Source organism: Battus philenor, unplaced genomic scaffold, assembly GCF_028537555.1.
Source record: "Battus philenor isolate CCGP_79_NKW_IND1 unplaced genomic scaffold, ilBatPhil1.0.hap1 SCAF_8, whole genome shotgun sequence".
Taxonomy (NCBI): domain Eukaryota; kingdom Metazoa; phylum Arthropoda; class Insecta; order Lepidoptera; family Papilionidae; genus Battus; species Battus philenor.
In genome coordinates, this window is record NW_027181748.1 from 6,470,003 (window position 1) to 6,542,091 (window position 72,089).

A 72,089-nucleotide genomic window follows, 5' to 3' on the forward strand; every position below is an offset into this window, starting at 1 on the left:
TGAATCTTGGCAATCGAGAAAAACAGCTGAAAAGATATAGATTATATAGACATTGCTGAGAATAATAAAGATAAAAAAATAATTACTTACAATGTTCGAACGTGTAGCACGAGCATTTATTATTTATCATCAAATCGAAACATTCCATGGTATTTTGAGATCGGAGGACTGGAGGTAGAACCAGTAGCATTGATACATAGTGCCATACATTTTGTCCATTTTGTTTTTTTCGCAAAAATAAAAGATTTGTCATAATTACATAGTTAACGAGATATCAAATCTCCATTATAAACACTGTCCAAAATCTGAAATAAAATCACCTGGTTTCATATATGTACATAATACGTCGTTTATTGTAATATGACCATGCTATAAATACGTAGCTACCCTTTGTATCAGTTAAGTAAACGAAAATATTCCCCAGTTAAATATTTTAAAACACAATACTTTATTCTACAAAGATACACATAGAAACATGTAGTAAACAATACATTTAATAATTAATTGTAATAATAATCCCCGGTTCAGCTTTGAAATGACATAAAGTTAACATGAAACAAAGAACAACCTTGAAATTTAAAAGTATAAAATTTTAGAATTAAAACGTACCTGGACAAGTTCAACGCGTAGCACGTGCATCTATATAATTAATTACAAAACATAGTTATTCCGTAGTACTTAAAGTTCATTTTCGTAACTCAACTCGTAGCCAAATGGCGTCACCCACATGCGTCTATCCCGTACTGCTAAGTGCATAGGTTACATTTAATAAATGTTTAACTGAACTATTGTGATTGTTTAAGCAACTTGAATATGATAAAATATATTCTTAACGCAACACAGAACGCTGGAGGTCATTAGAAAGCTCGACTGAAGACTGCCGCTGCGGCGCGCGCTGTGTAGGTCACCGCCGCGTTGTTGCGGCACCCCCGACCCACTATTATTATACTTTTATGACGAATCGGATTTTGCCACTCGAGCTTTGTGTGATCCCACCGCATAAGAGCTTATCTAACATGTATGACGTTGTATTTTTGGTATTTCTAATACATAATAGTGTGATATAAACTAACCACAATATCTCAGTTAAACATGTCTATATAAAATATGTTATACAATAAAAGAACATTTAAATATTTATAATTAGTTTAGCATTAAAATTAATTTTTTACATAAAATAAAGCAGCATATCACAATTTTTATTTAAAACAACACTAAAATTTCTTTTTAATATTCGGTTGACTTACTCGGTCTATGTTAATAGTATTAATAACATAATGATAAAAAGAAGCCACCACTCAAGGTTTCAATTTATATATTTTGTTTAAACAACATAAATGTAAGCAGTCACTTCGCCGTTTCAAGTTTTAAACATAAATGTATATAAAAATAAAACTAGGTCAAGAGTTGTCTAAATGTGCACCGTAATACAGCAAGGAATAATATCTAATAAAGTATAAATGAGTCATTTCTGTTGTTAGTTATCTTTCAAAAAATACTATACTGAATTTTTTTAAAACATTATTGTTAAATATAAGTATTTTACTCGTTTCGTTATCAAAATATTAAATTCTTAATTAGAAGTTCATTCATGATTATAATCACAGTAAGCTACCAGTTTTACGGAAGTTATAAATAAAATAGATCCCCTTATATATCCTATTTGAAATCCTAAACTTTATATGCTAACAAAATCTTCAAATGATTATTGAAAAACACTTTTCTCGAGTTACAAAGTAGACATATTTTTTATAAAAGTTTTTTGGCGATTTAATAAAATACCACATACCAATTCAAAGGCAGAGATGGAGATAGGCCAACACTTCACCGAAGCTTCTTGTAAATTTAGCTCGTTGCCTCGGCCCCAGACAGTAGAGCATCTAGGTCAGTATACTTGCCCTCCTTTACAAATTGTGGTCATAAAAATTAAAGAATTTGCTATTTTCCGTATTATTAGTTTTTCATAAACAATTTTGAAATTTCATCAGCTCGTAGAAAATACAGTTTAATTTATATAATATTTCAGCGCTACGATTATTATAGATAGTTGATTGACTTTCAGCGCAGCGAAGCGTACATATATTCAATTGAGTTTTGATATCGTTATGCAATTAATTAATAACTTGTAATTTTATAGGGGAAACTTCATATCTATTCACGATGTTAAAATTATTTATGCATTAATAGACTTATTTCGAGCTTGGAAATCAAATATTTATATAATAAATTTACAAATATTAAACAAACAGCGCATTGAAAAACGTACGCATGTATGTACATGAAAATTATTACCAACACTAATTGCCTATACTGTACAATTTTTTCATACAACTAAACACTGAACTGCCTACACATTAAACACTCAAAGTAACTTGCTCTGCAAATCTTGGAACGTATTCACGTATATTTGTTTTAGCTAAAGTATAGAATCAACTATTTCCAAGCAGGGGAGAGTAGGATAAGCTGAATCATTACTTAGTCGTGAGTAATATGTATATATATATATATATACACATATATATACATGTATTACTCACGATTCTTCTATACAGACCACGGGAAGCGGATGGAAGAAAGCTAGTCACATGTATAAATATTTATACATGTAACTAGCTTTCTTCCACCCACTTCCTGTGGCCTGCACTGCATTTGGAGATTCAGTTAATTTTTTTTACTTGAAGAGCTATACCAAGAAAATAGGCATATATTGAATGAACAGCCTCTCAAGAGTCATAATTTCCTAAAATCTGTTTTAAGTTAAACTCTACCTAATAAAACAAATATTTCGTCCTAACTTCAGGTCTCTTAACTTTCTGCTTCTAGAGATATCGTGATGATTGAATACATGGGTGGAATTCTTATATATATATATCTGTAAGGGAATGCGATGCTATCGAAACGTTTGTATTTCATGTCTAGTTTGTGATCTTCAATATAAAATTCATTGTCTAGGACGCCTATGTAAACAGTAGAATTTACGATAGTCTGCCGTAGTGACTTCGAAGACAACCCAATAAGTAGGAGTTTTTATTATATACATTGTCACTGTTAATATTTTATAAACACCTTTGTGTGTAACATAAAATTTTGGCCAGAGGCTTCACACTGTGTATAGTTTTAGATATTTTATTATTTTGTAATTATGATTTTCGTCGTCGAAAGAGATAAAACACGTCGATAGAAATAAATACGTTCTAACTCTCTGTAAATAAACTTTGGCCCACGATTGCGCTCATTACATTTAGACTATTCGGTCTAATAGTTCAAACGTCCGCAACAGCCTCAAAACTAGAATTAACTAAAATGTGTGCACCACTTGCTATCTGGCTTGGAGACAGAAATACGACATTTGCAACGGAGATCCAGTGAAAATACAGCTTTTCATATAAAATAAATCAAACCTATATTTTTTAACTTTAAAAAAACAATATATTTTTTAATTTGTCCATGTTTTTTTAAGAAACCGTGTAATGCAGGATATAGTAATATCTTATGAGTTGCATATAAATGTACAATTTTAAGGCATTTTGTGAAATACAAATTAAATAAAATGTTATGATACCCAATAATGTATGAGCCACTTGGATACTTAAGTTTTACTAACTTAAAAATTATCATAATCAAAAAGTTCATCAATGAGAATTTTATTAAAGTTGTTAATAGAATTATTACAATTACTAAACCGAAATAACTGTTTTTATTCAAGTGATGTTTCATTTCTATTTGGCATTGGCAGCATAGCATTATTCTAGTGACATAATACACGAGATGAATACCATAAAATCCCAAAGTAGAACCAGATGGAGCTCTCTTATAGCGAATTGTTCAAATTAAAGCACGAGGCTTCCGCAACCTGAACTGAGAATAAAAGAACCCTCTATATACTCAGATGGTTTTTTCGTAGTCACTTTAAAATATCTTTATAACGGTAATTAAGCAATTTATTGACAAGCTTAATACCCCTGTCATGTAGTAATTAAAATCACTGGCAACATTTGAAAAGATGGTAAAAGAGCATTTCCTTGGCTAAAATGAGATATTGTGTAGCATTTGTTATTTATTTGTATTTATGTAATATCTTTTCCATGAACATGTGTATATATAATAAGTATTTTTGTATATATGTATGTGCGTATAGTAATATGGTTATTTGTATGTGTGTACAGCCTTAACTGCCTTATCTTACATATCTTTTTTCTCCATCCAAAGAAACTGGTAGAGATCGCCTCGAGCGATAAGACCACCTGTCTGGTACCTCTATATAAATTGTTTCTTTTTTTTTAGTTATTACCTATGGTGCAAAATAAATAGTGAAATAAATGCTCCTTATTACTGTCTCTATTAATACTACTTTGCTATGATATACTACGATTCATGGTCGTGGACATATTACTTTCCAAAGGATAAATTGTACTGACTGTCAAAAATAACTAAAAAGTCACTTAAATACGAATCATACGAAAAATTTATATAGATACGTTGAAATTCTAAAATGCAAGAACTATTTTCATTCGCTTCCCTTGCTCTACTTCCTCGTATTGGTGATAAAATATGAAACGAGATTGTTTTCGCGACGACGTCTGAATGTAAAACTTATTTTTAAACATTGTTTAAGTACTTGAAATAAAGTTATAATATTATGATACTGAAATGAAAACGTATTTATTTACACATGTTTTTTTTTAAAGTGTGTATTTATTTTTGTATAAAACTATAAATAAGAATTACATAATGCTTTAATTTTTAACTATGAAAACAGTTGGATGTTTTTCGTAAATTAAGAGTTTTACCAACGTTCTTCATCTTACCTGAGAAACAAACTCAACTGTAACAAATTGCTATTCGCTATTGTATTATCTGAAACGATATCTCTCACGGGATCCTTTATTATACCGGTCAATTCTTAAACTTTTACTAAATTTAGAGTTCAAATGATGTTCATATAACGAAAATATGACTTTAAATACAAAAATTGAATATAACTCGGTATTTGAGTTATCACGTTGAAAATATCTTTCATACCTAACTATACAAAGAGCAATAAAGCAACCCATTGTGATTATAGAAGATTAATTTTTCCGATTTGACAATTACTTTTTTTTTTGTAAAAATGTTATTTCCTCCGAAAAAAAACAGTAAAGAAAAAGAAATATCGAATTAATTCAATTGTTAATACAAATAAAAAGTGTGACATGGAAAAATTCGTCATGTAACAATTTTTGTAAAGAAAACTATTATTATTCAGAGTCACGCGATAAACTCATTTATTAGTTATAGACATTTTCTTTAGCCTCATTAAGTTACCATTGACGTAAATCAGCTATGGAGGCTTGTAATATTACGCTGTAAAGTAATATCGTACGTGGATAGTGATAAATATCCTATAGACATGCAACAATTTATAAGCGTGCGAATCCATCCAAACATAAATAATGACTATATTTTCACCAAAAATACGAAAAATCTTAGTTTATTAGGTGATTAAGATTTAGTAACACCTTACTGTCTAAGTTACAGCTTGCCGTGCTTAAAGATTCATTATTGTATTGCTACGATGTATGACGGCTGCCTACGGTCGTCGTAGATGTCTACGACGAACTTCTACGCCGATACTATATAAGACCAGTAACGATTTCATTAATAAATTAGAATAAGAAATTTAGATTATAATTCCTCTTGCTATTCTGAGAAGACTTAGTTACGTTTACATGGTTCTTTTATAATAAAACTTGTTTTACATCGTAATACAACGCTTGTTTCATAGCCTCCTACTAGCAATGAATACTTACCCATCATATCCTGATGTATTAACGCGGGTAACGACCATAGAAGTCACAATAAAACTAAGAGTAAGGGTCATTCTAGGATACTGTAAGACAATGACAGTAGCCAGACTTCAATAGCATTGAATCAACTATATTTTCAGAAAACAAGATATCAGATGCTAGCAATTACTAAAATCGTGGTAATAGGATCAGAAAGTACCAATAGTAGGCCAGAATTGTGACAAAGAGGTAATTCAATGAAGGTAGCGGGTAACAACTATGCAGAGAGTAATGAAATTACACATTAACGTACAGTTAAGAAAGGCTAAAAAAGCAATACAAAAAAGTTAAGTATTGGTAAATAAAAAAGCATAATATAGAAAATAGAAACGTTGGGAAGGAAAATTAACAATTTTGTACAAGTTAAGCAAGATACCACCTAGATAGTTATATCCATAACAACTATATCTGCTGCCAATCAATGCCACTTAATAATATGTTCATATTACCTTGTAACGGTTACAAGGGGTTGCTTGAAAACTTAGTCAAAGAGATGAGCTATTTTTAATTTAAAAGTCATTAATAATGTATTGTATAAGATATCAACATCATTACTATTTATACGAGAAAATGAGTTTTTTAGAATTAATATACTTAAATAATTTCGATGAAATAATTTTCGCTGAGGACAATTTACAATACGCATAATATCATCTTAATATTGCGCATATTGTATATTGTTATTAACTTTATAAATTTGTCGCTGTTGACATACAAAGCTTTAGAAAGGAGGTACGATATCCTCTACGCAGTTCCAGAGAGAACTGATAAATGTCAAATAACTTACGGGTTTCTGCTTTGAAGATGCTTATTTTCTAAAGTTATTTCCCTTTATCGTTTGATCACCTTTGCATTTCAATGTTTGAATATACGGTTTTCTATATGATTTATTTGAGTCGACTTTTGGTAAAATAATATAACACAATCGTATCATGAGCTTTTAACAAACGTGCTACCACTGCGCGTGTTTCTCTACCTCGTGTAATATACGAAACAAATATTTGCATAATCGAAACGTGTATTTCTTAAGTCAAGATATATGTGTTTGAACAGAATGGATGACTTTCAAAGATACGAAATACATAAGATACGAAATTTTAGCTTAGCTATAAAAGTATATTATTTAATAAAGAGGGCGCTCAAAAGTGAAAGTAATTTCAAGTTGCCTTGACTTAAAGTCATGATGATCATCATAATCATTTATTGTGTTAGACGTTCAAAAATGGTCGTTAAACACAATGATTTAATATATATTTTTATAATAGTTTATAATAATCTATACAATAAAATAATAGCGTTGATACTAAAACACAACGCTATAAATTTGCGTTATATCTAATAACCCAGTAAAGCTTTTATGAACCAAGCATTTTAAAAACAAGCACCTGTTACTTTTCTCTATAAAAACTTTTTATTGCATATAAAAGCTACTATTTGTTATATTAATAAGATTTTTTTTTTAATAATACATATTTTTTCATCGTTTTTCCTTTCGTCTAAGAAAGGCATCACTATTAAGAAAATAAAAATCATATCATGTGTTAATTTTCATCACTTTATTATACAATATTATTAAAAAAAATTGGTATTAATTGATTTGCGTGAAAAAACAACCAAATATGTAATGTCACAATTGATTTAATTAAAAGTCGAACTATGTAACTCCGCACTATGTTATTTATATTTTTTGGTGTTTTTTTATTTTTATTTTATTTAGACATAACGAATCAATTTTAAGAAAACATTAGTTATATTATTGACAGATATCTTGTAATACACACATTAACACAGATGCCGTAGATTTGTCCCGATTCTCTGTTTTTTTAACTTTAATTCAAGCGACAAATTATAAAACATGCGTTGTCACGATTTTAGCATTAGAATGATACTACACGACATAAATTTCTGAGTCGGAGTTCTGAAATAAGTGGGGTTAAATTTGTACAAACACGTCCAACGTAGTCAGTTTTTCCTTTTAACAAAATACAAATAAAATGTAGCATAATGTTTCTAGAATACTAAATGACTGTTTAACGTTAGAAATATTTGACCTAGACAAAACAATATAATATTCATTTTTCTAAAATTAACACTCAGCCTTACTTTTTTTGTTTGTCTCAAAACTATAGACCTTACTCAAACTCACATAACAAAAATGACTAGGTCGATTGCATTTTATATTTCAAATAAATATGAAAAATATTTAGTATTCATTTATTTTAAATACAGTGTTGGCTCATTAATTATATTTGTTATAATATTTTGCTTATATGTTTTTAAAAGGTTTAGTTTCTGGAGTTCACGCATCAATAAGCGCAACTCAGGACGTCCACTCACAAGGTGGACAAACCTTGGTATGGTCGTTGGAAGATGGTGGGTGCAGTTCGCTTCCAACAGGACTAAAATCTTTAATAACAGTGCAGTTTCTGCAGCTGATATTTATGTCGACGAGTTATTATAATACTTACATATGAAGCTTTAATATAATTTTAATATAAATCGTAATGGCTAATAACTTTTATTTAGATAAAAAGTAAAATAGAAAAACAAAATCATTATAAATTGAGATTAAAAAAAGTTTTTACTCACTTTTAGAATTATGACTACTACTAATTTATGTAATGTAATACATAAGAATTAGTGTAGAATATATTCTTTAGGATGTTCGAAAATTTAAAATCATGTAATAAACGGAAGATTTAGGTCCAAAAGCCTTATGAATAATTCAATCATAGCCGCAGTTTGTCTTAGAAGAGATTATATGTGTGTTTCATTGGATTTTGGAATAATGTCGCTTGTACTGTATGGTTTATTATATGAATTATTCTGAAGCTTTCATAATCTTCAAATTGAAATATCCGTTAATGTTTTAAGTAAAGATCGCTGTTTTAAACAAGTGTGTAAGAGATTATTATTTTCAGTGTATAATGAAAATGTTCACTTTTTCTTTTCTTATTTTTTATTTAAATTCTTATTTTTTATATTGAATACGATGAAATGTACTATTATTGACGAATGTATGAAGTAGAATGTACGGAACAGATGTATTGTTATTGACGTTTATCACCTCAAACCTTCGAAAACAAGGCGAAAGGAACTAATTAAGACTACGTTATATATACTATATATTTTTATTTTAAAATTACGTATCTCCGGCATTCCTAAGGTGTATAATCTTCTTTGAAGCCATTTACAGTGTACTTAACTTACTACAATAAATAAGTCACAGAATCTTTTTTATTGTTCTTTTATTTCTTAAAAATAATGTTTTTTTGTTAAATTAAATAAGTCGACATTCTTAAAAAAACTGCAGAAACTAAATATTTAGCAACATCAGGTTAAGAATAATAATATTGATGAAATATTAACTTTCTGATGATTTTCAAATAGATTTTCATGTATAGTTTATAAAAAACAACTGTCTGTATGTCTGTCTGATGTCATACTTTTTTTGCTGCATAACTGTTATATATGATACAACTCACTTTTCACCTGAATTTTATATGAGCAATAAGATGACAGACGTCTTTAAATAATGTTTACAATTTTTCGAGTTGAAATAAAAAGTGTTTTTTTTTTATTCGAAAAGCTTCATAGGTTGATTCGTTGGCAATTCACCGACCGAAAGGAACGTTTTTAATAGATAGATCGTTATGTACTCTATACAGGAACGTTAGAATGCTTGTGATTTAAGATTAGACAACGAAATTTTGTTGCCTTAGGTGCCTGCATTTCCACGCTTTGTACGATAACGTGTAGCATAAGAGGAAAAAAACGGTATAATAATATTTCTCAATGTTAATCCTTAATCTGGGGTTGAACAAAAACTTCCAGCTATTTAAATCGTAGGTAAGGCAACCCTTTCAGAGTTAAATAAAGGATGCGGAAACATAATTAGTGAGTTGGGTACGGAATTTCACCTTTTGTCTTCGTACTCATGTTGATAAACTTAAATAGCTATATAAAAATAATGTTATAATTAAAAAGTTGCAACTGTGTGTTCAAGATTGATCATTTCTAGTTTCAAGAAATAAAATCAATAATAACCAACTAAGTAACTTTATTTAAATCAATTCCAATTAAACTTTTTAAATTTTTTTCCAGCAGTATTATTCTGCAAAAAGAAAAACTCTATCTAATTCACACTATAACCTATTTTCCTAAAACATATTTTATTGAACCAATAGAGTAGATAGAGAAAAGCTATTTTAGTTCGAGTTGCAATTCCAACTCCGTACAATTGTACTTACTACAAATTCCCTACATACAATTGTTGATATAGTTTTAATGTTTAGCTATTACTCCTTTTTAATAAGATTTTTTTTATGCATATTATGTATCCATTCTTGTATAAATGGTTCTATTTTTTCTACGTTGGATTAGAACTCCTATACAGATTTAATGTAAAAAATAGTACTTTTTCTTTTTATTCAGTTAAAGACGTGAAGAAGTTAATATATTTTCGTTATTATGGTTAAATAAAAATGATGCACGTCTATATAATACGAGGACGCTTCATTTGTAATACAGTTTAATAATACACTTAACCCTGAGGCGGCCATTAAGAAAGTTTATCATAGATTTAAATTTTAAGCTTGTAAATTAACCCTTCGTCCATTTGAAATAGCGAAGGGATTGTACCTAATGGTCTATTTGTGAAACGAAATGAACCGGCCAGCTCAAAAGCTTTAAACGATTTTGAAGTATTAGAATTTTGCGCACGGAAGGGACTGCGGGATACGACAAAGTTTTATAAGCACATGTCACTGAAAGTTTGTTTAAAGGATACAAATAATATTCGAACACGTGTCGGGCGTTTGTATGCAAATATAAACATAAAGTTATTAAATACAGTTCACAGAATTATAACAGAATTTCGTTGATTTTATTAGCGCCTTGCTGGTTAGACCGTAGGTAGAACACTTACGTATTTTTAATTACTGTAAGGTGAACCAGTACTACACAATAAAATAAATAGGAATAAAATTGCGCAATTTGTATGCTATAACGTAAGAAGTAAAAGATGGAACAGTGAAATCTCTTTATAATCTGCTGAATGAATACTATACAAGCGTCCATATCTGCAGAATCATTTAAAATTTAGTTAGGTCGAGAGAGAAGTCTGATCAGAGGAAGTGAACGCTAATGCAAGTCAAGAAGGCCTCCTTAAACCTGCTTCGTGGAACATCAGTCACGAGCACCGCACCCGACCGCTCTTTCGCGCTCTCTCTATACTACGCGTTGGAACTGACACCTGCACGGTGAATCCATGGAATGTTAAAAAGTAACATTTAGTAAAAAGGTCTGGCAAGAATTGTATAAACTAGGTAAAGCAAGATGATGAAAACAAAAGTTAATTTTAATATAACGTAATCAAAGACATTATTGGTATATAGTAATCAAATCTAAAATCCTGCGTAAACTTAATTACACTACGACTCTTGTTATCGGCAGAAATAAACCCTCGAGTGTTATCCGCGTTATCGGCAAATACCGATTACTTTAAATATAGTAGTAGAGATTATACAAGAATTTAAACAAGTTTACTGTAATCATAATTATATGATCCAAGGGTACCTTGAGAAACTAGCAATGGACCGTAGAACTTCCAGCTCAGTTACAATAAGATCGGTTAAAAGCAGCTTATATCCAGTATCCTCATCACCTTGTGGGTTGATACTGCGTTTACTAGTCCGTGATCTCTATTCAAGACTTTACGGTTTCAGCGGCCATTGATCTGCGCGCTATGGGGCCTGTTCATTGCCTTTTAACTTTGTCTATCAGCTGGGTTATGTTGATTACTTTTATTCGTCTAAGGATCCTGATTCGACTTCGTAGAGAAATCCCCAGCTGCTTTGGAAAGTGATATTCATGGCTTAACATGGCTATCCAAATGGTTTTATAGAAACTTATGGAAGTAGCCTATATTCAGCAATAGACATTCTATGGCTGGAATGATAATGATGATGAACGTATTGTAAAGAATGTGTATTATTTTATAGTCTTATAGAACTAATTAGCTATAGTAATATAAGTCCTCTAAATTAATTTGATTAATTGTATTGCCAGAAAAATAGAAAAATAAAATGTATAAAAGAAAGTTTTTGTTATCGCATCAATTACATCGCTATTTGAAGAGTCTGAACAGGCAAAAACGAATTGTTTAATAATGGTACACTACAAATGCTCGCACAAAATATCTAGAGTAATAAAATCACGTACATTTATTTGCAACGAAAATTTTTGTATAACGTACAGCTGTCAACGTTACAAAGGAAAGTATTAAAAAGTTTCGGATTAAAAACGGTTATTTTAAACACGACGTAGCTGAAATATAGTATTCATTATCCTCAGTAGCGTTTCTACGATACTTTATTTGTGAGCACGTGCGCGTAGCAACAGATTGCATGAAACTTATACCGTACATACACAATGTGCACATTCCACTCTTGTTAGTTATTCCGACGACGAACGATTTTACTTCCTTCATTTGCATAACAATCGCTTCAAAGATTTAACTTTATCAAAAGCGTGAAACTAATACGTATTAAAGAGTTAGTTTAAGTAATATGTATGTAATCTTATTACAATTAGTTAGAAAAAATCCTTTTGTTATGTATTACTTTAATGTATACATGTTGGTAATATTATCGAGAAAGTTTAAAGATGTAAATCTTTGATCAATGTGCGTTGCCGGTGATGACATATGGAACCGAGACGTGGTCCCTTACGACGGGCCTCATAAGAAGGCTTAAGATCACCCAGAGAACAACGGAGAGGGCTATGCTCGGAGTTTTGCAGCGGGAATTGCTCATCTTAAGTCGTATTGGGCGGGGCACATCATTCGTTCGTAAAAGGTTCTGGCGACCACGAGCCGAAAGACGCGGCGTGGGCATGGCCGATCATTGTGGCGATCGATGGGGCGGGGGGAGGGGTATACTTTGCAGTGTGTCTCCGTAGGCTGAAAAGAAGAAGAAAGAAGAATATTATCAAAATCAGGAATAAACTTTCTAATTAATTAATTATAAAGACACACATAATCGAATATTAAAAATTTCCAGAATATTGCTATTTATTATACTTATTTTTTACTTTGCATTTTCATATTCAGTTAGTATTTAGTATTTTCATTTAGTACCCTATTATTTAGAGTTTTTAACCCTTACAGTAAAGTTATAAACATAACTCGTTTTTTTTTCTGTAATAAGCTACTACATTAGCTTGTAATGAAGAACACGTTCCATTTTAATATTTTATACTATCGCTACGACAATATTGTTGTACTATATAATCCTGCAACTATGAGAATGTAATTCTTAATTGTAATAATTATACAAGTTTTACACTAGCTTTTTTTAAATGAAAAATTAATTACCAAACTTTTTTTAATTGACAACGTTAAGAACATCTATTTTTATTGAGCCTCCGCCTACGTGACATGACGATATTACTTAAAAGGCTTCTTTTCATATGCGTAGGTAGGGTTTCATTAACTTAATTCTATTCAAAACTTCTACTCGAAGAATCTCGTTGAAATGGTTTATGTATTGTATTGTGTACTTATCAACATTTCAGTAAATAACTTTCTTCTATTTAATTAAGTGTTTATTCTACAATAAAATTTTGTTGTTACTTGTGATTTCATGTTATATAGCGTGTAGGTTTGGATATCACTTTAGTAAATTATGTTATTAGATAATTAGTCATTAATTCGGTTAACTGTTATTGTCAAAATAACTACAGCTGTCCAAATTATAAAAAAAATCACAGGTTCCAAAATTTAACTCCCAACTTTAATAAATAAAATATTTTATTTTTTAGGCCTTATAATAATTTTGTAATTAGTTGTACAATTTTTACACAGTTTTTAATATTTGCGTTTATAATAATTCACACAAAGCGCGGAAGCAATTACATATATTTAAAATAGATTGAAAGACTATATATTTAAAAAATACCACTATCATTGTCCATGCCACATGATAACTCGAAGGTAATAATTTAAAACAAACCCTAAATTCTTTAAAGTAAGCATATAGCAGTTAGGAATAACAATTATTTTTCACTACGTATAATTGTCAACTCTTTACGTGTTGTTTGCTATAATCACAATGAAAACTTTTGATTAAAAAAACATATTCCTGTTTCTGAAAATGATTTTGGTAAAGAAAGAAAGGGGCATTTATTTATTTGCGGAAGCGCACCTGTACCCATCTCCGGTTGTTTCGTAAGCAGTTCAGTCTCCCGAAAAATTAAAAAAACCTAGGAACTCTTTTACACCATGAAAATATATATTTAGGACCTTAATAACTGTTTGCATGTATGTTTCGTTTTTATGGAAATACGCAAGTTTAAAAAACTAGGCAAAGGATTTAAGTTGCGTTAATCTTTTATTAAAGATTGCCTCAAGAAAAAACGCAAAAGATTATGTTTGTGACTAACTTTCTTTATTAGCATCTTCGTTTATCTCCAAAGAATAATAACTTGTTAGTTACATAAATATTTATTTTTCAGTGAAATATGTTTAATATTTAGAGTTCAATAGCGTTTCAAATATCATTTAAATTGATTATTATTTATGCAGATTAATATGAATGTTACTTTCATTAAATGATTGACGTATTGACATCCATTATACTAAACTATAGCTACTTACAGAAGATTATAATGACACGATAAAATTTCATCATTCATTTATTTTATTATTATTATAAATAGAAGCCAGGACACTAATTAAAATCTTCATGTATTTATCATACGTTTTCTTCTTTTTCTAACTGATAGACACCCACTGCAAAGTATAAGCCTCCTTTAAAGATCGCCACGATAACGGGTCTCGCCTTACTCGCATTCAACAATCTTCCCTTCCTACCTTAACTCTGTTATCGAACCTCCTAGTGGCCTACGCGCTTCAACTGACTCAGTGTCCGTACTTGGAAACCTGTGATCCCCGACAGGCATCGGTTGCTCGGGCGTTGTACTCAGTCAGACTAGAACCATCAAATCTCCGCGGCCATTTGTTTAACGCGCTAAGTAGCCCATGAACTGTCACTTCATCTTGCTAATCCTAAATAAGTACATACGTTTTCTCCACAGATCAAGCTATACAGTGTATTCACTTACTTAACCCCAACCAAAACTATTACTGTAATGGAATTAAACTTACGAATGACAGTTAAATAGTCATGCTTGACTACAATTAAAATAACATTTAAATAGTTTAGAATTGACATAGCAATTGTAATGTGTTCAAACAGCTTATTAAAGATTTTTTTTGGTTTTAAAAAAATACTAGTATTGCAATGAATGTTCTGTTCTAATTAGCGTTCAATTCTAATTAGGTTGCAGATACAGAAAACTTTAAAATTTTAATTACGCAATTGCAACTAACTTTTTTAAAAAATTTTTAAACATTTTTGGATTTTAATTTTTTTACAAATCTGTTATTATCTAATTATGTTGGGACGCGGTAGAGTAAGCAAAATAAATACCAACAGGTTATTTAAATTATTTAAAAACGGCTAGATATAATTGACGTGATAACAGTCCTGTAAGTGTGTCTGTTGTATTGCTAATGACACAAATTCTTAATCTCAAAGTTGGGAGTTCCACGGTGTGTGAACAAGTTATCGGATTAATTAAAGAAATTAAAGTATAGAAAATTGCTTCATTTCACATGTCTATGAAAATGTACTGTATTTTCGCAAAAAAATTACCGATTCTCACACAGTTTTTTGTGTCGTGTTTTAAAACATAAATATTTCGAGTAAAAAAAAGTGCTTAAGTTACCAAATCTTACTATGAGAAAAGTATAAAGTATACGCCTTCCTAATAGAATCCCAGATATTGTACAGAAAGCTAGATTAAAAAAAATTAAGCGTTTAAATGCTAAGGATTACTGCACTGTAAATGACTTAAGACGACATTTTAATATATATTAAATATGTAAGAATTAATGAATTGATGATATGTAAAGTTCAGTTTAGTTAAAAAAATATTTTAATTAATTAAAAAAAAATAATAAAAAAATTATATATTATAATTATATAGCTATAAATATTGTGATGACCAAATAATAATTAGTATAATATAAAAATGTGCCAAAAACTCCTAATATTTACACGTTACACGTTTTAATTATTCCTTAAATAAATTTCAACGAAAACAAATTACGCACAATATTTATTTACAAAATATTTTACATTTCAGGAATAAGAAAAACTCCCAAGAATTTAAAACAATAAAGTGGAACGAGTAAACACTGTATATAAAGCTACCCTTTTCTCTGTAAAGTAAAGCATGCGAAAATGTAATTAAGTACGATGGGTTATTTTCCTTTTACGTGAGTATAAGCAATTAGTAAAGTTAATATTCTAACTTGTGTAGTAGGAAAATTAGATCATACACCAAAAATATGCGTCGTATCTTAGCAATTTATAGCAATTTAACACCGAAATTACAAACTATACCGTAATATTTCTATTACAGTGGCTTTATTAGCGCTATAATTCTCATCATTGCTTCAGCCTATAGACGCCCACTACAAGGCATAGGTCTCCCCCAAAGATATAGAGGGGGATATACCGAACTCTATCGAACGAACTCGAACTCTATCGAACTCTATCACAGGGTTAACACTACTCAAGTAATTCCTATATGTCGATAAAAAGCTTGTGGACATCGCTCATTTAGAGCAGCTATAAAATTAGCTAATTAAATAACTGAATAAATCCTTGTTTCACCAAGAACTAAAATCCACTTGAATTGTACCATATCATTGATGTATTTTCCTTTCTGTCTGTGGTAACCGACAACAGCTTTAAAAAAAAAAAACAAATGAATGAACATTTTTATTTAAAATCTATTTTTTTAATTGTTAAAAAAAATAATTTTTAATAAAGATAAGGGATGGGCACACTCATGTTTTTTTTTCAAACACTATTTTTTCTTTCACTGGGATGGTATGAGCCGCTCAAAAGCCAATGCAGCTAAGTCCATTTTTTGATATGTTCTAATTTTTGGAAATTTTGATGAAACGAATAATATTTTTCTTAGTTATTAAAGGATTTATTCGTTGGTTACTTTTCTCTAGGTTAAACAAGCCCTTCTTTAATAGCTTCTGAATATGTTGTATAATAATTTCAGAAGCCATTGTCAATAAGTCCACCTTTATCAATATATTTTAGTATTTTTAGTATCTATCAATATTTGTGGGTAACACTACAAAATAAGAAATTCATAGTAAGTGTTACCGTTACTTCTAATTGTAATTGTTTGAGTTTTAATCATGTACGTTAAAACACTAAAATAGTGCTTGCGAAAATTATTGTGCTATCAAAAACATTACATAAATTTTCTCTAATAACTGTAAAAACTCTTACCTTTAAAAATAATAAAAATGATTTATTGTAAAGGAATAAAAACTAGAAATGTAAATGGCAATAGAACAAAATATCCTATCAAGTAATAAATATTGAAGCCGTGGTAGTCTATTTATAGAAGAAATATTTTTCTTTAATCATTAGTTAACAAGTAAGAGATTTAACTACAATAATAAATAACTATAAGCCTAATTTAAGAATACGAATCTTGTTTTCCTCTTGTGGAAATCGTATTATAAGCTAGCAATAGCTTACTTCGCTGCAAAATAAATAGGAAAACTGGAAATATAATTGTATGTAACCGAAATGTAGCATAAATTATGAGAATAGTCTTCAGTTAGCTTTGAAGATTGCAATGTAACACGGATGTAGGTAAAAAAACTTGCAGTTCTTTTCCGTCCGCTAGAAACGATGCTGTAAATCGTTACGTAAAACGCTAACGCGGCAAAAATAAAAATAAAACGACGATATTTCTTTGTTCGACGACCGATAGTAAGCAAGTTCCATAAAAGTAAAATACGAACAAAGTTGGGAGGTTAAGGGCTCGATGTAATATTTAAAACTGACAAACTTATTACATCACAAAATATTACGTAATTAACGCCATTATAGAATAGTACAAATAGTAATGATGACATTGAAAAGAATAACGATGACTAAACACCACAATTAACACATGACAGTGACACAACCGTCAAAAGCTATAACATATACTCTATATCATACTCGCTATAACATATGGGTTATACGCTTTTCATCTAATAACTTGTCGATAATTTTAAAAATGTATGCACTTTAATGATGTATGATATGCCATAATAAAATTGTTTTTTTCATCGAGTCTTGCAGTCAAAGCCTCAAGAGCTAAATGAATAAAACTCCATGACTTGGTATCAACAGGAAAGCGCGTCTGGTCACACATCTAAAGCTAATCGAGATTGGAATATTCCGAAGAAAACTCATATAGGAATGACATTGGGTGGTTTCTTTTTTATGGTGACATCTACGGAGCGGTCTTCGCTAAATCTCCAAAAACACTTTCTGAGGTAAGTCAAAATGTTCCAGTAAAAATGGCGGCAGTTCCAATAGTCTAAATTTGCAGGTTTTTTTTTAAATCTTTAGTCACGTTTCAAAGAATTTTCCTGCGGACCTGGAGAACACATTGACAATATGTTCAAATAAAGAACTATATACTTTTCTTTGTTCCAAAAAACCCAATTACATTTGTCAAAGGCAAATTTTTTTTTAACAAAGTTAAATTTATGACCTACACTAACATTACATTTTATTATTCACTACCACAATGTTTGTTGATTAAAGGGTTACAGATTACATTTGACCTGAATGTAATTTATATCAGTGCCCAATGGACCTACATATGACAATACCCTCGAGAAAAAATAAGAAACGTTTATTCTTAGAGAATTGTGCCGTGTTGCTTCTTTCTTCATTACCTTTTTCTACATAGCATACTAATCAACCTTTGTGTTCACAAATATAAAAATAAATCGCCAAATATGACTCTAAGCGCTTGTCTCAAGAACAGCTAAACTAATTGAACCACATTTATCATACTTTAATTAAACCGCTAGGGAGGCCCTCGTGAAGAGAAAAAATGTATGCATTGCTAAAAATATTAAAACCTCACCTCTCTTTTTTCAAACAAATCATAAAGTATTATAAAAGCAGTGTGTGAAATTGAAAGGAATAGGCTTGATGGTAAAAATAATAAATTTGTGTACATGGACATTGCGTAAAGTAATAGTTAAATGCACATATTGTCTAATATATATTATATAGGTACCCTAAATTAAAAGGTCGTCTAGATGGTATACATCGCAGCACCTTTTGTGTCGTCAAATATTAATGAGAAAGTGTTCCTTTTACGGTTTCAAGACACCGCAGCTACTTGCTAAATGAAACATCTTACATCAAAACTTGTAAATGGCAAACCGAACTATTGTATAAAATATGTTTTTAAGTTAAAAAGAAAATCTTTTGAAGTACCTTCAACAGTATGTTAGAACCAAATCATTTTCAGCCTTTTATTTTTTTTTTTTTTTTTTGAATCAATCCAGTAGTGACTGGATTGATTCAAAGGAAGTCAAAGATTCCGTAATATTTCTATTACAGTTTCAACTACAATATTCCTGGAGCTCTTATAAGTATTTTACAAGCATAGGACATTTGCAGTAATACTTTTATATTTTTATAAATATAAAAAAGCACATACACTAGTAAATATTGTACTGGTACTTCAATATATGTATATAAAAATTATTTATTGTTATATTCCTTTATGTAATTACAATGGTCTTGACGTGAATTTCAGCTGGTAGCCCAGTGGTAGAGGAGTGAGCAGATGCTCACTTCAAGAGTTATAAAAAAGATAATATTTAAACTTTATTTGTAAGATTTATATATATATATATATATATATATATATATATATATATATACAACAAAAGATATATATCAAGCTTAAAATGTCAGTAATTTTTATAAAAAATACTTATGTATTCATTATATTTTACTGCTTTCCAAATAAAGGATAATGTCATCATCATCATTGAGCAGTGATGGTCCAGCGGTAGAAAATACGGAGACTACCGATCGTAGGTCGCGAGTTCGATTTCCTGGAAAAAAAGTTATTTAAATCACACGTTGTGCATTAATTATATAGGATTGCCACTGTCCACAAAAAAAATTCCAGAGAATAGGCAGCAGATATCCTGTGCTAAGCGTGGTGATTATGATTTATTACCTCCTAGATATTTTTGGGGAAGTGCTCTGCGTCGCAGTGAGCATCTATGGGTTGAAACAACCACGACAAATATGAATTTGAAATATTTCTGTACTGCCATTTGTCTTTACTACTTGAAATTAAAAAAAAAATTCTTTATTCTTTTTATATTTCGCGTAATCAGAAAACATGTTTTGTACAACTCTTAATTATTTTTGGTGAATTTGTTTTTCTATGTTATGTATGTGGAAATTTTTAAAAATAAATCCCTAATGTCGATGTACTGATGATCCAAAGTCACGTCTATTGCTTTATTTATTAATTTATTCACATTATTATCAACATGGGATCATTTATAGCAATGATATAAAAAAGAGAAACAAAATTTTTAGTTTGAAAGAAACTAGAATATAATGATGAAATAGCTCGCATCTAGCATAATAGAGTATTTTTGTGATCACTTTCACAATATCCCAAGTACAGTATAAGAATAATATACTTTCAAGTACTGTTCTCACTTAAAAAATCCTTCACACTATCAAAAGAGTTTTTAAAAAAGTTTTCGTTTAATAAATGGAATTGTAGTTGTACTGTACACAGTTGCACACAAAAGTATTACTAATTTTATGAGGCTTAGAGCAAGGTACGTGCATATATTTTTTTAAATATAACTATTTTAAAATAATATAAAATACACTATATTCCTAAGAGAGTGTTTATCTCTCGTATTATATATTGCTTGCTTATTTAATAACATAAATGTTCTAAATATATGGTGTAAATAGATAGCACAAAATTATCAACAATCGCATTTCAAAAAGCACATCGAAAGAAGCATTAGATGAATTAAGTAAGGATTTTTATTTAGTATAGTTACTAACGAGTCGGTAGACGTAGCGTAGATAGGTCCACCAATAGATGGACCGACGATTTAGGTCTCGGGAAGTGGCTGGATGCGGGCAGCGAAAGACCGGTAATCGTGGCAATCTTTCGACTAGGCTTATTATCAGTGGGCATCTATCGGCGTCTATGCGCTAAAAAAAGGATTGTTAATATTCCTTCTTTATGTAATCTCATTTTGAGTTAGGTACAGAAGTGTAATAAAATTTAAGACGTGGATTTTGTAGTTGTTGAACGTATTAAACTGTATGTGTCTTAGTATAATTTTTAACTTAGACTATTATACAAATATCTATGTGTCTTAGTAGATAGAACTGATCCGATGTAGCCGGCTAATGGAATCGTGTCGTCGTGAGCTACACCATTCCAGATTAACTTTAATTAAGCGGATGTTATTTGAAACTTGTGCCAGAGGAAATATGTTTTCCTGTACATGTATATAGCTGCGAAGAAATAATTACGTTTATAGTATATAATACTTAATATTAAAATTATGACTTGAATGATATGACAATGGAATTGCTCTAAAATTTTTAAGCAGGTAAAAATCGTTGTACATCTTTTCCAAATATTTTTATCTAAAGTGGTCACTTATTTTATTGTGACAGGCAAATAACTTTTGGCGGTAAAAAGTCTGCAGAGATATTAGTAAAGGATTTATTTCAATATGAAGTAAGAAAAGGACCAATATTATATCAATAATATTGGTCCTTTTCTTACTTAGGATGGACTTCCGCAAGGTAACGCCTGATTCCATTTAATTTTTTTCAATATGTAGTAATCTGAATTTTAACAACGTTTTTTCTTATAATACTATATCATTACATTATTTATCATTTCTGAAACCATTTATTTTCGAGTTTATTAAGTGACTGCAAATGAGATTTATATGGTAGCAGCAGTGGCGAGCAGTTGTAGCACAGCGGTAGAGAACTAAGACTTACGATCGCGAGTTCAGTACTTGAGACACAGTCTTATATATAATTCACATTTTGTGCGTTAATTATATTTTACTATCACTGCTTTTAAACAGGTTTTTATAATACTACACTTCAATTGCCATCTCGACTTCCAAGTGAGGAAATTATGATATATACCTTATACGTATGTTTGGGGGATGCCTAGGGGATGGCTTGGACATAGTAGTAGACGTCTATGGACTGAAACGACGACGACGAACTTTGTATTGCCCTCTTTAAAACGTTTACATCTATTTAAGTTTTGAAATATAGTAATTAAGTTTCAGTTCAGTAATTAACTATGAATTCTTAACAATTGTTTATAAAATACTCTTTATATTTTGAATTGAATTATCTACTCTTGTCAAATCAGGAAATATCGAGAGAAAAATACAAATAGGCTCAAGGGAGACAGACTGATTCAATTATTTTCCGCCGGATATGTAATCTATCAGTCAGTGTCACTCACTAACTTTTTACTATTACAACAGAAAAAGACGTAACATTTTAATATTTATATCCGAGAAACAGCTCCAGTTGTGTTTTAAAAAAAGATTTTAACATGTCAGCAAGTCTGACAACACTTATATTGTTATTGTACTTTAATTACAGTCTTGTTATGTTAAAATATATACACTGAATTTTTATACTTCTGGGTGAACCCAGGACTATAAAAAAAACATAATCTATAAAAGTCAATCATCTATCAAAAACTTAAAATCGCTTGGGTATACTTGTCACATTTACTTCTTCGCTCTTCTATTGCGTCATATATGCCCTATAATTTTCCTAATACAAATATGATGGGGGTAAATGTGCTTGACGGCAAAGACAGCCACCTCAATGTACTTTATGTAAACCTTCTTTATCAAAAAGAACTAAATACTAAATAATAAGAGAAACATATTTCAGTTTGTAATGAAAGACAAAAATCTCTGTCGAACTTGAGAGTAGATTGGTATTTTTTAGTTTATTTATTAATTTTACGAAGTAATGACAGTTGAGATATCACATTCAACCATTGGAAAACCGAGAATATTTATGAATAACGTATTACATGAATTTGTCGTATAGCGTAATATGATGCCAGGAGCAAATAATGTAATAAAAAGTCTAATATAAGATATTTATTTATTCATATATTATCCACTACGGACCATTTATAACAAAAGCTTCTGTATAATGACATCCTTCAACATAAAGTTATTTCCAAACGCGCCTTTTTTTGGAGGAATACTTTCGAGGGATTCCTCTCCGCTGCGGTAGCGACGAAATGGTTATGATGGACTCCTATCGTCTAAAACCCCACGATCTTCTTCAACGCCTTTTATTAAAATTACCGGAATGCTTTCGCATACTACTGCAGTTTGGACGGCGGTAGCCTAGTCCCACACCTATCGTAAATAAGCGAGATTTAGTTCGCGTGTCACCGCAGGACCAGGTAAAACGTGCGGCGGATCACCCCGAATCCATCGCCAAGGTTATTTATGGGGTTTGCAAAAGAGCGCGGTATAATACCCTTCGACGTCCTGGTCTCTGGCTACGGTTGAGGAACTCAAATGTTCTTGCTTTCTCTTTTCGCAGCCTTCTTCTGAAACATTACTTTTTCGCAGAAGGTTATACCAGCGATCCGTGACTGCCCATTCTGTACCATTGCTCTAACGAAGCCTGGTAACTATAGGTCATTCCCCACAGTATCGGCGGGTTCTCAGTGCAACTCATCCTAAGCTGTACACTCCTTAAGCGTGTACTGAGCCGTACCCTTTTCGTTACCACAATAGTGGCATAAGATAGACGGTTCCTTGCTTATGCGAAACAGGTACTTACCAAAGCATCCATGCCTGAAAGCACGTGCACCGGAAAGTTACAGTACCGACCTCCTGTTCTAAACACGCCCTGATTTAAGACACCATAAGAAATTCAAAAATAGTTGTAAAAATCATTTATAACTAAAATAGCTCGGAGTATAATAAATAAGTTTTAAATATATTTGTGCATTCAATTTTCTTTTTCAAATCCATTTCGTTTGAATTTTTAAAAACGCTTCTAAGCTTTTAATTTATATCGTACGGTGTATATTTACAACTGGGCTGTATCAGCAGAACTATTTTGATTCTTGTTCCTTTTAAAAGAATCCAACTTATATTTTGTATTATGTTGTGTTAGACTTCTTTCAAACTTGATCAAAATCAAATTATAACTAATATTTTTTATTTTGTTTTTATTTATTTATCATGTGTACAAAATAGCTTACTTTAAACGTTACGTTGAATTTATGAACAATCCTATTTATGATTTCAATTAGTCATCGAACTTTAATTCATAGAGAGCGCTCTTAATAATTTATATGCAATAACAATACAGGAAACAAAACTAAAATGTAATTTATTTTAAAAGATTGAATATTTTAAATTAGTAAAAAGTACGATTTTATTTAAATGTAAAATATTGTTGGTGTAATTAACTTTTTAATGTACACTTATATGTAGTAAAATGATATATTGTATAAGATTTCAATGATAGGTATGACTATTCTACAATAACATGTTTGTCACTTTCATGCCTGGGTCCAAAATCAAAGACAGACCGACTGCCAACAATGCTATACAATGACTGTGCCTTACTGAGTAAGGTAAATCGTTATTTTAAATCTATTCAAAGCCCGTAACACTTCAATTTTATATATCTGTGAAAGCCAATATTACCAGCATATATTCAGGAAGGTTTTCAAGGAAATCAATAATGCTATTCGTTATTAATTTTTTTAACGCAGTTATCGAATCTTACCTCCACTGTTTCACATCTCAATTTAACTATAAGGTTTTGGAGGCATATTCACTATCCGCCAGTACGGATTGTTTCACGGGAGTGGTAAAATTTCTTTTCTGGGCTTGGTAAGACACAAATCGGGATGAAGGATTCCTTCAACTTCTCTACACTAAAAATCAAAGATAATATGAGAACAATCATGAATATGAAAGCTATTTTTATTACTAAGGATAAATATTACTTGGCTCTGAAACATAACACAATTAAGGCTTGGACAATTTATTGAAAAGAGAAAAGCCGATACCCAGTGCGTTCATTCTGGTACTCCCTAATGATTACATTTCAACTGCCGGGACTGAAAAAACGATTTGTAAAGAAACATTAATAGCATAAATATCAATTTTCTATGTGATCACAAGCACTATCTTTATCTCGAATTACGTTTTGTTGTTTTTCGTTCATGTGTTTAAATTTATTGGTTTATTAGTACGCAGAGGAGGCTAATAAACATTATCTGGAATTTATTTGTAAGCAGTGGCAATCCTGTATAGTGAACGCACAAAAGGTGAATTATATAAGATCACATCCGGGTAATTGAACTTTTACCGCAAGTCTCAGTCTACTAGTGCTTGGTACTACTGCTCGTGCTTTAGGCAAATTAGTAGACACATTCGCGAGTTTTTCGCTCAGCAAATTCTTCAAATATTCAAATATTCTCTAAAATATTTTTATTTGTATAAAAAAGGTTCATCGTGAGTAGCTAGAAATGTTTAAAATAAGAAACAGAAAGTTTTACAAATAATGACAAGAATTGTTGGTACTAAATTGACTTATGATACAGCAATATATTACAAGATATTCCAAGATATTCCAAGTTTATCTAGAGCGATTTCGCTCGTAGTTTAATCTCTCATGTAGTTGAGACAGAGACGATCCTTTCATCAGTTCTCATACGTTAGCATGACTAACGAGTATATTCAAATTGTTAAGATTACGTAAATCTTAGATAATAAAGAGAATCGTAAAATAATCGTAGTAGAGCGTAAATGAATTATTTGGAGTTTAATTAAGACGTGACTATTTATAATCGAAGCAATCATTAATTGTGTTACTAAATAATTACGTTCTTAGGACTTTGTGTTAAATTTATTTATGTCAAAAAAATTAAACTTGAAGGTTTTTTTACGGAACTAAGATACATACATAACTGTTTTCTGAATGAAACTAAAATAAAACCTTATTTTATTGTCTATGAAGAAAAAATTAAAGAAAAATATTTCGGCACTGATTTAATTTTAATGTTAATTTTAAATTGTACCTTTTCCGATTTTTTACTATCAGGCTACATAGCGCGCAAACTAGATGGTTGCTTGATCTTTAGGATCTATAGTGGAGACCGCGGACTGGCAAGTGTTACATAGGACGTCCTTCATCGAGGTGGACAGACTGATTTTGTAAATATCGTCGAAAGACGCTGCGTTCAGGATGCTTCTAACTGGTCCTTTAGGAAATCTATGGCAGTAGACGTCTTGCAGCTAAAATGATGATAATGATTAGAGATTTTAGTATTTTAGTCAGCAACAACGAAAGAGATATTAATGTGAAAGTAATATAGTAGCTTTACTAAAATTTTACTTTAACATAATAATTTATGATTTAACCAATTATTTAAAAATAAAAGTAATACATAGTGCTATATTCGTATCTTTTTGGATATGTCGATGTAGACATTTTATATTTTCACAATTTATGTTTTGTGATAAAGACCAAATCTTTTCAAAGAAAAACCCTATTCCAAAACGTTCGGACGATGATTTTCGCCACTGATGAGAACGATTATGTTTATGGGACACGCATTCCTTACAGATCCCGGTTCCTACGCCTCTAAACCTAGAGGCGTTAGAAGCGTTAAGTGCCGCCATGTATCATTTTTATAGCCTAGGGTAAAGTGAATTTGCAGAGTGAGATAACATAAATGTGTCGGTCATTTACATCGATCGCTAGATAGTTACACCTAATTCTTGATTATTAATAACTTTGATTGACATATACCTAATATTAATAACTGTACTTACACGAGATAGTCTTTTTTATAATTCAAGCAAAAAACCCAGGAACTGATACAATAAAATCGCTAACTAATTAACTTGACGTGCACTTACTGATTTAAATATAAGATAAGTTAAAAGTAATAATAAATTTATCTTGTTTTTTAATAAATCATTATTTTTTGTAAAAATCAGTAATTATGGAGAAATGTAATCAGTAAGTACCAAAATAAACGTTTTTTTTCTAGAGAACAGAGAATTCTGAATCGCAAAAAAAATTTGAAAGCACAGTTTGCTTCCTACAACATATTATCCCTATAAATTTTCCCGACGTGTTCAATATTTCAGACGATTTCACCGAACAACCTTTCGTTAATAAATCTTAACTATATGAAAACACTTTTTTGTATCCTCGCCATCTGTATTTTAGTCCTTTGCTGCAAACCACACATTAAATTAATTTATTACTTATTTAAACTTGATTGAAATAAAACAAATAAGCAATTACAAACGGCAACAAAACAACAAGCCATGTTCCAACAGCTGCGAACGTTTAGGAAGAAAAAACAAATTGAAACAAATTTATTGATGAATATTTTGTCAACCAATTTATTTACCAGCCGCTAACACACTGTTCCATTGTTAATGGATTTATAAACTAGGATCCTATTATAATTTTATAGCCATTGATAAGCGAGTGATCAAGGTCTGACTAACGATCGTAGATCGCTGGTTCGATTCCGGATGAGATTTCCGAGGGCACATTTTGTATGCATAATATAATATCGCCACTGCGTACACACAAGCAGCATATTTTATGATCAAAAATCCATAACACATATATATCCGTGGCGGGAGACATACATAATCTGCACTATACCCTCGTGATTACTAAGAAGAGTTCTATCTAAGCATAAAGAACATAATAACCCATAGACACAATAACATTTGATTTATTCTAGAATATTCCTAATACCTTCTTTGTTTGATATCCAGGTAACCTAATACTGTGTAAGCTAATACCATATAAGCTAACAAATGGTATAATAATAACAAAAAGTTATATTACTCCAGTTCAAGAATGTTAATCAAGGATCTTTCATCAGGTTTTGTTTTACTAAAGTATTTAGCAATTTTATATTTTTAAACCCATATGTGTGTGCAAATTTACTATAGAGCTAGTAGATACCATTAAAACTTTTTTATGCCTTATTAATAATAGACTTTATGATTTTCATTTGCATATAACATTGTAAATTCTCTAAACCAGAACAAAAATGAATTTATGCTAGTAATAAAGCAATAGGAATCGACTTAATTAAACGACATTTTTTTGTTATCAGCTTACGAAAGGTACGCTTTAGATAATAGCATAATTCAATAGTCAGTTTCGTGTGACATATGATGGCACTTTAGTCTACAAGCTAGCCACATGCATATTCAATTACTTCTACAGGATAATTGCGTTTAGGTGTGAGTGATTTTGAGACGGTATAATTCAAACGTAATTGCGTAACTATTGCCTTGTGACACAGTGTGACAAATCTTGTTAAAACTATCCAATAAATTAAATTAAACTTAACGAGTACTTAAAGTCGTTCTTAAATTTCAATTCATATCACTTCCATTTTGTACATATAACATGTTTATGCGTTATCATGCACCCTTAAAAATTATTTTATTTACAATAACATTTTATTGTCTGAAGTGACAGTGGGCGGGGAACATCGCTCGTGCAACCGATAGCCGTTTGGACCGAAAGGTTCTCGAGTGGCGACCACGACCCGGTACACGTACGGCTTCCACTAGGTGGACCAACGTCATAGATAAAGTCGCGGGAAGTGCGGGCAGCGCAAGACCGGTCATCGTCCCTCCTAGGCATAGGCCTCCCCCAAAAGCGATCTTTGGGTGAAGCCTATGTAAGTTAGATAAGATAAGAAGTAAGATGCTTATGCAGTGGGCGTCCATCAGCTGAAAAAAAGATAATTTTTCCTATATCATACTTTTAAATTATCCACAAAGAAGAATAATAACTGGGTTACGGTTATAATGTTATATATAAAAATTTCAGATGAAACAATTAAAAAAAAATTGTCCATAATCGTTGTACAGAACTTTTTAAAATTCGTCACTTGAACAGAGCATTATAATTTTCAAGCAGGGCTAATTCATGAAAGTTTCGCCGCGACATTGTTATACATTGAGTTTTATACTCAACTTGTTGTTGACGGAAAGTTAGTTCAGCGAAATAGCTTTGCTTCATTGTAAATGTAGGTTTAATGTTTTCGTTCGCTCATTCAACACTCGAGGCAACACGTGCTTTAATTTTAAATGAATGAACACAGATTTTGACACGTTATGTAAAAGTTATTTATACAAAATAATATTACAACAACTTACAATACCTACTTTCAATAAATATACCGAAGAACACAACAATGCAAGATAAAAATGTTAAAACTAATTACGAATACGGGATTTTTAATTTTTATAGGGGTAACGTCATAATAGACAATAAAAACCTAATTTTAGGTTATCTACATGCAAGGTATCTCTGCAGCTTTAGAACATCTGTCATCCACAGAGATACAGATGCGTTGTTCTTTGATCTATTTTTAAATGCATATTGCGTCACTATTTAAATTTAATCTATTTTGGTTGGTAAAAGTGTTAAGAGGCTAGTTTTTATATATATGATATTAAAAAAAAATCTTGATTTATATTTTAAATATAAATTAAGCAGAGCTATATTTATACAAGGTATAACTTAATTCTGTTAATTTATTAAACTTACTATTTTTATACTTCGGCACTATTTAAAAAAAAACTTTAAAGTTGTGAAATTATTAATTAAGAAAAATAATTTATAAATAATATTATCTTTATAACGAAATGTTATAATAAAGGTATAAACATTGCACAGAAACAGTTCTATTTTTGTACGCAACCATTAGCGTTTCAACGCTCTATCTTTTACGCATTGTTTGAAGTCATAAACGCTTTCCGGTATGAACGAACATCGCAAGCGCACTTATTTATTTTAAGAACACTTCCCTTGTCCGGAGAACAAATGTCATACTCGTGGTTATTTCAAGTGGCTGGTAACACTCTTAAAAAACATTTTGTTGAAAAAGTCATGTGTAATTTATGCCTTACAGTGTAGACATTGTATGATTAATCAAAGCTGGTTAGTCAGTGAAATTAACGTAATTGCTAGTGGTTAATAAATACTAAATCTCCTATCTTCTTAAATAATTCATTATAAACAAATTTTAAATTTAATCTGAGATGGGCAGACCTGTAGACGAACCAAAAACTGCGCAATATAGCCCAGCTTCTTTGTAAAGTGGCAGTGGGCAGACAACATAGCGCGCAGGATAGATAGTCGCTGGGTCCTTAGGTTCTGATAACCTGAGATCAACAAGCGCAACGTAGGTCGTCACCCACAAAAAGCATTTTTAAGTTTATTGACCTCAACATGCAATGTCGGCAGCCGAGGACACAAATTAAAGCTTCCTATATAAGGCTTACAGTGATAGCTTTAGACACATCTAGATTAAGTTCTAATAATTATACCAAACTGGAAAACTATCCGACACCAGAAACAGCTACTGACTTCGCCGTGCCTACGTAGCGAAGATCAAGTCATCATATAAAGCTTTTTCTCTTAACAGAAAATCAAAATCAAAGAAATCAATATAGTATTAAGTCTACATTATTACGAATCATTTAAGAACCTACAAACAATAAATACTCTAAAAAAGAAAAATTATAAAAAAATTATATTAATCGTTAATTTTGCACCCTACGTAATATTTGCGCAAGATCCGTTGTATTCGATAATAAATATTGGTGAGCCTGATCACTTATCCACAACATTTATCATTACGTTATAAAAATTCTTTATGCTATAAAAATTAATGTAGGGGTTCTACGCACATAAAAAGATCCAACGACCAATCTCAACGGCCTTTTCATAGTAAACGGCTGCTCCTTAACGTTAGCCTACCATTTTTATAATAAATGGTAGAATTATAAAAGAATGATGCTTTACAGCAGGGATAGAAAGGGAGTCACTGGTAACTTTTTGTATATTACTATTTTTACTAAATATTAGTAGCTAGACTTGCTTTATCGCGGGAACTGATTCTTTTTAAGGTTCCTGTGTAAATTATCTTGCCAGTCATCTGTGATCACTTAAGCTATGCTATGATGTATTGTTGAATGCCTTCAATTCGATGTTTTATTGGCTCATAGTGATTCGGTTCAACAGACAAGCACTATCCCGTTGTATCTTACCTGGTAGTTTTGCAGTTGTGATAATACTAAAGCTTTCATCGTCATCATTATCATCTTTTTCGTAAAGTTCCAACAGGACTAGTTAAAAGGTGCCTGCGTCCATTGTCTTCCGACGATTTTAACAGGGCCAAGATTACATAAATCGCTTTATTTTCTATTACAACTTTAAGCCTGCATCAAGCGCCTTACTTGAAAATAATAACTAGAAGCTAAAATGGACGTCACGTCTCCGGCACTTGTCCTCAAGTTCGTAGTACCAGATCGTGTCTTAAAGTTTTCACATAAAATGACAAACTTTACAAGCTGCACTCGCAAAGGCCAGCTCATTGTGCGCTAAAATTTGCGTAATTTTATTACATTCAAAATATATTGCCAACCTCAAGCAGATTATTTAATACAATATATTAATATTACTTAAAGAATCTTCCGGAAGAAAAATAATAACTACACATATCGTCATATACCATTATTGCAATATTTGTTTACTTTAGTTGTATATGTGATTGATAATAATTACAAAACTGTAGCACATTTGCTGACAATTACTGTATGGTACATCCTATCCAAAAATTAAGTTTTAGAAATTATTAAAAACGTAATTATAATATGGTAAGAAATACCGATATTAATATTTGATTTACTATATATTTAAAATAATTATTGTTTACCATCTGTCCCTGCAGAATTTGTACTGCAAGTTATTGTCCTGTCCAAAAAATAAATTAATGTAACTTATTTCAGAGAGATTGCTTTATATCGGGTGATTAAAAACAGGTGTAAAATGATTATGCTTAATAATAAACTATAAATTCACTTCCTGGTACCTTTTACATCTACTACCAATAACCCTATACTTATGTATGACTAAGAACTAACAAAAAATAACTCCGATTCCTTCTATTACTACTTTGTATATCAAAAACTTGAAATTGGTTTATTTTTTTCTTTTCTCTCATTTAAACTGATTTTATATTTACAAAATTGGTCACATAATAACTCAAAAAAAGTTTGAAATTAAGTATTAACAGTGCTTTCGACCAAAATAATTACTAACGTTGCATAGAACATATTTTATATATAAAAACATATTTTACTGTTTATAATTAATCAACTGCCTATATATTTTTTATACAAAACGGAAATTCAAAAATAACAACTAGGTCAGAAAACGACAGCGTGTATTGAACTGCAACGTACGACTTGCTGTCAGTAGTATTTCTGTGCCATCAATGTCTACTTATTTAGACCGTAAAAGTTAACACAAACCATTTGCTAGTTTGGCAATGTTTTTTTTTTTTATATTTATAGCGTTTTAGATGTCCAGGGATAGGAACGAACATTTCGAACGATTCGTTAAATACATACAAATACATCATTTATTTTACAAGAGCAATATTTTTTACCGCCATGATTATTTTGTTAGAAACGTATAATTAGCTGTGGATTATTAAAGGCTTTATAAATAAAAAGGTTTTTGTTTAAAGACAAAGTTAACAGTTAAGTAGTTGTCGGAGGCACTACGCTCGAAGTTTTATACGTTTATATATACCTAGAACAAATCATCCACCCTGGTAAATCCAACTTCATAAAAGAGATAACTCACCTAATCCAACTCGAATGAACAACGTTAGTGAAGCTCTAAAAATTTTCTTGTCTGAAATAAAACAATGCCTACATTCCTTTGACCAGTGTAAGTTACAGGTGATTGTTTATGGATCTGGGACGTGGTACACCGTGAAATGTAGTCGTTTACGCAAGGCTAGAAGGCTCGAGGCCATACGTAGAGCAATTGAGAGGGCTATGCTCGGAGTTCCTCTGCGAAGACGAAATAAAGACATCCACAAAAGAACCAAAGTCACCGACGTAGTTCAAACAATTGTTCGTGAAGCAGAGCCACGGGTACTACATCCACATACAAGACGCGGCGTATATAAACCCCTCACTAGTTTGACCAATGACATAATTAAAGCCGCAATGTCGCTGAAAGCGGGCAGCGCAAGACCGGTCGTCGTGAAAATCTCTTGGGAAACCTTGCAGTGGGTGTCCATTACCTTAAAAGAAAAAGAATAAGTAAATCATGCTGTATGACCTTCCCAACAGTATTCGATAATTTGTACGATAAAATTTTATAACAAATTTTCGCCTGAATCTTTATACTACACAGACGGTGAATGAAAAGAGTAAATGGCGCGAAATAATCGGAACTCATAGTTCTGTGTAGCCGAGTAGGAATTTATTGCCTCTCGATTCTCGCAGCGGCCCATTTCATCGACACCTTAATTTTGTAACGAAAGATTATAGTTCTGTATTAAAAGTGAATACTTTAGCAGTATTATGATTATAATTTGAAACAATTTTTTTTAATGAACGATTTGAATTTTAATAATGCTCCCTTCATCATTTAATAATCATTTATGTTAAGAGTCAAAACAGTATCGTATAAGACGATCAATAAGTTTTCGTGTCCACAGAAGTAAAGACAAGGTACTCGTGGTCAAAAACCGCAAACTTTAGAGTACCGGCAGCTTATCACCTTTGTTTTAACGAAAAGCTAGAAGGTCACATTAATATTAATGTCAATAGAATCCGAAAAAAGCATTATAATAGTATACCCAGGAATATTATTTACATGAAAAATACACACAAAATAAACAGCACATAAAAAGTAGAGATTTTTATTTCATGGACTTTCAAAGAAATTAAGCACAGGTTGCATAAAATAGCGTTTAAAGGAATGATGGATTTCCCGATGTCAACACGCTTGAAGAGCGAATTGAATCTGGAAAATCCATCACTGTACCAGTTACAGCTATGAAGAGATATTACTTCGAATTTATACAAATTACATTTACATATATATATTTATATATATATATATATATATATATATATATATAAATTATTATTTAATGACATTGACATCTTCCTTCATGGATATAAATACCCACGAACTTTGTTATATATATAAAGTTCCACAAGATATCTAAAAACTCTCTTTTCTCAGTTTAAATCTATAATTAATAATATATTATTAATTATATCTTATTAAAGCATTTAAGAATTTAATTAATCAAAATATTTGGAACTTTGTTCGTCGACTTATTTACATTGTTGAAATTATAATGTCAACATCAAAAACTGTTAAAAGTGATTTAAAAAGAATAACTATTTAGTTTCTGGCCGACTCTCCTCAGCAGATTAATATTCCGAGCCGGTGGTAGCTTACTACCTATAACAATAATCGAAGGTTCAAAATTGTGTTTAAACAATAAAAATATTTGTAATATTAAGTGAAGTTAAGGAATTTGAATATTTATATGTGAATACTACTTCAAGCAAATGTGTAAATACAAATATTAACACGTAGTTACAAAAAACAGGAACTTTAACAATTAAATTAAAAATTTTCTTAATCAGACTTTTTTTTAAATGTGTAGATTTCACAGGTATATAAAGAGCAAAATTATTGAGTAAAGAAATATATAGAATAGAGCAGATTTTTTCCGTCACGCCTAATTTATTATATAGAACACGGATAAAGGATATCAAATCTTTATAGTTGTTCAAGAATTCCCTTTTACAGAACCCAACGTTATGAACACGATAGCTGAAAGGAGTAAATGGTGTGAAATAATCTAAGCTCTTGGTTCTTGGTGGCTGGAATTAAATTTATTGTTCTTCGGTTCTCGTAGGGCCTTTTTCTTGACACCTTGCCATATGACATTTCCAGGGTACCGACCAACCACAAAAGATATTCAATTTTCTTAACACATTTTATGTAAAAAGCAAAAATGCTAAAACAATTTTCTTTTTAACATGCGGCTATTTTTATACATTTATTTACTACCGTTTAATTTTATGCTAAAACTAATATTTATAACGTGCTGCTCTTCTGAATTTATTTAAAGTTTTACTTTTTTTATTATGACATATTGCGATTAAATTACTCTGCTATATAATAATAAGAATATGTAAGATTAAATGAATGATACTTATAGAAATATTCCCGTTATACTCCGATAAAATAACACGCATTTTATAGCCGTATCGAGTCTAAAAGAAAACAACATTATACGTACTTTTACGGAGGTTGAGAAATAAAACTTTTCTTTAAAAAAAACCTGATTAAACAAAGAAAGATAAAATGCCGAAAACAGTATTTGGAAATCCGTGATTGAACCATATTGCTTATGTTTAGTTGCTACTGGACGCAAGGCCACTTTCTGCAGGTCCTAGGGAAGGCCTATGTCTGAGCTGTGGCTGAGATGATTATGATGATGACTTACCATAAGATGACATCTCTAGTAGTCTTGGTACTTTGTAAAAAAAAACTCTAGTATAAAAAATATTTAAAAAGTATACAAACGCTTACATACGCACGTCACTGCTGTGGACTACCTGATAAACATTCCAAATATATACGCGGTGTGATATCTAACTATACGATGTTTTCTAAAGTAAATGTAAATATTTCATTGCGGAGGCACAAACAATGCCTGAGAGATCAATAAAATTTGTTTGTTTTGTAAAATGCTCCCGCTGTCTGTTTTATAGATTGTGTACATGAATAATTCAACCACACAAACTGCAAATTGTTGTAATACTTTTCATAATGGTACCCATCACACTCTACGTTTTATATAAACGATGTGCTTTACCCATTGTGCTTTGTAAATATTATTTTTATTTCAAAAGCGGTCGTTCAATTAGCATTTCTAAAAAGAACACGTTTTCTTGGAAAGAAGAATTATTTATTTGTATTATAAATACACCAAGCAATTTAATACACCAAACAATATAATACAACATACTTATGTTAACAAGCTACCAGTCGCTCATACAGAGACAGAGATATTAAAGAGGGTTATCAGACTCAGACTGGCAAGCAGGGGTAGTGCAGTGGTAAAGGATTGATTGATACTTGCGTTCCTCGGTTGCTGATTTTATTCCCAGGATACAATCTTAGGGTAGCCACTGCTCACAAACAAATGTACAATATAGGCAGCAGCGTTCTCTACGTACCTTAATACTATACTGCTATTGCTAATCCGCCTGCCAAGCGTGGCGACTAAGGTTTTCCCTCCGTAGATATCTCTAGAACAGGCTTGCAGTGTGTGTCTATGGGCTGAAACGACGACAAAGACATCAATAGGGGAAGCCTACGACCAACAATAACTGTTAAACAATTGAAATGATGACGATTTTCCTAAAACAAAAAAAAATCCAAGTTTGTTACTTAACTACAGGATAGACACAATAAAAACATTTTTAATCCATTTCCCTTTTTTATAACTACATATGAAATGTTATTTACGACTTATTACACTATTTGCCAATTACAATCAATAGCGTGGGTGTAGGCAAGTTAGCTTTGTATGTTTCGAAGAAGCCCGTGTCTGTCTTTATTACAGAAAGGATGCAGTCGATTATTTAAGCAATTGGATCATTTGCTTCTTCTTTCAATTTACGAACGAACTCCTCACTTAGATACAATCTAACCTATTTACGTTTCCGAAGAAAGACTATCGTGAATGTAACAAACTTCGTGTGAAACTTGCAGTAAACAAAATTAATAAAGTTATTATGAATAGAGTAGCGTAGTTACACACCATTCAATTGTTAATTAATTGATTATTATCGAAGAATAACTCCGGAAATTTCAAATTACTAAAATCTATTTCGTTTCGTATACAAATTTAATTAAGAGCATTATTCAAGAGCTGTCCGAGTTTGAGAAAACAGAAAAGTTATTTGTCGGAAAGCCCCAATTAAGGGCAAAGCTTTCTGGACTTAATCCAATAAACCTACTCATTTAGTGAACGGAATGAAAGGTAAATAATTTTAGGGCGTCGTCGTCCCGCGGATTGCGCCGTCGAGTTTTGTTTCCCGACCGAAGGCTTTCTCGAAACAGTAACAATATTTGCTGATTTCTCATAGAACAATGCAGTAAATATTTTAAAAAGAAAAAAAAATATTAGCACTTGTTTATTTGGTAAACTAACTTGAATAAATTATTCATTAATTTATTTAATTTTAATAGACTAATTACTGTCTTCGTTAAACATATTTGAAGATAATTTCTTAAAACGTTTACAAAGTATATGTACATTTAATAGCTGTCAACTACATCTATAATCAATATTACATAGTTTTATGTTTTATGTAAAATAACATTGTGTTCCCATTATGAAACTAAACATGGTACGTTCTAATAATCTGTTTACTACATTTCGTTTCCACTAACTGTAACAAAATCATGATAACACCATTTGACGATGTATACCACAATCAAATACGTTCATGTGATGCATTAAAAAAGGATAAAGAAAATAGATTTATGTACGAGCGAGAAATAATTTTAATAGTATCTGTAAGCAGCATGACATTGATCGTTAATCAATCAACTTTCCTTCAGCGAGGTGTTAGAGCTTTAATTTTGTCAAACAAGGTCTATAGACTAACGGCAGACATTTTTTCGTTTTTTCGCTAAGAATTTTGATTGTGTCCTTTTATTGAAATATTTACATTATAATGACAAGTGCTAGTGAAGACTTGTAAATGACTCGCAATTTAATAGCACCGTTAAAAATATTAAATAAGTTGATAAATATTTATGTACATATATATGTATGTATTTATGAACTTTATATATATATATATATATATATATATATATATATATATATATTCAAAATAAAACTACGCAGTATTTCAATGTTTTTTGTATACTAACTTAACCCAGCAAGTGGTAAATTTTGTGTGACTTCAATAACATAATTACTGCACAAAAAATGTAAAGAAACCATCCTACGACAAACGGTATACCCTAAGACCAATCCATTCTTGGTTGCAGTTCTAATTCTCAGGGACGAATTTAATGATCTTAGTCTAATAAGTTTAATTAAATATACAACAACATTACATAATACCACAATACATCAAACCTCTAAGTGGACAGGTAAACTTGTTTTGGTCGTCGGAAGATCGCTTCCAGTCGGTATATTGGAAATCTATGAGATAGACCCATGTCTAGCAGATATTCATGTCAATAAGGAACAAGAAGTTTAAATCAATATTTAATAATGAAAAAATTTAAACAAAGTAAAAGTTTTCGTAAATGATTTGTTTATAAGCAGCAGTTAGCGCGACACTTTAAGTCCGCCAGTAGATGCTGATAAAAACTTCACCTTGCTACACAAACATCCGGGCCCCAGCGCACTCAATTACTGGAGTTTGTTGCACGACGAATTTCCTTCACATTTTCTTTTTTTTATTTTCTTATGCTGGCATTTCAATCTTGTCTTAGACTTATATTTTTCAATTCGTTGTATGCTTCTTTACTTTTAACTTGTTAGAACAGGCATTCAAAATTTTATTTTTCGTTTTCTGGTGTGCAATAATAGTTTATTTATATCGAGTTACTTTAAAAATAATTGAAGGTAAAAGTTATTCTCATAAATGTATCTATTTTATGTTGAACAACACTTGAAGGCATATTTTTACGTGAAATCCCTAACGTATTTCCTTATTTTCCTTATTTCCCTCGGGATAAGTCAACTTGCGGAGAACATAAGTTCTACCGATATCGAAAACGGAAATACCTCATTGGTCGAAATAAATTTTGATATTTACAACAGAGAATGTCTTTTGAATTAGTAAAAAACTTAAAAAATAGGTCGCTAAATGAATTATTACTTCATAAAAATCGGGACCAATGTAAGCTAGAACATTTCAAACAAAGGTTCTCTGCGTAGTTAGTTTTAAATGCGTGTTGCTGAAAGCGATATACGTACATACATCGGTATATGTTATACTTTTAAAAGCTTTGTAACGTTGATTTATAGCGGAGCAACTAACCAACGTTTCAGATACTATTTAAACTTTATTTTGAAATAACCACGACTTTTAATTGTTACTATAATTGCACTATAGATAATAAAATTAGATTTATATTTTACAAAATTTTGGTCTTCATAATTAAAAATATGTAACAGAAAAATATTAATATTAATAATATTGTATTGTTCATTCTTTGTTACTAATCTATATATTTTTTATTCCATATCAAGTGTATACATAACGGTTGGTGGTGTATCTAAATAATTAAATGAATACTTAGTTAATTTAAATATATATTTGTAAAAATTTTCGCTGCGATGTTAAATCAGAAATGAAAAGATATGAAAAATAACAAAGATCAAGGACGTAGATCGAAGAATTGCTTATCTGAAGTGGCAGTGGTGGAAGTGGTGGCACATCGCTCGTGCAACTGATGGCCCACTACCAAAAGCCACCAAAAGATTTTAGAGTGAGGTTCCCACTGGATGAGCCTACGAGAGAAGTCGGGGGAAGTCGCTGGATGCGAGCAGCGCAAGATCAGTCATCGTGGCGATCTTTGGGCCTATTCCTTGACCTATTTGTCCATCGGCTATAAAAAAGGAGAAGAAGCATTATCAAAAAATTTTAAACTATATATTAATATTATTTATTCACTGACGGAGAGGGCTAATACACAGAACTTTGTTCGACAGAAAAAAATTCTACACACATTTCGCGATATAATTGTAAATAGGTTTTAATTAAATAACACTGATTGGATTACCGTTGCAAAGGTTGATTTGCATTGAACCAGAGTCTATGAAGCATTACATTAATGCAATATTTAAATATCTCATTTCAAAATAGTTTAATAAAAACTCCATCATACAAATTGGAACGTACGGTTTTATTTTATGTAGATGAAGTAGCTTTCAACTAAAGGGCTCGAAATTAGCAGTGCCAATACCGCCTTCGAAAGATGCGCTCGTTATTTATAGTTAACTCGCTCCTACAAAGTTCGTGCAAGTTGCGATGTCCGTAATTTTATTTAAAACCAGGGATTCCGAAATATACATATAAAGATATAAAAGTTTTAAAAGGGTGAATGTTAAGCTCGTTTGCTGTTAATTTATGTATGGTACAACCTATTCAAAAATAAAGATTACAAAATTACTAAACAACGTAATGAAAATATATGTTAAAAAAGACGTTTTAATGACTCATGTTACCACGTACCAAAATTAATTATAGTTTGCTACCTGTTCTTGCAGACTTTGTACTGCCAAAAGTTTTTGGCCGGTCCAAAAAATAGATTAATGTATTATGTGAATCAATGTATTATTTCACAGTGATAATACAGGATGTTTGGGAATAGGTATAAAAGCTTTACAACTTTTTGCTGACAAATGAGCTATATGTCTTAAAGTCCTTACCTATACCCAATAATTCTGTTATACTATAAGAAGAAAACTCGCGGACATCGTGACTTTTTTCCAATACAACAGGTAATAAATTTTAACAATCTCTACTCATCATACCATTGACGTCAATCAAAACCAACAAGAAAGCTTGATAGGATGATGTTAAGCAAAAAATATCATGTAAGTACCATAAATTATTACAATGAAAATTAATTAATAGTAATCAAAACGTAGTGGAAAATTTATTATATAATATGTCGGTGCAACTCACAACTACTCATCAATCAATCATCATTTCAGCCGTAAGACGGCACTGCTTAATATAGGCCTTCCCCAGAATTTTCTTATAGGATCGGTGCAGACGCTTCCAGCCTGTATCCAGCGTCAGTTAATAAGTGCGTGGACATCCTACGCTGCGCTTGCCAGTTCATGGTCTCCACTCCAGAACCTCGTGGTCCCAGTAACGATCCATTCTTTTACCTACCCACTGCCACTTACGAGTATGCTATATCGGTTAATTTCGTTCATGTAGAAGCCATAGCGATCTCCTCATTGCTAATTCTAACTCTTAGCCATATATATAACATAACACCTCCATGTCTCACTAGGACAACTCCTTGGTAGCAGAAAATAAAGTTACTATTGAATTTAACTAAAGAACAAAACATTAAACCAAAACCTTAAGGCCCTAGCGACCATTTATTATGTGGGCAATTAGTAAAATATTTTGAAAAACATTGATAAACAGATAATTGAATGTTTACAATTTTTTTTTGGATTCAAGTAACTAAATCAAAAGTAAACATCGTCTATGTTACGTAAATACTAGTACAACAAGTAGTATTTATATATTAGTTGCAAGATGATAATATATAGGTAAGTTAATGATGCATTTCTGAATCATAACCGATGTTTAAAATAATTTAACCGCGAGTGAACTGTGGCGATATGTGTAATCCAGACTTCCTTATGTGTCTGACACATTAGCGGAAGACTTCAAACTAATCAAGAACATGGTCTCGTTCGCGTAACGCGCGTACAGCGTTTGTAATTTATTAGCGCTTATTCCCATACAGCAATCTGTAGAGATGCCGTCCTATTACGCAGACTCCGCTGAGATCCCTGCTCCAGTGAGCTACGGGAGTGGGGACGAAACGGTCGCTCCCAAGTGTTGCCAATACAAATCCGGAACTACACCGAATCGTGCTCCGCGGCCGAGCTTATCGTTCACACATCGTGAGTGTATTTTCGAAAGTGCAAAGATAACTATGGATGATCTATTATTATAAACGGCAGGAGAAAGTGACCTATAATATTACTTTCTTCTAATTTAAATATTCGAATAAGTTAAACCTGGTAAGTATTTATTTTTAGATAAAGTTTTTACTTTCTTTTTCGGAGATTTTTAATGAAATTAAAAATTAAAATATTTAATATTTTCAAATCAATTATTAACTAAAAAGGTTTATTTTAAAATGTTTTTAAAGTTTTAATAGATCACCGACTTTTTTAGTTTTCTCGATATTACAATATTATAAAGTTTTATGTATACAGGGTGCATTTGACAAATGGTGAATATACAATAATGTAAACAGTTATATAAAACCAAGAATGACAGTTCAACAGCAGATAGCATTAACTGACTAATGTTATAATTTTTCTTTACTTAATTTTGGATTTCCGATTAGGTCTCACTTCTTACGGGCAGAGAGTAACAAATTATTGGAATAATTTCTAATTTAGACTTATAAATATACAACGTGTCTAATTCTTTGCAGAATTGTTGAATACTAATTAATAATCGTGTCATCAAAAATTCGCTTAATTTAGCCAGTTAATATATAGTTGACGGTTAAAAGGCCATTTTGTGTTTTTTTAAACATTTACGTTTTGATTTCAAGTTTTTTGCAGCAGCAAAACATTGTAAATTATTAATAAATAATTAAAAGCTTTTGTGATTAAATTTTGTATCTCCTTAAATATGTTATTAACACATTTTTAAATATCAACCTGTATTACTCACAAGTTAAAATGATAATTTTTCCAAAAATACTTATATCTTTACTTATACTTTATAATTATAAATCTTTTTTTTAATTATAAATCTCCGTTAATCGATCTTTTAAAAGAAATTTCAAAATACTAAAAATATTTTTTTTTTCGGTTTCAAAACCAATGATTAATAATATATGATCCCACTCGAAGTTATATTATTCATGAAATTCAATAGTCTTTATTAAAGTAGGCTATTGTTTTTAAACTATTTTAATCTATTTTCGTATAACATAAATATTTTTAGCTTATTGTACGTTACCATAAGGTATGAAATTGTGTATAGTTTTATAGTGATATGACAATTCAATAAGTAGTTTATTTTGGAAATGAAATTTAGTTTCAATGGCATATGTACAAATCATAATATTAAGAAATGTCTTTCTCTTATTTCATTACTATTTGTTGGTACTACTTTGTCGTAAAGTCAAAATTGATCTATAATTAATTAGGTAATAAAGTGTATGTGGAGACGAAATATAAAGCATAGATGAAGCATTCATTCAGTCCAAGTGATACGCTCTTTCTATAACAGTACTAGAAATAGACAATATTAAGTTACCGTTCTAGATCGATTCATGAGCTGTAGTAATGTCCCCTGCTGTACATAGGCCTCCCTGTAGAATTCCTATAAAACCAGTCGGAAGCGGCTGCATCCAATGCCTTCTGATTATTCTAAAAAGGTCACCTGTTCACGTTTTGGGTGAACATCTTACGCTGTGCTTGTCGGTCCGTAGTCTCTGCTCCAGAACATTAAGGTAGCAGTCTATTCTGCGCACTCTATGGCTTGCCCTCTGCCACTTTCGTTCTCTACGGATCTCCTATTCCTAATTCAATCTTGTCGAGAAATTCCAAGCATTACGCTCCATGGTTCCACACTCCGTGGTAGTAGAAAAAAAGCAGTAACAAAATGATTTTTCTCATGAAAGAGGATCTTACTGGCTATTATCAATCTTTTGATAGGTGGTCAGACGCTGTCATGTTCAGTCAAAATCTTTTTGACTCCCTTGTTTGTAATCAAATGTAGTTTCTTTTTGGTTGAACTAAATTATATTAGTTTTAGTACCCGGTTTTACGTACTCAGAGATTGGCGAAATAATTTGGCGGTCGCTCCCTACTGTGACACTCCGTTACAACTATGACACTTCTGTTATATCCCGTGTGCATCATAACGTATGACGCCCAGATTCAGAGTTTAGACGCATTTCATTATTGTGAAATTCGTCTTGTCATTCTTATTTTCTATTGGTTAATCTATTATTGTAGAAGGTGAATTTTAAATTAAGTGATTTTGTTATATCTGTATCTAAGATTTGAATCGATAGGAAAATTAATAAAATGTTGACACAATACGTTACTGTCTTTATTCATTTGTACTAGCTAGTACCTAAATACATGTAATGACGTCTTCACAATTAAAACATTAAAAGAAACGGCAGAAACGAGGCTATGAGCAGATTACGCGTCTTACTATCCTAGATAACCTCATTGTTGAGAATTAGTCTTCAAATAAGCCGCATATTGTACCCTGAATATACATATTTAACAGAAATGTACAGGATTTCTTTGTATTCGCTTTGGCAATCCAACATAAGCTTATACATCTATACATGTGGAAGCTCACAAAAAATCTGTTAAGACATTATTAACGAAACGTAATAGCGATGTAAATATTATCAAAATTACATTAACTTTTCGGCCGATTTATTTACGTCAAATTGCAAACCAAAAAAGTAAACAAGTATGACGTAAGGAGAATTTTAGCCTATATTTATATATAAGGAATTTAGAAAATTATTAATAATTTAAAATAAATACAAAGTATTGCTTCGAGGTATGTAGCTAATTTTTATTATTTAAATTAAATCATATCGCCAAAAACCAAATGCCACTCACGTTCACGAAATAAATATTATTATAACTGTAACATCATAGTTATATTCAATATCGTCACCGATTCAATACACTTTATTTTGATTTGACGTAATTAAGCTAATTATAAAATTATATAAATATAATCCTGCAGTTTATAATCTAAGAATATGTGAACATTATGACAAACGATTAAATTATGTTGTGCAATTTATAAAAATAATATTTTGGGTGATAAATAAAAAAATGCAATTTTCATAACATTGGATAAACGGCTGTTTTATTCTTGCTTCAAACATATTAAAAGGATCTTGAATGCTATTAACCGTATTTTATGCGATAGCGACATATATTTAAAAACTAGTGCGAATAGCTCATACTATTTCGGTACAAGAATAACTACGTTAAAGTTTAATAACCTAAGTTGTATTGTATCTCGTATCACCACGTATTTTCAGCGTTCTTTGAAACACGGTTTGCTCTTACCCCTTTATCATCCATTAATGGTAATATCTTAAATCTATCCTTTATTTATAATTTTTTTCAATACAAATTGGATTTTGCATTTTTTAAGGTATAACAGAAAAAAACAAACAAAGTTATGACTAACATATTAATTTTTAAATTTTGAGAAAAATTTTGATAAATATTAAAAATTATATTTACAATAAGGAAACGAATAATAGAAATATTTTTAGTCTCTGCCAATGATATATTATTATTTCATCAAAAATAAAAAAAAGTTGTTACAAACTTTTGTTTTCCTAAATAACTACAAAGTTTCGGTCGAGAAAATCTTCTTTAAGCTTTACTTTATATTCATTAGATTCGAAAACGCTTTGATAATGTTAATTTCTTCTGTACTAAGCATAAATTTCAAAAGATATTGCGCTTCCTTTAAAATAGGTTCTGTTCAATTTTAAAACAAAAAAATATCTATATTAATAGAGATGTGATCACAATTCTTTAGCTGCGAAAGTAGTGAAAGATTTATGTATTAAGTTGATCAAATTTTTAATTATCATTTTGAATACAAAAATATTAGGCGATTTAAAAAAAACTGTGACCTTTCAATAAACACCCTTTTAGTTAATACGAAAAGAATACACTCAGGTGCTAGCATAAATATTTTTGTAACGCTGTTTACAAAAAACAAAACTTTTGAAAAGATATAAAAATTATAATTGGGTGAATAATCCACATAACATAGAATAATACATTTGTTCATGTAAATAGCTAAATATTACCTTTTTTCATTCCGATTGCTTAAATTTTGTCGCAACTTTTAATTCACGTGTGTTCTTAATTACCTTTAAAATACTTTGTATTTTTTTCTGTGTAATTTGTTGAACTAGTTTCTACGAGTATTTATCACGTTTATTTAATTATTAAATTATATCTAGCAGGAAATATAAGTACATATATATTTTTATATCTATATGTAATAGAAGTGTAATATAGAAATTGTATTCTATGGTAATCAAATATAAAACAAAGGTAATTTTTTTAAATACATATCAGCAATAAGTACCTGAAACAAACTATGCGAAATAGTTATTAAACGAACCGTACTTTTATCCCCAGGCAGTACTATTGCCAAGATTTATCGAAGCTTTTATATAAGATAATAATTTAATTAAACGAATCAACACGTCGTGAGCATTAGAACTAGGTTTAAATGTTTAACCTCATCATTATCATTTCAGCCACAGGATGTCCATTGTTGGATATAGGACTCTCTCGTTGATTTCTAATAGGCTATATTTTGGGATAACGTGGCGATTCCTTCCACGCTTGATAGCTCAATTATTTCTATTTCATACCAGTATATTCAGGATATGATGTTGTCTATCATCCGAGAGTATTTTTTCCTCAGCCGGTTCATAAGGACACCATAGTGTGGCAAACTATTATAATCGCCAGTACCAACGCGGCAAGCTATATTATACCTACAACATATGTATTATATTACTTTAAAGTTACTTGATTATTTACAGTATGTGTTTGTTAATTGATTGCTTTTACATATATTTATCGTTGACTTATATATATACATGTGATAAAAAATTTGCCAATACATTTATTTTATTTAACTTGTTGTCAACTTATTTCTACATAATATATTGAACTGACTATATTCATTAATGTAATTACGAATAAACAGAAAGATTGAAGTTTTTGTTTATTTTAATCAATTCGAACACAACATAAACTTTAATTATTCGCTATTCATATATATTCTGTCAAATAATATTCAAGCAATGATGTGTAATTTTTCGAAAGAATATTGAAAATACTATTTTTATTTTCTGTTTTGTTTAATACCTACAATATTTTATAGATACAAAATCCTCGACACTCCGAATGCAACATGTGGATGAAATGACGTCAAACCAATATGGGCATTTGTACACAGCTGTTCAAAGTGGAATTCGGAATCTACGCCTTTCTTTTTATCATCCATATTCAGATACTACAAGGAGAAGAACAATCACAATGCCCAAGCTTAGCAGAAAATCCAATTTGTCCTTGTTATAATTTCAAAGAAGGTAAGCATGTCATTTAAATTAATTTAAAAAAAAAACTTGATATTCGATTGACAACAAATATTGTGTTCCAGGTTTATTCCTTGAGTGTCCAAGCGCAACAACTAGTGTTGTTAAAAGTGTTTTATCGAAGATAAAAGGCACCATACAGTCTTTGTCTATTTATGATTTAGACAATTCCATAACGGAGCTCAAGTCAGATATTTTTTCTTCAAATAACAAAGTAGTTAATTTGCATATTTCACAATCAAACATTAAGAAAATCAATCCAAACGCCTTTCTGCCTATTCACGACTTATTACAGAGCTTAAGTATAATCTCAAGTAAATTAAACAAAATCCCGCATGAATCTTTCTCAAAACTGTATCGCCTTGAGATTCTGGATTTGCAACTGAACAACATTAAAGAAGTAGAAGAGAAGACTTTTAAAAACGTGAAATTGAAGAAGATCAATTTGAAAGCTAACAAACTGACGAATATTTCAGAAAACGCATTTTACAACTTAGAAGATTCTTTGACTGAATTAGATTTTACAGAAAATTTTCTCAATGAATTTCCATTACAATCAGTAGGAGAATTACACCAACTTGTTAATTTAAAACTAGCTTGGAATAAAATAAATTTAATACCAGACAACCTTAATATTACCATAACTAATTTACAAAGTTTAGATTTGAACTCTAACCTATTTACAATAATTAAAAAGGATTGGCTGCGCTGTGTGCCAAATGTTAAAACATTAGCAATATTTAGCAATCAAATAGAAAAAATAGAAGAAGAAGCATTCTATCCTCTAGAAAGTTTAGAAAATATAGACTTGAGTAGAAACAAGCTTATACATTTAGCACAAAATACTTTTCAGAAAAACCTTAAAATACGTACAATAGACTTAAGTTATAATCACCTACATCAAATCGAAGGAGTCTTTTCAAACCTTTTACAGCTTTCCGAAATATTTCTTTCCGATAACAATATACTGGAAATTCCGCTCAATGCTTTTCAAAACACAGAGGGATTAACAGTCCTTAATTTAGAACATAACGCTTTGCAACGGTTACAGAGTAATTGTTTTTCTTCTTTAAAGAATATAACACAACTTCATATGGGAACAAATTTTTTAAAAAAACTTCCTAGTGATATTTTTAAATTCAACACTAAACTGATAACGCTTAGCCTAGATAACAATGAAATAAACGAGCTAGATGATTTCACTTTTAATACGTTAACAGAGCTGAAGGAAATTCGTTTACAAAATAACAAGCTAAATTACATTAAGCGAAATGTGTTCAGCCCTTTACCGGGATTATTAGAATTACATTTGCAGAATAATATTATCACAAATATAGACTCACATGCATTTATAACACTGCGGAAGCTTCAACACGTAAACCTACAAGGAAACTTACTAACTACAATCGGAGATATTTTTCCAAATAGAAATTCTTCGTTAGTGTCGATACAACTAAGTGCAAATTCTTTAACGTTGTTAAAAAATAGTTCACTTGAAGGACAGACTAGCGTACATATAATGTGGCTTACACAAAATAAGATAAAAGCTTTAAATGCCCATCTTTTTAGTGATTTAATTAATATCCAGAGGCTTTATCTTAAAAATAACTCTATTATGCACATTGAGAACAAAACATTTACTCGGCTAAAAAGAATAAGGTTTTTGGACCTTAGTGAGAATAAAATCTCTAGCTTAGGAAATGAGACATTCTTTAATCTAATTTCTCTGGAAGAATTGTACTTACAATTCAATGAAATAAGACATATTGCCAAAGATAGTTTTCATTCTTTAGTGAAATTAAAAGTTCTTGATTTATCTCAAAATAAAATAACCATATTAGACCTACACCTTTCTGCTTTGCCAGTAAAACATTTAAGAATAAACAATAATTACATTTCGACAATAGAAATTAATTCACTGAAAACAATGCCTAATTTAAGTGACTTGGAAATGTGCAACAATTTTCTTAACTGGAAAAATATTTTTGAAATTCAAATACCAGTATTAAAGTCTCTGGTTATTTCCAAAAATAATTTTAGTATTTTAGAGAATACAACTTTATCTCAATTACCTTCGTTACAATCACTGACGATAGAAAGTTCGAACATATCGCAATTACGTCCAGCTACATTTATTAAGAACCAAAATTTATTACGAATTAATTTAGCTTTTAACATGCTAAAGGATTTACATAAAGATGTATTTGCATACACCACAATATTACAAGAGCTAAATTTACGAGGAAATCTTTTTACAGATTTTCCACACGTTGCGTTGTTTAATATATCATCTTTAGAAGTTTTAGATTTATGTGAAAATAATTTAAAAAGTATCGACTTTTTTAAGTTTGTCGGTCTTCAAAATTTAAGAGTTTTATATTTATGCAATAATCAAATATCGATTTTAAATGGGTTTAATTCTCCGGCACTAAAAAACTTAGTAACTTTAAATTTGAATAATAATAAGCTCACAGTCCTTCCACCGAACTTCTTTCAATATTCTTTAGGCTTAAAAGAAATTGATTTATCTCATAATCTTTTTAAATACATTCCGAGCAACGGTCTTTCCGAAACTGTGTTACCGGTGCTCACGACGCTAAACATGTCATTCAATTCTTTAGAACAACTATTACAAACATATCCTTTAAAACAATTTCCACTTCTAGAAGAGCTAGTGGTAACAAACACCAATTTAACAATTATAACTAGTAAGGATTTTGAGAACTTCCCATCGCTTAGAAAACTGACGTTATTTCGAAACGATATTATTCGATTATCTCCTGGAGCGTTTTCAAAACTACATGTTTTAGTATATCTGGACTTGAGTCAAAATAAATTAGAAAATATTCCCCGAGAGAGACTCCAAGGTTTATATTCAGTGAGATTACTTAATATATCACGAAACACTTTGGGAGAACTTGAAGAATTCACCCAGGATTTGCAAAATTTGCAAAAACTAGATATTTCCGTCAATCGTTTGACAAGAATAACGAAAGATTACTTCAAGAATCTGCAAAGCCTAGTAGAATTAAATTTGAGCGGAAATTGGCTATCGATAATTTCATCCGACGCATTTCAAAGATTAAACAAAATAACGCACATAGACTTGAGCAGAAATTATATTGAAAAAATACAAATGAAGCTGCTATATGGATTAGAAACCCAAATAAAATCACTTAGTTTTGAAGGTATGGCTAATTTAATACATATTATTAATTAAACAGTAGTTAGATGTTGTTTATATTAATAACTTAGCTTAATATTTTAAAATAAATCTATTTTATGGGCCTCTTTTAACTTATCAACATAAGGCCTTCTAATGCAGATATTAGCAGATAATATTAATAAATCTTATTTTATATCATTTTATATATAATACACCTTCTAAAGTACAGACAGACAAAATTTTCCTTTTTAGTTTATAACGCTTTTAAGTTCAATGAAGGTAATATACTGATTAATAGTGTCAACATATTGTTTTAAAAACGTTTCAGAAAATCCTCTCACGTGCAATTGTGATTCACAAGATCAATGGAAATGGATGCAAGAACATCGTAAAATTATTAACAAGGGTACTAAAAATCTATTTTGTGAACATCCGGATGAACTCCAAGGACTCCGTTTTACGGAACTCACTCCGCAGAAGTTGTGTGATTTGCCTATTATTGTCCGAGTCGCGATTCAAGATATACAAACATACTCGGTAATTGTATCCTGGCAGAGCCGAAATCAAACTGGATTAAGTGGCTATCAAGTCGCTTATTTCGGAGAAATATACCCAAATAATGTAAATAACAATATATACGTTCGTATCAGTAACATCGCATAATACATAGTTTAATTATGTTTCCTTTTACAGATAAGGGGAAAATTTCTTAACTTCACTGCTCGCACAACAAGGTTGAATCATTTAACTCCAGGGACTCGATACCATATATGCGTTATAGCTATTGGAAATTTTGGAATGTCTACGGATTCCTCATTACCAGATGCCAGAATTGCTCCTACGAAAGAAAACCCGAGCACTACCTTATTTGGAGACGAACATCAATTTAACTATTTAAAACCTGCAATGAACGATTCTTTAACGACAAAATGTGCAACCGTCCGCACTATTGAAATTTTCGGAACAACTGTTGATAGTCCATTTTCGAACACTTACTTGGGTATTGCTGACATTTTAACGAGAAGACTAAGTTTAGTTGTTGGTTGTTGTATTGGTTTTGTTGTATTCGTTGTTCTTGTGTCTGCACTGGGGTATATAAAAACAAAAAAACGTCCAGTTGTCATTAAATCTGAAGTTCAACAAACTCCTCAATATATATCTTACGACAATTTCTCATCACAAAACTCAGAGGCTCAGACAACTGAAATGGATTTAAGTACCATAACAGATAAAGGACAATTACAATTTAAGAAAAGTTAATAGGATTAATAGTAAATATTACAAAAATAATTCGCTGTTAATTTTTTGTACCGTCACTTTAAGACTTTAAGTTACAAAGGCACGTGGAAGTGCACGCACATAATGCACACAACAAATAAATAACTAATATAAACTAAATACACGTAGATAAAGATCAAATCATTTCACTGCAGTGTCAGTTTAATTTACAAAAAAATTACAAAAAATGTTAATAAAAAGATGAACACAACATAAATTCCAATTCGCCAATATGTGTGATTTTTAAATTTGTACTCTAACTAATTATCTTATGTTATTACGAACGTCAAACGTTTATTGTTATGTTTTTATTATAAATATTTAACATAATATATCAATACATATAAATATTCTTAAAGTGAACAATGTACATAACACTTGTGAGATATTTTGTAAAAAGTAGTTTTAAAAATGCTAAATGCAATTTGTTTATTAAATGTTTTAGCGACAGTGGTCATTCATATGTTTAAAATAATTACTGTAAGCGTATTGTAGCTAATAGAAACGGAATTATGGTTATGGATTTTAACGGTCTAACTTGTATCATGTAAACTGTAGTTTATTGATTTAAATATATAATTTATAATAAACACTTATGTAATTGATTGACATATTTATAATTATTAATAGTTATTAACAATAAAAAATCATTTTATATTAGAAACGTTTTAAAAACATTTTTTTACAGTTTCATTTTATTTTCTAGTAAAGTTTAGATAAAGAATAATTTGAGAATTTTATTGTGCTATTGTATTATTCATTTACTTCATTAAAATATTTGTTATTACATAAATTGGTATGATGCAATTTACGTGGTAACGTAAAAAAATTTATCTCAAGGAAGCAAATTTATAAAAGAAATAAAGATTTAGTAAACATAGGTTAGAAAGAAGTGAATGGATTTAATCGAGTCTTTACTCTGAGTAAAATATCAAAAAGCATCTTTTCTACAAAAACAAAAGGTTCGTTTACTTTCAACGCCAATAGCGCTTCTATCCCCATGTACAATAAACAGAAATGTCTTACATACAAACCTTCCCGCGCCCATGCACCTTCCTTATCTTATCAACTTTTACTACTCTTTATATCTGGAAACAAAAATACAAAAATTGAATTGAAATTAAAAAATAGATTTTTGGATAATATTACTAAAGTAGTAGTAAGGTTTAAGGTTATCAAAAATAATCAGTGCTAAAATTTAAATTTATTACGAAGCGTTTTTAAGGTGAAAAAAATCATAAAATGAATACAGCATTGGCCTAACGATATATGGCTCTCTGGTTTCTGTTTGATGTCGACGCTGTTAGCTTTGTGAGAATGTTCTAGCTTCGTCGATCACTAAAATGATATATGATAAACTCAAACAAAACAATACAGTAATGCCGACTTTTTCACAAAATAAAACCCAACTATTATGTATAAAGTGATTTCTCTGTCAGACCTTTCATGTAATAGCGCAACCCGTGGTCTTCTCTCGAACGTCTGTGTAAGTAAATTAAGAGCATGAAGGGTGAAATAAATATTCCATTGCCTTGCCAGGTTAGTGATGGTCCGCAAGAACTCATTACTACTTTACTTGAAAGAGTCTTAGCTAAATGCTTTCAGCGCTCTGCTTCTTTAAAACATAGTTAGTTAATTCCTCTTGTTTTCGCCTGCATCTATCATCTTATGGGTTCACCTTGGAGTATTTGGGTATCACCTTGTGGGTTGGACGAACTGTAAATGGCCGACAGCGCTTTATTCATGATAAATAAACAATATGCGACGCAGCACCGCAATGATATCTAGACTGTCTACTTAAATAGATACCTCAGTACGCTTGAGCGCAAATAAATACTGCGACGATTATAAATTAGTGTTTAAACAGTTACAATTCTATCTAGCAACGGATAACTGGATCTTCTGTCCAGTATAAAATTACTAAAATCATCGGCATATCATCCATAGCAATCTGCTATTGAATATAGATCTTCACCAAATTTCCTATAGGTCTAATAGGAAGCCATCTTGAAAATGAACGCTTTCTGCATACTGGTCCTTCTATAAAAATACTACTAAAACGCTACAGTTCTTCCACGGCCTTTTATAAAAGAGAGCGAAATAATTACAAATGTACCAGTCAATTCTGGCTTTCAAATTTTTGAAAATTGTATTTTCGAGAGCAAGGAAAGACACCTCTACGCCAATTAAGGACAAGTATATACATATGATTATTGTTTATGTATTTAAGGTAAGTGAAAAAATTCCAGTGGTAATGAAACATTCATTTGCCTTTATTTATTTATTAATTTTACTATTTTTAAAATTCGTACAAGAGCGGAAATAATGCCTTACACATATTCTCTATAACTAAACCTAGAGCGGTACAGGAATAGAAGTTAACTTTGTAAACGTTATGTGTGAAATAATGATATTTAATGAAAAGAATAAACTTGATTTGAAATACTCCAAAATATAAAAATGACTATACTACATACAAACATGATATTCAATTAGATTGTTTAGTTCACGAACGAATCAAAACTTCACCTTTTAACAAGCCATCATTATAGTGCAGTCAGTCGGTCTAAGGGAAGATCTTTAGTAGTGAGTATCTTTAGTCACATTTTCTCTTACCACCTCTGCTTTTCGGAAATGTAAAAATTCAACTGATTATCTTATTATGGTCATTGATCAAGACCAGTTTCAGCCCTCTCAGATTCCGAGAAACTCTCGGTGAAATTTCAAACGCATGTCAAAATGTCTCTGGGAGTCCAGGACGATACATGGAAATGCGCACATTTTTTAAAACGTCTTAAGCAGCGGCCTCCCGCGTTCAGGTAAAACATCTAAAGTAACGGCCAAACCAAGGCACTCGAAAGTGCATTTGTGCTTGGTTACTGTAAAGAATAGATATCTTAATAACAATTAAGCGCCTCCAACTCTCTCAAATTGCTTGAAATCAAAGTTGCTAACAATCACACAGTATTTTTAAAAGCAAGCTTGTGAGCAAATCTTCTGGATATTAAAAAAAAAAACTCCAAAGGAAGGTCATGATTATGTGGGTATGGTTATAAGATTCCTGTTCCTAGCCCAAACTGCAGTAACTTACTCGAGGGTAGAGTCAGACCATTTAAGCTAATTACGTTTTTTTTTTTATTTTAGTCATATCGAAGTTAATTTCTTAAACTTTCATTATCAAATGTTCATTATCATTTCTCCTATACTCTTGCCGATTCTGACTTATTGCCAGTTGAGTGTAATATAAAATATTTAAATATATTGTCATAGCTATTATATTGTCATATATTATACGTCATATATAGCACACTTGGTTTATTGCTATGACTGTGAAAAATAAACATACACTGTATATGGTGTAAATTAACTTACTTTTAGAATAAATATGAGATGTAAGTAGCTGGTTTAATAATAATTATCTCGAAGACACCGAAGTGTGAAATTTTTGTTCATATCCGTTTCGTTTGTAAATCGACCTAAAATTCTTTTTATGTAACTAAATACAGCTACGAATTTAAGATCAAAGTTTTTGAGTTCAATCTTCATCGCGCGCATATAACATTTAAACTAACTGAAAAAAAAATGTAATGAACAAACCCAGCTCATCACTGAACTACAGATCTTAATAAAACTTGACATTTTTGTTGATTAAATATCTGCTACATCAATAAGACGGAGAATTCATTGAATTTTGTGTATTGAAAATACTATAAACATCTATTAACTATAATTATATATTTAAAAAATGAAATTCTTTTCAATAATTAAAAATCATTGTCGTTACTAATTTTCGTCTCACTTCACACGATGGTAACTAAACACACTAGATAATAAAACAAATTTTTAAATTTAAACTAGATTTCTTCTACCTAATTTATGAGCTAAATGTATTGTTTTAAGATGTGGCTTAAAATTCATAACAATATTCTGGAAAAGTTTTATACCTATACGGTCTACAGTTTGAAAGTTCCTCTTGCGTGTATAGTTCCAGAGATATTGTGATCAGTCAGTACGTAGGTGGAAATCTCTTATATATATTAATTTATAAATTTTTGATCTGAATATAATAAATATAAAATACATAGTTAAAAAAATCCAAATAATTACAAAATAGAAATAACTAACATTGCCGCGTACCTATCGATGCAGGAAATGTAATCAAATAATAGCAAACGCGAGTATTTTTAATGTAATTAGTTTTATTAAAACTTTACCGGGTACCGGAGAAGACATCTTAAAACAGAAACTCATGCTATAAACTAGGAAAAGCTAACGAAGTTAGGATCAAAGATAACTATTACTTCGTTTGTATATAACAAACGAAGTAATAGTCAATTTTGTTTTATATTAGCTGAATTGTTTAATAACATTGCGGGTAAAAGAAAAAATGTGGTACAAAAAAGGAACAAAAATATAAATGAGACAAGCCGTATTTTTTTTCATTATTTTTATTGTAAACAGAATAGGAAATTTATACACTAGGAATCTGTTCATCTAGAACCAGAGGAAGCACAATAAAAACAAAGCGTCGCCGGTTTGTCGGAAACATTGCCGCCGCCTCACAGCAAATAAACTGTAATGTCTGTCTACTATACAAATTTACTGTACACATTAACAACCAAATGTAACCGTAAACGATCAAACACTTTGACTAGAGATTAAGAATGAAATCTCCAAAACTTAGTTTAAAAAGCAACAAATATTTCATTTTTAAATTAAGATTAACACATAAAACCCATTTATAATGATAAGCCACATTTTTTATATGTTATTTGAAACCTGCCGCCTAGATTTTATCAGATTATAATAAGACTAAATTAATTTTGGATGAAAAATAGTTGTTTCAGCTATAAAGTATAATATGAAACTTTATTCATACTAGATTAATTATCAGTTATTTAATTTAACCTAAAATTTTTGGTCAAAACGGTGAGGACGATTATCGCCATTCGTTTCAATTTCAATTTGAAATCATCACCATCATCATTTCAGCCGTAAAGTGTTTTTATTGCGCATAAGTTGCTCCCATAGATTTTCAATATAGAAGCAGTCTGCATCAAATGTCTTCTGACCTTATTACGATCGACACGTGTTTTGCACTCTATTTTGCATGTTCAAGTTTATAAATATGTATTACATATATCGGTAATAATATCCTAATGATTTGGAAACGATCATGACCCAAGCTCAAGCAGTAGGCTATGAGCTGCTGAATAAAAAGACTCGAAGAACAGACCCTAATAAATGAAAATAACCCGTAGAGTAAAATATGCAGTTGTTATTAATAAAAAAATAAAATTCACGTTCTCTCCTGTACGGGAGCATCTGGAAAGAAGTGAAGGGAGAAAAAGTATTCCAAAGGATCGTCTCGAGACCACGACCACGACGCCTGTATTGGTGGAGAAAAAAAGTATACAAGCCTAACTGGTCATGATGGATAGAAGAATACGCGGCTAATGATCAGGATTCTTATCAAGGTAATTGAATATTGTAGATGTCCAATTTGTGTATTCTGCACAGATAACTTATGTTTATCGTAATTGACTTATGAAGAAAACATTTGAAAATCCATAAATGTATAATGTATATAAAATAACAACAATGATCTGACATTGATTTATTGTATTAGTGTGGGCCAGAAAATTTGGTATAACTACACTTTTATTTTGTATTATTTATGTTACTGTACGAAAACTTATCCTTTTATTTACAGACAGTGAACCTTTTTTCCCCGTTATTCCATTAAGTGAACGCAAAGCCACTGAAGCAAAAAACAAAATTTGATTCGTACTGTTTGTCACAGCTTTTTATTCTATTCAGACTTGCACATTTATTTCTTATATCATATGACGTGCATATATACCTCAAGTAAAAAAAAGTTTACAGTAATCATTAAATAGGTTAATCTGGCTTATAACGATTTTCATATTAATATTTCCAATAGGTGTTCCGATTGTGTTTTTCTCATCAACACTTTAGCTCATAAATACCCACTACAAGAGATATCTACGATCTACGATCTTAGAGATATCTACGGGTGGATATACCACAATCATCACAATTGACAGGCGGGAAACTCTTATGGAAACTTGTTTATGAATAGTTTCCTATATAATTAACGAACAAAGTGTGAATTTAACATTGCATGGGAATCGAACTCGCGATCTGCGATCGCAAATCTTAGTAATCTACCGCTGGTCTACCACTATTCATTCTTCACAATAAAAATATTATAATAGTAAATAACTATAGATTAAAAAGCAAGTGAATAACAAAAGAACAAAAATGACTATCACACTGTGTAATATCTTACGTTTAATGGTAAAATGCGCAGGACATATCACTCACTATCAAGACAACAGATAGATCGCGAATGATGGTACGCCGTTTAAACTTTGGGTCAACAGGCCAAACCGTAGGAAAAGAGTGGACGGCCAAAACAAAAAATAAAGAAATGTAGAAACTGTTAATAGAGGCTTTCGCTGAAATCGAAATACATATCGCAAAAGATAATTAACTGACTACAATATTACCAGAAATTAGATAAATATAGACTTACACTAATAATATGTTTATTGTAAAAAGAAGTCAAGAGGTGTGAAATAAAAAATGCGCTATAATTATAATATTTAATATTAGAATATTAGAAATTTTAAATTTTAGCCTAAGATAATATGATCAATGCACGCATTCGTAGGTAAGTAATCAATGGTGGTTATATGTGACTTATATATCAAAAGCGTGTCGGATCGGAATGGGAAAAGAACAATTTGGCAAAATTCCTATCCCAACGTAATAACTGAAGTGGCTTCTATCGGAAATTCGCGATTCGTGGTGCGTATTCCAACTCATTCTCTTATATGAAAGGGCAGTTAAATTCGACCTCGAAAACATTGAATGCGATAGTCTACACAGGCTAAAATTGAGCACAGCAAAATTTTTGCCATTGCATATAGTTTTTTTTAATCGCCGGACTCGATTTAAATGAAAATAAAAAAAGTATCTTTTGTTTCTTTTGTAATTTAATACATTTCGAACTTCTTCTCTATACTGTTACTGTGTTATGTTTATTTTGAATGATGTTTCTAATTAAACTTTTACTTATTTTTAAATTACATGAGTAATCAGACTTTAATACGTATTTAAATAAATCCTGTTGTGTATAATTAATTCCAAATGAGAATTCCAAAGTTCGCTTCGTTAACATCCAAACTTTATTCATTAGCATGTATTGTCTGCGGAATTTATCCATCAGGTCAAATACTTCCCGCACCAAACATTTTCGCGTCTCGTTAGTTTAAGATTAACCTAAGTTCACACAAATTATCGTATTTGTTCATTGAATCAAATTACAAATACTTACTACATACTCTTACGACATACAAATATATAAAGCATTATTATCTATACATTACTATATTGGTATGATAAGAATTATGAATATCGTTTCTAGTTAATAAATAAATATCAAACTCTAAAATATTTATTATATGCATAGTCCTTACGCGTTTTCCGGCCCTGGATATTCTGGCGGAGGATCTACGACCGAATCCGCGCCCTCCGCCGGGGCGGCTGTGGCGAGCCGGATCGAGTACTTGATGCGGTCAAACGGCGGGAACGCGCTCGTGACTTAGCGTGCTAAGCTTTTCGAAAAGCGGATACTTCGGTGATTACTGGTGTCGGATTGAACGCAAAGCGACGGTCTGTTTGTACTGGAGTGTACTATCCTGTTCGCATCTTTAAGAGATGGGACAGAGGATGCGACCAGTGCGGTGATATGCCTCGCGCACGCGGCTTCTGCCGACATCGTACAACCCGTAATTCCAGTAGGGATTCGGAGCTCCGTAACCGTTCAGCTGCAAGGAAGAAAATTTTACCAGTATTATGCCAGTCTTATTTTCCAATGAGAGAAGACAGTAGCGAGACTACGAGAAGATTGAAAGCTATTGCACATTACCGCTAAATATTATTTCGACAGAAGTAGCTTGTTACCGGCCGAATTCTGTAGACTACTAATAACTGTAGTAAAGAAATGATGGTGATGACTTACGGATCTAAGACGTGGCCGCTTACTGGCCTTATAAGAAGCTGAACATCACCCAGAGAGTTATGGAACGAAGAAGAAGTGCTCTTTTAAGGTCGCAATGCGCGGGGCACATCGATCGTGCAATCGATAGCCCTTGGGGGTAGAAAGGTTCCTGCGTGGTGACCACATGCCGCGGCGTGGTAGACGCGGCGTGGACCAACCACATATATAAGATTTGCGGTAAGTCGCTTGATGCGGGCAGCGCAAGACTAGTCATCGTTGTGGTCTTCTGGGAAAGACCTGTGCTTTGCGGTAGGCGTCTATGGACTGAAAAGATGAAATAATGCTAATAACTCGTTACAGTCGAAGATGATACAAACATGGGTAATCCATATTTTTAATCAAGTTGTAGGCTTTTTATAAATGTTTTACATTTTTAAACTATTTATAGAGTAAATAGCTACTATAGCTAAAACATATATTTACTTTATACTAGATTATAACAATGGATTTCTGATAGATATTCATTTCAGACCAACAACTTTGGATACGGGCATGCGGTAGTTGACTAAGTAGTAAGTTTAATTACTTGACGATGCCACAAGGGATGTACTTACATCGAACCTCCATCTCACATTTAACGTACATTATAATCGTATATTCCTAAATCACAGACGTCCAACACAAGTTGGACTCTAAAATTGTAAATTATGGATCCGGTACAATTACTTTACAATATACTGTTTTTTCCTAGTTAAATTATGTTATTCGTATGATGTATGCATAATATATAAAAATATTTTACTCTCTATACATGGTGATTAGATATAAAAGTATAATAAGAGGTTTAAATGAGTGTCGATATCTTCTGGCAGTACAAAATTTACAGATCAATAACTTTTATTTGTGGTTTACGGATTTACTGTCTGTAAACAACAATTAATAGTTATCCGAATTATGAACATGCTATTTTCTTACTTACTATTAAGTTATATACCTACTATTAGGTTATTTCGCTGTTTCAGCCCATAGATGCCCACTGCAAGGCATAATCCTTCCTCAAAGATATCTATGAAGAGATACGCCATAATCGCCACGTTCAACACGTGTTTTGGCGCACAAAGCGGTCGCCAACACGCGTATTATGGTACACAGAGGACGCTGCTTCCCATCCTCTGGAAACTGGTTTGTGAGCAGTGACAATCCTGTATAAATAAAGTACAAAGTGTAAAGTAATGTAAACTGTAAAGTTATGTAACTGTCTCCGGAATCGAACTTGCGACACATAATTGCAAATCTCATTCCTACACCGCTAGGCTACCATTGCTTATAACTTTATTTATTATCACCGAAACAACGAAATTTTTAACTACAGTGTACCATACAATATTAATAATTCACATCATTTAAAAAGTAGGGGACTTTTACGTCTATAATGTATTTTATATTTATGAGATATTCACCTTAATGACTCATTGCAAAAACTATGAAACCATAAAACTTAGGAATTCCAACCGCAAGGAAGGTTGAAAAGGCGTTAATTAAAAAATACATATTATAAAAAATAGTTTTACCGGTATTAAACTTGGTTAGAACATTTTTTGCTTGTTAAAAATTATCAAGAATTTATTTCTTGGAAATAGACCCACAAAATGCAAATGCAAATTTAAGAATAATTAAGTTTTTATGTCACGCCAAACGGATGGAAGACAGCTAGTGTATAGCTTGTGAAATATAGATATTCATTTTGCTTTATTACTATTCAAGTAGCACTAGTGTTAGTTACATTTATTTTAGCAAATGTTTTACAATACACTATTGAACTGCTCCTATTTATATAGCCGATGTTGAAATATATTCAATCCAATATTTCGGCATTTCGAGGCAGAATATATTAAGTGTGTTCGCAGTCAGCTAGAAAACAGCTGAGGAGCAAGTTTAATTACTCTCCGTTCTACAACAGTGAGCGTTGCCTTCGTGTATTTTAATGACCAGCCTATATTTTCGGGTACATTGTGTTCATTTACTATATAGATAGGTATATACCTATCATTATTATATTATATATATTATACAGTCGTATACGTACATAAAGAAAAAAAATATTTTATTAATATTCTAATATTTTATTTCAAAATATAAAAGTTCTTTTTATTTATTTTAATCATGAAACTTACAACATATAAGAAAAATAAAAAAGGTAATAAAACAATCTTCGTTTCGTTCGTTTCGTGTCTTTTCAGCCAATATACGCTCACTGCAAGGCATGAGTCTCCGCCAAAGATATGTGGGGGAGTATAGATTATAATCGCCACGCTTGGCAGGCGGGTTGGCGATTGCAAAATGGTATTATGGCACGCAGAGAACGTCGCTGTCCACCCTCTAGAAACTTGTTTGAGAGCACTGGCAATAATATGTCAATCATGTACAAATTGTGAATTATACCTTCGATCGCTCTCTGCGTAAATATAATTGTGAATTTGAAGGCGGTGGAGGTAGGAGCAAAATCCCTATGTGAACTTCAAAAGTACTTAGACCTGTCAATAGCAAACATCAACTCATTTTTGGAATTAAAAGCCAGTCCCAAAAATGCAGCAGCATTAGTAGATGCTGATGATGTAGATATGTTATCCTAAAAATAAGCATAATTAATGGTAATGAAATATTAAACTGTTAATCACCTTACGATTCTAATTTTGTTTAGCACATTAAATTATAAAAAATTAAGGAAATACGAACGTAAAACTGCAAGTTAAATATTTCAAAGTTCCTACTTAAAAATCGGCATAACTTTATTCATTAGTCAGTATTCTCTGTAGAATTTATTTTCAAACGCCACTTGCGCGAGCACTTACGCTTCTTAAGTATTTATGTCTTCGTAAGTGGTTATTAACATAAAATGTTAATTTAACTGTATAAATTAATAATTACAAGCAGCGATGTTCTTATAGTTCAGTCGGAGTTTTGAATTAGACCTTTATCGTCTCATTAACCCAGTAATTTTATTAAAAGTGACGCTTTCCTTACTGGAATCAAGTAATACTTTCGTACTTCTCTTTTTTAGTGCTTGACGTGTTCTGACTAAAGGGACGTAAAGTGCGCAGTGCACAAGTACTAGCCACCTTTATACTGCGCCTGTAGGTGGATGAATTAGAAAAATATAGAACATTTATTCATCCATTACATAATAAATATAATTTAGTCATTTAACATTACTATTCGGAGTATATCTTTCATGAAATATCTCGTACAGGTTTTTGCAATTTCGTCCTCTTTGTCTTCTGCTTACATGTCCCAGGCGGTGATTGTGCCATTGAAACTAACGTCAAATTATGTTATTGGCTAATCAAAAAGTTATTGTGATCAGGTCGCCAGTTCGATTTTGCTATTGAAGTTTAACAGAAATACTATCTTTGTTGTTATTGTGTTACGGAAGCTGCTGTCTCGCTCTGCCTTAGGTATGCACGGGGCGGAACGCAAGGGAGTAACAGCCGTGGATCTGCAGTCACTGTCTGCTGTGACAGCGTTTTCCTAAAGCGCTGTACACGGGTTTGAATAGTACTATAATAAACACTATTTATTTTAATACAGATGTTCACAGTGACATTTGCTTCGTATGAACTAAGTGGTATTTTTTAATCCCCTAGATGCACTAGACATTATTTCTATTGCTGTGTAGTTTAGTAGTATGCTATGTAGTAGTAATCCTTTTACTATTCAGAGAATATTGGAATAAAACACGATGCCAGCTTGATGTTTATTTTAAAGTATTCAGTAAATAATTGTAAAATATTGCATATGTTCAAGTGTTTAAACCCTTTCTATCTGTACATTTACACATATCTAATTGGTAAAACTTCTTAGGTATTTCGTCACCGTTTCAGCCCATAGACGCCCACCGCAAAGCAAAGGCTTCCCTATAGATATCTATGGGGGATATATGTAAATAACAACGCGCGGCAAGCGGATTGGCTATCACAGTGTAGTTGTATTGGGCAGAAGACGCTGTTGCCTGTCCTTTAAAAACTTATTTGTTGGCAGTGGTATTACCATGTAATTAATATCCAAAGTGTGAATTATGTCAGATTGTACTCCGGAATCAAACCCACGACCTATCTTCACAAGTCTCAATCCTTACCACTGGGCTGCCACTGCTTGGTATTTCGAGAAATGCTTAAATGACAGTGCAAGAAATGCAATTATATTTTTATTACAATTAAAATAATATTAATCGCCCGAAGGTAACGCACAATTTGCTTTGACGCAATGCCAATCCTAGCTTGGTACTAGTGTATATGAATGTACGGAATAGAACAGTGCTGGAGCAAACAAATGAGGGATAAAATGTCGTGTGCCTATACTACTATAATTTATGAGATATATATATATATATATATATACTATATATAATACTTTTTATAATACAGAAATTATATATATATATATATATATATAATTTCTGTATTATAAAAAGTAAAGTAATAGGCCGCCATTTAAATTCGAACAGTCACATAATCGCCAAGACCATCACCGGACGGCTTCGAGTGCCGGTCTGGCGTTGAAATCAGGGAGGATATAATAGCCTTCCTGATAGGCGGCGATGACAAACAGGCGTTCATATCTCTTTTTAAAGAGATCGCCAAAAGGGCGATAGAAAGAAATAAAACAAACAGAGTATAAAAAGATAAATAGATTAAAAACGTAAATAGAAACAAAACTGTGATAGAAATAATTATAGAATAAGTAATAATGTGTAAAAAAATGTAAAATAAAAATATAAATCAAAAAATGTAAAAAGAAAAAGGGAAGAATGATAGACGAACAGAGCAAAAGGGTAAGAAAGAAGAAATGTGGTATAAAAAAAAGAATGGAATGAAAGATCATGTGAAGAATGGAAGCAGAGAACGGAAATAAAAAAAAAACTAAGTGAAAATAATTAATTGCCCAAAAAAGGCCCTGTCCCACCACAAGATAGGGATACGAGAGGCCCCCAATAGCGGGGGTCATTAAAAATAAAAAAAAGACCATCACCGGGTAGGTTTCATTTAAAGCTCATATTAGTTCGTATTTCCCCCCGTAGCAAGGTATTTTTGGTAAGAAATTTAAGATTCTTCATTTTCGATACACAAACTGCTTTACAATTTAAAAATATATTTCTTTCTCAATATGGTAATAAACTATCCATATCTAACATACCCACTCAATATACTTACATGTGGAGTAGTGACATAAACCATAAAAAAAAAAAACATTCGTACGGCATTACATTCCCACAATCATAAACCCGTATACAATATTAATAAATATTATAAGCGTGCCAAACAATTGTTTTTGTAATTTAAAGATATAAATAATTTTAGTGAAAATTTTAATAAATAACGAAAAAAATGTAAATGAACTTTTTTAAAGACTCGTTCATTACTACAAAGAAGGAATGATCCTTGCAAAAAGTTTTCAATGCAAGTTCTGTAGATTAAAAGGCAGCGATCCGTGGTCACGGAAATCTATCCCAATATGGTTGTTTTACAGACACTGAAATAAGAAATACAAAAAGCTTTTGTATTACTGAAACCGTGTTAAAAATAATTAACAAAAGTTTTTTTGCTTTGTTTTTATAATAATTATTACATATATTTATATATATTTATATATATTTATATATATTTATATATATATATATATATATATATTTATATATGAGAGATGAAGAGAAGACGGTTCTCGTTTTATAATTCTGTGAACCCTTTCGGATTTTGGAGAACTTCCACAGAACGATACGAAATCTAGTGAGTCTTTGGCATTGATACAATTATTTTCGAACAGATTGATAGAAAATATATATAATAGCAAAAACAGATAATAACAAATTTTATAAATTATTTGCTTCGAACACTCAACAGTGGGACTGATTTTAAACAAAAGCTCTGATCCAATTTGGATCCGCTCCAACGCGACTGTCCTTTAGGAAGACGAACTCTATTCATGGAGTGAATTTTAATACAAAGAAAGCAATAAATAAACATTTGTATGGACAATCACAGATGTACATATTTTAATTACTTACAATATTTACGTTGAATATTTACGTTTTGGTTTCGATAACCAACCAAACTATTATAATTGTGTAAGTTATTCTACTAACACTAAGAATAAAGTGCCATTTTAACACTTTTCTTATTCAAAATCATTCTTTACTATTAACTACTATTTCCTCCTATTACACTTTTCACAAAATCGTCGTCGTTACAAGCAATTTTATACATGCTTAGCTACTCTCCTTAACCTCACATTTTTAGACATTACTAAATAATGAGGTTAGTAACCAAAATAAATCATTAAATCAAATCACAAATTAATATATATAATAAATAAAAAAGTAATGTAGAAGGAGACAGGTACCATGGTAAAAACCAAATTTAAAAAATTTCGTAATAATCCCTTCCTGTACTCCATTAAAGAACCTGGTAGATTTTTTACTATATAACTATATAAGACGTGATATCATTATGCGTTTCGTTTCGCATCATAGTGTGCCGGTCACCCAAATATCCGGTTCAAAGGATCCCGCCCGGATCAACTAGAAAAGAGGCTGTCCTTCAGGTGGTTTTATTCAGAGGTTTTGAGGAAGGGCGAGAGTTTATTTTTCTGATACGTCTGACATCTTGTCAGCTATACGAAGCAATAACAAAAAGCCTTCTTGGGGATGAAGTAGAGTCAGTGTCCTAAATATTGAAAGTATTCGCGAAGTTACTAAATTGTGTGCGAATAGTGAATATATGTACATGGCTAAACATTTTTGAGCACAAGTGGCATTTTAATTCGAGCTCCACCCTATTACGTAATGACAATACAAGTAACATAACTATTTTTTTGCCGTTAATCCATATACTTTTATAAATATATAATAATAAAATTATTTCCCTATGCTATAACTTGAAAACGATTTTAGCGGTTTCTTTTATGTTTTTTGTAAGTTTTTTTATACTTTGGAGAAATTTTATATGGAATAAAATTAGAAAATTGCACAGAAGCATTTAATATTTTCAGAAAATATAACAACTGTCGAAACTAATAAAGCGAACTGTCAAATGCACAAACGTTTGACAGTTCGCTTTGAACAGTCAGTAATAAGTTCTACGATCAAAAGGTTAATGTAGTTATTTATCTGACATTTAATCAACAAATAAAACAATAACTTTAAGAGGTTTCAAATTAATATCATTGAAATATATTATTTTAATTTATTTATCTGATAGAACAGTAGCTTTTGTACCTTCTAATGTAAATGTTTATCAAGATCACAATTTCCTTTTAAACTAAGTCTTTAACACTTTTCAAAAAATACTTCTCTTGATAGCGATGTTTACTATATCAATATTTATTTAAATAACTAAGAAACGAACTATGAGTAGTGAGATCCCGAGATGTACTACATTGTAATAAGGTAACATAACTGCTTATTAATATCTATTAAAATATGTTCTGACTTGTATAAAATTAAAAAATCCTAACTAGTTAGCAGGTTAACAGATTCCCAATATTAATACAACATTCCTTATCTTACAGAACGAACAATCATCTTTTTACTTTCTTAAGGACGACAAACATTGTTTAAAAATGTCTCTTTGCCAAAAGGCAACATTCCAGAAAACCTGTTTACGACGGGAAATTTATGCTTTGCGAGAATTAGGTTATCCCGTTTCTCAAAACCAGGAGTTCTCTTATTAAGCTGTCCCATTATAGAATTGTTGTAAATTTAAGATTAACAATTTATATCATTGATAATCACATTCATATTACATTTTATACGTCTATTTTCTCAATTGCCTTTCGTAGAAGAAAGACCAATTTATAATTATGTCGCACTAAGTGCTTTCATTGTTTGTTTCTTTGTTAAGATTTATATAAGGAAATACTAAATTTCATGTAAAATTTATTAACGCTCTCCTTTTTTATGATATACATTGTAAAGGAACAGATAAAGTAAATGTTAACAATTAGACTGCCGACGATTGCTACAGAAATGGATAGAGTAGAAATATTATTACTTTAAAAAATACATATTAAATACTATTTTTTTAACTTATGATGAATTAACACATCGTGTACCTAATCTTAATATCTGATTACAACAGGATGCTGGCCATGTTAATGTGTCAGATACCACACGGTTTGAAGAACGTCATCTTGAAACATACAGTACTTTAGATTAGCCCAGTAGATTAGGACAAGCCTTCTTTTAAACGGTAACAACATAGTATGTTAATTGGTTTTGGTTAATGGTGACTAAGATATACACCACCTGGACGTGTTTCATGAAAAAAATTATAAATCTAAAATTCTTTTAAGCGGTGATAAACTGTTGCTAAAGATGCAATTAATTCACTGCAAAACTAGCTACTGCGTCCACTCAAAGGATAGCCTCTTTCCGCCTTCCTCGGGTTCTAGGAAAACGTTGCAATTACATTAGAAATCTTGACGATAAAAGCAGTGAAAGTCCTACGGCAGAAAGTAGCTATGATGAACGATTTCAGTTTTATTCAAAAAAAAATTATGGTTTAGGTACATGTATGTTATACATAATTTTTATTATTTTGCTGTATATTATACAGTTTTATAATTATTACTTTCAATAGGAAGAAATAATTCTACATGCCATTATAATAACAATGTTTAAAATATTTAATCACATGGCTTCAGAGTTTCAAAAATGGTTAAAGGCAAAGGCTGGCAAAAGGCTGACTTTGCTTTGTGCAGCTAATGTACTTTCAGCGCTAATGTTTCATGTCTCAAGATGATTAGCGCAAGATATTGTGTTACGAACTTCTATATTGCACCACGCTGTGATAGACGCTCCGTATCACTTACAATAATGAAATATACTTTTTCACTTGTGTAATACAAAGGCAATAATGAACAGGTTTAAAATCGAATTTTGAACTAAATGGAAAAAATAAAATTCTACGATTACCTACTAAACATAATAGTCAACACCATACAAAATTCATGATTCGTAGACCATACAGTGCATTAGTGACTTACAAAAACCGTATTATATTTTAAACTACTGTAACAAGATGTTTCCTTATCATTCCATGTAACATATGAATCACTCCATATATGGCAATCGGATAAGTCTTTCATATATTTGTAAGAAAATAATTTTCAATGTCACAAAATTTTTGTTTGTTTGTTTTGTTGAATTGTTTCACAATTCGCACAAAATCCCTCAAAAAATATTTTAAAAAATTTGTTTAACATATTTTACAATCATTCATCAGTATTCATCGCCATTACAGTCGTAGGACGTCGGCCATTCTCATAAATTTCCAATAGAAACAATTACAACAAAGTTGTCTATTCACCTAGTAAGTGGACACCCTTTGCTGCTCTTGCCGGTCCGTGATCTTTACTTCAGAACCTTAAGGCTCTAGTGTATGGTTTTCCTTTTAGCGCAACTTAATTTGATTCCAGGCTGATCATATAAATAAAACAAGAAGTGACAGGTCACTAACAACAACTTTAAAAGGTTTTATAAATTGGCAGATTTCACAGACGATGTAGCTGTTTGTACAACATTCCGAAAAGAGTTAGAGATAGCTCTCGGTGAATGGAAACGACAGTTACAGGCCTTCAGCTAAATGTGGCCAAAACCCAATACATAGTGTGCAACAAACCTAATCAACTTGAATACCCTCTCATCATTGATGGACAAAAAGTCACCAGATGTGACGAGTACAAATATTTAGGTACCATATTGCACAACTCAGGAAATTTGGAGGTAAACATACAACACCGAATCGCAGCTGGCTGGCTAAAGTGGCGGAAAGTAACTAGCGTTACCTGTGATCGGGTGATACCAATGAAGCTTAGCTTATGGGAGTGAAACTAGGGCTATGACACAAAACCATATCCGTATAGTCCAAGTCGCCGAAGTGAAGATCCTTCGGTACAAGTACTTCGCGGTAGCTTCGGGGTACGTGACATCGCCGATAAGTTACAAAAGAGTCGGCTTAGATGGTACGGACACGTAAAGAGGAGATCTCCTGAATACATCGGGAATGTCGCTATGGATCTAAACATTTCTGAGGGCAAACAAGATGGGCAGATACCATAGCGAAAGACATGTTGCCTGCAACGTCTCCGCGAACGACATGTCTAATCGCGCGAGGTGGAGAAAAAAGATAAGGAAAGCAGACCCCATGATCAGATGGGATTAATAACAACAACAAAAAAAACACTTTTCTTCTAAATGAAACACAGAAATAGCCTGCGAGTTATGACAAATTGTAATACGTACATATATATATTCCTTTGTTCTTATCATTATTCGCTTAAGATCAATTACAGAGTAAGTTTTAAGCAGATTAAGTGCGTCATAACAAGAATCTCAAAATTTCCTAATTTATGGAAACCAGAATCAGATTGATCTCACCTATAATGGTATCATTCAACCTCCTGGCCTGGGAAGAGCCCACCGCAAATTGGGACTTGTCTATTTTGTAGTAACCTTCACAATATCCTTAATACAGTAGCAAAGAAATTCATTTTCAAGCCCTGTTATTAAATCCTTCAGACTGTAATAGAATTTCTTACAAGTTTCAGATAAATAAACTTATTAAATATGAATAAAAGAACAGATAATAGCCATCAGCGCAGTAAAATATATTACGTTATTTCGTTACGAAATGATTTTGCATAAAAAAGGAATAGAAGTGAAAGAACTATTAAATATTCTTTATGTATTTATATCTTTTAAAGAAATTAAAAAAGGATTTTTATAAAAAAATTGCCTTAACCATGATCGCGGAATAACGTAGTCGAAGTGCGAGTGCGATTAACTTAAACTTTACTTATAACACTAAAAGTGACTTTTCTTTCTTTCTATGAAAGTTTTTTATCAAAAATGTTAAATTTGCGGTGACGCTAGCAGTATATAAATTAATGTGAAACTATTAATTAAGTTTTTACTTCGTCTTTATCAGTCCACTAAATATTAACAGTTTTATTATTTTTTTTATCAAATAAAATACTAATTAATTGTTGAGTCTATTTTGGAAAAGTTACTTATCAGAACAGCGTCGACTTATAAGTCCCTACTTGATAGTAGAAGTATTGATATTTCATATTAGTTCATACTGGCCCCTTCGATAGATTTCCACAAGGACCGGTTCGAAGTGGCTTGCATCAGGTATCATCCGACTACCCTACTAAGGTCGTATGTTCGCCTTGAGATGACACGTTCACTACAAAACATCAAGGTCCCAACGGCTATCTTTTCTGTGCTTACTTCGATTTGTCAATACGCTAGTAAGCAGATATTACTGAATTCGGGCTTAAAGAGCGCTGTATACAGTAACTTTAATAATGCTATGAAAAATAATGCACCATTTTACGTCTTAACGTAACATACACAAATGGCATATAGCGTGTCATTTTATACTTAATAATAATCTAAACAACTAGCCATTTTTATGGAGCTGTTAAAGTCGACAGGCGATGAAATGTTCCCTACTATTTAAAATTAGATATAACTACGAATGCCATAATACTCCCAAAGTATTAAATTTCTGTCTTAGTCGAACACCAAAGTAATAAATCGGACAAAGCAAAAAGATAGTTTTGTTCTTCTTCCTCCATATGCCAACCTCCGGAAATTGACTCGACATGTCCTTATATAAAACTACTTACCAGTTGCGCAACATAAGAAACCGTATTTTATTCAAACGACAAAGCTTTTTGTAACTTAGTTTTGTAAATTCAAGTGAACCCAGATACAATACATTGATTTTATGCTATCATTTTCCTGTATGACATTATTAGTTGCGTATGATGCTACTTGTTTCATGAATTATTCACATAAGTGCTTACATTTTTAAGCTTTATGTCCTTAACATTAACAAATAAATTAAAATGAATGCATTGAATTGGAGTAACGCCAAGCAGTTTTAATAATACTCCGACATACAAAAGTTTTTAACTTGCCTAAATTAGTTTTATTTGCTTAAAAGCCTGCGCAAAAATTATGTTCATGAAAATTTTAATGGAACAGGACTGACTACAATTTTTATCAATTTTATCTTTCTTAGCAATAATAAAGTTTACACTTTTCACTAATAGCGATTTCCTTAGCAAAATTAAAATTGATTATGTTATCATTTAAAAAGTAATCTTTATTTCCAGCCCGATTTTTTACTATTTTCTCTTTCGATTATAGCTTTTAATTCTCTACAGATTATGATAAATATGCGTATGCGTGTGATTGGTTCACCACAAGTAATAATCTGTCAACACTTTGTATACTTTAAAATACTATTTTTGGACAACGTAATAATCGACCTTCTAGGTAAATACAGCTTATTATTTCAGTATCGGGTAGACGCGACGTGGCTGGTGGACATCGTCCATAACGCTATAAACTTCTCGATTAGTACACGCGACGAAAAAACCTCCCAAACAGGAAACATCACGTCCACGTTCAAACATAAAAGCAAAAAAGCTAACTGGGCAAGCATCAAGACTGAACTCCATACTATCATGACGAACTCTAACTTACTAGACACAAAAATATTCGATTTGAACGCGGGCGACTTAGACGTTTTTATAGACCAAATTACTGACACCATACCATACCCAGCGTGTAAAGTTTCTATACCAATTACGGGTGCTGGGACGCGCTCCAAACCTCCTTGGTGGACAACAGACCTGAAGCGATTTAAATCTGAGGTTGTTCATCTACACTGTCGATTACATGCCGCTAAATGATATCACGCGCCTTCAGATACGATATTCGACCGATTATGCGAGGATCTAATCTTTACGCGCACTAAATACGCTCGAAAGCTTAGAGAGACTTCGACGGCTGATTTTGGCACATTCTGCAACCGACAAGATAAGGATAATAATATATGATCGGTGACTTATCGCCTCCTCAAACACTCGACTCGGCGACAATATCCTATAAATTTGAAAATAGA

At 31.3% G+C, this 72,089-nt stretch overlaps 2 protein-coding genes across 2 annotated transcripts in view; one reads left to right on the top strand and one right to left on the bottom strand.

Moving 5' to 3' along the window:
• Positions 1–253, bottom strand: part of LOC137931732 (protein artichoke-like) — a 4,375-nt gene extending 4,122 nt beyond the window's left edge. Inside the window, exons 1-2 of the mRNA XM_068775226.1 lie at positions 91–253; positions 1–26 (exon numbers count right to left, since the gene is read on the bottom strand). The exon at positions 1–26 is cut by the window's left edge and continues 3,112 nt beyond it. Of these exons, the coding sequence (XP_068631327.1) occupies positions 1–26; positions 91–253 (189 nt within the window). The remainder of the gene's footprint in view (positions 27–90) is intronic.
• A 41,212-nt stretch (positions 254–41,465) lies between these two features.
• On the top strand, positions 41,466–51,068 carry LOC137931552 (protein artichoke). Its single transcript, XM_068774979.1, has 5 exons — positions 41,466–41,519; positions 46,429–46,636; positions 46,708–49,830; positions 50,137–50,429; positions 50,502–51,068. The coding sequence occupies exons 2-5, from the start codon at positions 46,486–46,488 to the stop codon at positions 51,066–51,068; spliced, it is 4,134 nt and encodes a 1,377-aa protein (XP_068631080.1). The 5' UTR covers positions 41,466–41,519; positions 46,429–46,485.
• Positions 51,069–72,089: the final 21,021 nt, after the last annotated feature.

Bases quoted from the DNA above. Each gene is read 5' to 3' on its own strand.
- LOC137931552 (XM_068774979.1), top strand. From the start codon at position 46,486: ATGGGCATTTGTACACAGCTGTTCAAAGTGGAATTCGGAATCTACGCC. The intron at 46,637-46,707 runs GTAAGCATGTCA...ATTGTGTTCCAG, and splicing joins TTGTTATAATTTCAAAGAAG to GTTTATTCCTTGAGTGTCCA. The intron at 49,831-50,136 runs GTATGGCTAATT...AAAACGTTTCAG, and splicing joins AAAATCACTTAGTTTTGAAG to AAAATCCTCTCACGTGCAAT.